Below are 72,089 nucleotides of genomic sequence, written 5' to 3'. Positions count from 1 at the left end.
CTTCTCCAAGCGTCCCTTCCACTTTTCAAAACAGTCTGCAAAGTCCTCTTTCGGGATCTCCATCAGCTGCCTCGTCGCATTCTCCTTAATCTCGTCCAGGCCAAACAATAACGAAGGAGTACTGCATCGAAGTTTTTCGCCGGCTGAGGGATGGGTAAGAGGAAACGACCGCAGCTGTGGGCAAGTGGTGACTGGCAGCTTCATCATGACAATGCGCCTGCCCAATCTTCACGTCTCGTGCAGGGTTTTTTGGCAAAACATCGCATCACCCAGGTCTCTCAGCCCCCCCTACAGCCCAGATTTGGCTCCCTGCGACTTCTGACTTTTCTCAAAGCTAAAATTGCCGTTGAAAGGGAGGAGATTTCTGACCATGGATGAGATTTAGGAGAATGCAATGAGGCAGCTCAAGGAGATCCCGAAAGAGGACTTTGCAGACTGTTTTGAAAAGTGGAAGGGACGCTTGGAGAAGTGTGTGAGGTCCCAAGGGGAGTACCTTGAAGGGGACTATGGTGCCATTGTCCAAGGTAAGCAATATTTTTTTTAATAGTAAATGGCTGGATACTTTCCGTACAGACCTCGTATAAAGCTTTACATTGTAAAGACAATTCATTCCTTAATGCAATACCCAAGATTAAATGTGGAACATATATTCTTGAAATTTGATATGAGAATCTCGTGGCAGCCCTGGTTGTAGTCGAGTTGCCAATTCAACGATATAATTTCTTCATTATTGAAGCAAATATACGAATATTTGGAAACTTATCATGATCTTAAATAACTATGAATAGTGTATTATTAAAAAAATGCTACTTTTGGATTGTTTAATATTTATCCTGACAGTGATACAGCCGAAAATAAATCCACCAATCACAATCCCCATTATAGTAGCCTTCCTTCCTTCAAGTATTGCCAGGTAAAATTTTTATACCCGGTATTTAAGACGACCTCTAATTTTGAGCTGATTTTTTTAAGGTTCAAATTCCGTCTTATAGGCCGAGATATACGGTATGTTTCTTTGTCCTTATTTCACTGCTAAGTAGATGTTTCTGGCAATTTCTGTTGGACTTAGAGTACTACAGGTTACGACCTACTTGACTTACGACAGCCTCAGTCGTACCAAAATTTTGTCAAATTATGTATTTTCGAGTCCCAACGTCAGTGATTGCACTGTGTACTGACAAAATTTTTGTTTGTAATTCACTTTAAAATGGCTGGCAAGCTTAAAAGTGACAGTTTTGTGGTGTTGACAAGAAAAAGAGACACCCATTTAGATTTTCTTGGTATTATTAAAGCATTTTTGACTTACGATCTGGATTTGGGTCCCTAACCCCGTCGTAAGTTGGGGAGGAGCTGTATATAATATACAGTTGCCCAAATGATACATCAAAAACTTATAAAAGAGATATACAGGTATCCCTATTTACAATGGGTTGAGGTTCCTGAAAAACCCATTGCAGGTCAAAATACAGTAAATTGAGATCATTATAACATGGGGTTCAATGGGATACATCTCCAGCCAGTCGGACACCAACATGTATTATCGAAAAAAAAAACCCACACTAATAATATACCAACAACACTCACCACATCATTAAGAACAAGTCTAGTTGTCATTACATGTCCCCCTTCAAGGCTAAGGGAACTCTTGAAGGTGGAGTCGAGATGTACCGGTAACTCTGACTCCCACACAGCCTCTGGGGAGCCTGTAGAGGCTTCACCTCCAGAGAGACAGTTTCCTGTGTGCCTTGGCCTTCCCAAACATTTTCAAAGTTACACTGCTCACTTCAGTCACAAACACAGAGCAAAAGAACTTGTCACAAAACAGAGCAAATGCTGATAATGTTATTGGCTTATTGTGGCCAAACTGTTCATAGCATGTTCACATCAAGAGGCAAAATACTTTACAGTGACAAAAAATAGCAAAAATCACTTCACAGTCACCAAAATTAAGCATACTTAATTACTTATACTGTAATGTGAACACTAGTGATGTCTTCTCTCTGTAAGGTTAAAAAAAAAAATGATAAGAAACAACATCAACATTGACTGATAATCGTTGGGCTACACGATCACCATGGAACAAAGCTTGGTACTGTCGTGCACCAGCTGGCCGTGTGACAGCACTCGGGTAGACCACAGTTGACAAGTGAACTGAAAGATGTATCTGCGTTGGCCGGACAAAGACCACTGTTTATGCATATTGTTTACATTGTAAATAGGAGGTAGTCCTTATACATTACCATTGTTAAAGCAGAATATCGTAACATTGGAGGATACTCTATACCAGTATTAAAGAAATACAACCATAATAGAGAGAGACAGATATATAAAGATAAATATATATTAATTCAGTAAAATTATCATACAAGTTTACAATGATTCAGCATGTATATTGACAATAAATACAAACAATGGTAAACACTAAATCAGTTCAACGAGGGTAACCAACAAAGGCATCACATGATTATTTCCAGTAGGATCTTCTTGAGAAAATTTGTGATCCATTATTCACACTTGAAGTAACTTACTAACATGCATGGTGGTAGACGAGTGGAACAAGCTTAGCAACTTTGTAGTAAGTGCTGGAATGCTGGAAAGTTTTAAAAGGAGGCTAGAAAGATTCATGGATGATAGAGAGTGGTTGTAACTCTCGACAGGAGTTGCCATGCACAGGTCAACCGGCCTATTGCAGACTTCTTATGTTCTTATGACCATTAGCTCTCCAGATAATTTTTCTATAAGATCTTTCATTTACGATTTTTCTCACCAGAGTGTACAACCATATGTCTCTTTAGAGTACCCTTTAAATAAAAACCTTTACCACACTCTTCACACTTAATTTTTTTATCACCAGTATGCACAAGTAAATGCTCCTTCAGATGGCCTTTTCTGTAATATCTTTTACCACATTCTCCACACTGAAATTTTTTCTGACCTGTGTGCAATGCCTTATGTTGCCTGAGATTTTTGTTTCTGGAAAAACTTTTATCACATTCATCACATTTAAATATTTCCTTGCCATTGTGCACAACCATGTGCTCATTCAAATGACCTTTTGTGTAAAATCTTTTATGGCACTCTTCACACTCAAACGTTTTTTCACCAGTGTGTGCAGCAATGTGCTTCTTCAGAGTTCCTTTTGTGTAATAACTTTTACCACACTCTTCACACTTAAAATTCTTCTCACCAGTGTGTACAAGCATATGCTCTTCCAGATGGCTTTTTGTGTAAAAACCTTTATCACACTCTTCACACTTAAAATTCCTCTCACCAGTGTGCAAAGCCATATGTCTATTAAGATGATCTTTTCTGTAATAACTTTTACTACACTCTTCACACTTGAAATTCTTCTCATCAGTGTGCACAACCATTTGCTTCTTCATCTGTTTCTCTTTGATTTTTTTTTTATCAATTTCTTGATATTTAATATCTTTCTCATCAACAGTCACACGTTGTGTCACATCATTGTTACTGTTAAAACTTTCATCATCTAATTCACACTTAATATCTTTCTCATCAAGAGTGACATGTTGTGTCACATCATCGTTACTGTTAAAACTTCCATCAACTTCTTCACACTTAATATCTATCACATCAATGTGTTCGGCCATACAGGTATGCACTTTCAAAGAATCATTACTGTCAAATAATTCACAACACTGTACACACACATAATTTTTGGGGTCACCACATCCAGCTATTTGATTCATAAACTGGGCCATCCTTTTCACTTTACAACACTCCATAAAAGAAAATATTTTCCTCAGTGTACACACGTTTGGGTACCTTTTGTAATGCACATGTATGTGGTTTTTGAGGCTACTCTTGTATGAGAAACATTTACCACAAGTGAACTTTGTCTCAACAGTACACAAGCACATCAGAAAAACACTTGTCACATAAATGTATTGGAACTTTTATCAGCAGTGTACACAAGCACAAGAGTCACAAGGAAGTTGTTTAGGTAGAAACATTGCAACACTCATCATACTGTATGTAGACACTATATAACACAGTGAACCAATTAACTGGCATTTTCAGGAGAAAATTTCACCTGTGTGAACCTTCTTTTCATTCTCACTGTTTCCTAGAACACCAACTTAACTTTCATTTATAACTTAGGTCTTGGAGAGTTGACAATGTTCTCCTGAAGATGATCACTAATCCTCATACTGACTTATTGTACAGTTGTGAGGAACTGTTCTACCTCCTGTTTTATAGAGCTTTAATACTAGGTTGTGAAGGGAGATGTTTGTGTGGGATGGCCTCCTGATGCTACCACAATGCTCCTTTCTTACATCCATCCACTCAAACCTTTATGTCTGAAATAAAGTGAACAGTATTAAAATACTGAAGTTTTCAGAATTCCATAGTTAAGGAAGTCTTACTGGTAGATACTTACCCAAGGAAACAACTTGGCTGGCTCTGTACTCAAATAGTGTCACTTCTCTAACAAGTCAATATTTTCCTCATCCTAGTCATTGTCCCTCCATCTAACTGATGCATTTCCCTACTTAGTCCTTGTGTCTACAGGGTTGGCAAAAATCTTACTTTTGTTTTTGTTTTTTGTCTCTTTTGACCCAAAACTGGGTTTTAATTTACTTTTTATGCTTTTACGTTCATTTTAAAAAGTTTCAAGTATTTTTATTTTTTTTTATAACTGTTTAATCTGCTATTAATCATGGATGTTACATTCAGAATGATTTATATTCCTTTTCCATGAAAAAAGCACTGTGAAAAGGCCAGATTTGGAAAACAAGTTTGATAAGTCATCCAGACTCACCCTTCATGCTTAAAGGCAAAAACTATAAGTTTATCTTAATGCATGGAAAAAACTGCTATTCTACTTGCATAGCAACTTGGCTCCCCTGGACCCATATAATATGTGATCTAAACACATTAGAAACAGAGGCTCACAGCCAAACCATAAACAGAAGCAGTCACCAGTTATACTGGACAGTGGCAACTTGGCTCCCATATAATCATGATCTGAGATGTGTGTAGCTTACCACCACTTTCATCAATGTACAGCAGGCATGGGCAACCCGTGGCCGAACCATGTCTTTGTGCAGCCCGCGGAGTGATTGAGAAATTCTATGTAATGTGGCCTACAGTTCAGGGAGATGCAGCCAGTTTATGGTGAATAAAGTAATATTTATTAAAATAATAATCTTCACACACAATTCATTAATTCATTACGGTTTCATCACCAAAGAGTAAATAACTACAAAAATGTAACAGTGATATAAGAATAAATACAGTAGTACCCCGATTTACGCGGTCAATTGAACCCACAGGGTACCACGGAAAGTAAAAACCGCGTAAAGTGAACAACAGAACATATGGGATTAATTCCAATAGAGACTGGCCCGACCCCCAAACTCCACTTTTTCCGACACAATACCTATGTTGTAGTAAAAATAACATCTAAATTTTATGATGGTATGCTCACACAATTAATATTTTAGAGAAATACAGTCGCCAGGTTAATGTCCATTCAAATAATGGACTCAAATCCCCCCCCCCCTCTTCCCAGCTCACTAGCTCCTACCTCTCTGAAAAATGTTTGGGTGAAAACTGTAGATTTTAACGTTTAGTAATAAATAATACCTCAGACTAAAATTAGGATAATATAACTGACATTTCTGGATTCCTTGCAGGTCAGGGAATATTTTGAATGTAAACTTCATATATTTTGCACAAAAGATAAAATATTTGCTTTGTGTAAACCAAATTATTACTTTAGATCTAAAATTTGTATGTCTAATGCAAAATCCATGATGTTTATATTCAAAATGATCATCATATTGTAAGAATTCCAGCAATGTAAATTATATTCTGGCAGGGTAATTTGTATGAATTTTATGAGCTAAAACATATATCTTTAGTAAATAAACAAAGAAATATTCTTCAAGGACACTATCTGTCAATCAAAATACTCCGCCCTAGCTGGGTCGGTCCCTCCCTCCCTCCCTCCCTCCCTACCAGAGAAGCGATTGGGAGAAAATAGTATATTTACATTTTTAGTAATAAATAATAACTCAGACTAAAGTTAGGATAATATAATTGATATTTCTGGATTCCTTGCAGGTCAGGGAATATTTTGAATGTAAACTTCATATATTCTGCACAAAGGATAAAATATTTGCTTTGTGTAAACCAAATTATTACATAAGATCTAAAATTTGTATGTCTAATGCAAAATCCATGATGTTTATATTCAAAATGATCATCATATTGTAAGAATTCCAGCTATGTAAAATATATTCTGGCCAGGTAATTTGTATGAATTTTATGAGCTAAAAAAAAAAAAAAAAAATTATACTTCACCGCATATATGAGTAGATGCACCGCAGAAAGTGAAAGTCTGGTTCTGGCAAGGAACCGCGTAAATGAGAAATCGCGGAAAGTCAAACCGTGTAAAGCGGGGTAATACTGTAGTCAACATTATAAACATTTTAACGTGTGTGAGTTTACGGGCCAAGTTCGGTGTAGTCTGTTCGATGGATTAGCCGCTATGTGGCAGCGGGTCACCTGGGAATTACCGTATTGCCGGTGTATAAGACGCGCTTTAAAAAAAAAATGTATAAATTACCGAGTCTAATGCGCCAGTATTACGGATGGGAGGCCAAGTGCACTAAGCACAAAGTGTGTGTTACTAATAATATTACAAGTAATAAAATACTGAAAACAAGCCAAATTATCACAATCTATTATCACAAACTTACGGCAAATTTGCCGAAGACGTAAATAATGGCTTACATTGGCTTAACGGCAAAGGGAAGCTCTCAACGTCTCACTGTACCTCCTTCCCCAGCATACGTAACCCACAACCAGATACATGTCTTACATTATTTAACATTTAATGTCTGTTACCTTATAGAAACATTTGTTTATTATCTAAATGAAAAATGCCCCCAGAAAGATTAAACAAATGTTAACGGAGAGTTCAGCCGCCAGTCAGCCATTTGCAATGAGTCGATGACGCCAAACCAATAGCGATAGTGCTTCACCCTGGTGGCAGATTGTGGCAACACAAAACATCACAGCCAAAAATACGAGTTTCACATCCTGCCAGTAATTCTCTTGACCAAAATATAAACAAGCCACACAGCTGCTCTGATCAGAGGTAGAGTTGGGTTAGTATAATGTTACTTTATTTTATTAACTACTTGAATTCAAAATATATTGTATTTACATGCACAAAATCATATGTTTTCCCCTACAAAACAACTTTAAAATCACTTTCAATAAATGTATGATGAAACATACTAAAAAAAATTTCCACAAAATATCCTTGTAAAATAGGGGCTCATCTTATGCGGTGGTGGGGCTTATATGTCGGCAAATACGGTAACTAACGTTGGGTAAGTCCAAGTGAGGTCATGGGCGGTGGTCACACGGGTTAACAGATTGTTTCTCTCCATAGTATATACCTCATCCTTCATGCCTGTTCTATCTATCTATCTATCTATCTATCTATCTATATATATATAAATATATACAGTAATATCTCTGTTAGCTGGAATCCCTCAAACCTGGAACTCTCCGATAGCTGGAATTGAAATTTTCTCGGAAAATTGTTCCCAAAGCCGGAATTTTCCGGAAAATTCCGGCTTGGGAACGATTTTCCAAGGGACACATTTTCCAGAAAATCCAGAGAAAATTTTCTCAATACCCAAAAATTACAGGGATGGGGGAGTTTTTTTTTTTTTGGGTATGAGATGAAAATCAGATGCATTTTCTGGAAATTCCGATAAAAATTTTCCGTTAGCTGGAAAATTCCCGGGATGAGGGATATTTTTCAGGGTTCGAAAGATGATGTAATGGGCAATTTCTGGAACTTCTGAGAAAATTTTTCCGTTACCTGGCTGATTCAAATCTTTTTGGAATGTTTGAAACAATTTTCTTACGTAAAACACTATGTACAGTGAGTTCTGCTATAACGCGTGTTTTGATAACGCGAATTTGCTCTAACGAGATTTATGAATTCGGAACAATATTTGTATAACGCGAACGCTTGTTTGCTATAACGCGATTTTTGCTTACTATTTCTCCAATTTTGTGGTATTAACTGTGAATATGGAAAAGAAGAATATCTCCAAAAAGCGTTCTGATGATAGAATTCCCGGTGATATCGTAAAAGAAAGGATATAACACTTGAAGAGAAGCTCGATGTTATCAACCTCAAAATCACCCTTCTCCCCCATCAAGTTACATTCATATTTTTTCAAGGTAAAGTGTTAAATTTACTGTATGATTTCATTATTAGATATGAATGTAACATTTATTTAGACTGTGCTATCCTTTGTGTTAGGCTAACTACTAAATTTTTTCGATTTCGAGTAATCTGCACCTAACCCTATTTTCTCCATAAGCCCGGTTATTTCTATTACGCGATTTTCTATAACACGATATTTTACAAGAACACAATTATCGCGTTATAGCAGAACTACCTGTATAGGTAGACCCCGACTTACGACCACATGGACTTACGTCCATTGGTACTTACGACCTGCTCTGACCGTACCTCCATCGGGACATACGACTGCGACCGTTGTGACCAAAAATATTTTCAAATGACGCGCGCATTTTCTATACCGAAACGTTTCCGTCCCGGGCAAGAGGGTGGCGCGTCTCGGGTCTCCTCGTGGGTGCACTCACTCAGTGGAGCGCTTAGTTGGTGTTTGGCTATCGTATTTTATAATGCTCGCGCTGTGAACTTTCGTTATTATCGTATTTAATTGACTTTATAATGACTGGAAAGCGTAAAAGTGAGAGTGCTGGTGGTGTTCCAAAGAAAAGGAGACAGGCAATTACTTTTGAGATGAAAATGAAGATAATAACACAGCATGAGAATGGAAAAACTGTAGCAACAATCTCACGCGACCTAGGTTTCTCACACTCGACTATATCCACTATTCTGAAGGACAAGGAACGTATTCGTGAAGTAGTGAAAGGAACAACACCTATAAAGGGAACTATACAGTGAACCCTCACTTTACGCGGTTAATTCAACCCACGGCGGCCCGCGTAAAGTGAGAAACGCGTAAAGTGAACAACATAACATATGGGAATAATTGAAATAGAGACTGGGCCGACACAATACGTACGTTTTACAAAAAATAACATCTTAACTTTATGATGGTATTTACCCACACATAATATAGAAGGGAACAGTCAATAAACTGAAGGTTAGGTTAGAAAAAAACAAGGTTGGGGTTAACACTTACGTTAGTAGAAGAGATGGGTCGGCGTACGGGAATGGAGGCTGGTTCCGAGGCAGAGGGCAGGCTACTGGCCCTCAGGTGAGTCACCATCACTGTCATCCACACTTGTCAGGGCCTCCCTGACAAATCCCTCAAAGTCATCATCACTGTCTCTACCTCTGTCACTATCACTGGCTTGGGCTAGCTGTGGTGGGTTGCAGGCGAAGCACTCTGTTATGCTTTGCTGACAGCTGGTGTTTATGTTGTCGTGATAAACCTTGATGAAGGGCTCCATAGTCTGCAACAGCTGGGTAGTGAAGATTTCATACCTGTTTGCGTCAGGGTCGTCGGAAAGGAGGAGCTTGGCTTTCTCGATACACTCGATGGCACCCCTAACATTACTATGGGATAAGTGTTGTTCTTCTTGGGATGACGCACCACCTGCCTCTTCACTGACGTCATCATCATCTACCATGTCGTCGGTAGTCACATCAGGATCCCTTATCACCTCCAGGATGTCGTCGTTGGTGGTCTCGGAGAAGCCTGCAGCTGTAACACACTGCGCAGCTTCTCTGGCAAGGTCCACTGCTACTGCAACAGTCTGAACCTCACCAGTCACAGATTGACTCTGCCTAACGCCCGGATTGCCTTGCAACACATGTCTCCATGCGTGACGAACAGTTGCTACAGACAGCTGATCCCATGCCTCCACCAAGAAGTCCACAGATCTCTTGACGTTGAATATTCTCCAGAATTGTTTTAAATGTACTTCTTGCTCTGCCAACTGTTGATCCTCGTCGTCTTCGCTCTTGCTATCGGTGTTGGTGTCACTCAGGTTACGCAACTCTTCCCTGGTGTTGGTGTAGTCGTTCAGGAGCTTGAATTTTTTAGTAGAGAATGCAGCTTTTACATTACAGATTAACTCTTGGTCCATGGGCTGTAATATAGACGTAGTGTTGAGAGGAAGGAAGACCACTTTTACGTTGGGGTGACGATCTGACAGTAGGGGCGAGTGTCCTGGTGCGTTGTCCAGCAGCAACAAAATCTTGAATGGCACATTCTGTTGCTCACAGAATTTCTTCACATCGGGAATGAAACAGTCATCAAACCAGGAGAGGGACAGTGTAGAGAACATCCACGCCTTACGTGCGGTCAGCCAGTGGACATTTAGCTTGGTCATGTCCATGCTCTTGGAGGCGTGCAGCATGCGTGCTGTGTGGATCACCGATAACTTGAGCTTACAGGTACCGGAGGCATTGGTGGTAAACAGGACGGTGATGCGCTCCTTCTGCAACTTCCGGCCCCGACACTTGCTGGCATTCTTCACAACGAAAGTTTTGGAAGGTAGCTTTTTCCAAAAAAGACCAGATTCGTCCATGTTAAACACCTGGGCGTCGGTGTACTGTCCTTCCTCCATAATCTCACGTAAAAACAGAGGAAATTCCCTAGCCGCAACACGGTCAGCACTAGCTTCTTCACCACCAATGTTGATATTGGTGATCTTGTTCCTCTTCTTAAACCTCTGTAACCACCCAGAGGAAGCGTTAAAGGGTTTGGGCTCTGTAATTCCCATCTTTCGTGACACTGCAGCATACAGTTCACGTGCGTACTCCTTAACTGAGCGCGTGTCCACCGCCATGTTCTGTCGCGCCTGAAACACCAAGTAGCTCACAAGTAATTTTTCCGTCTTGAGAAGCACCTGGTTGTGGAAATACTTGATCATAGAAGCACCTGTAGACTTTGTGATGTTCATGTGCTCCTTTATCTTGGCTGCATCCTTCTTAATTGTCCTGATCGTAGACTCGTTAACACCATGCTGGCGCGCGAGATCAACCTGTCTTGTTCCTTTCTCCAACTCTTGTATGATCTTATACTTAATTTCGTAGCTTAAGGAACGTCATGTCTTCTTTGGCTTAGGGCGGCTGGGTCCAGGTAAGGAAAGGTTTCTCTCTGTTGGCGGTGGTCAGACGGAAGCGATTTTACAGAACAATGGAATCACGTATACACGGTGTGGCCTGGAGGGATGAAACTGCCGCGGCTAGGTCAAGCGTCGTTTTTCCTCCCTCCCTCCCGTGGGTGGACACGTCATATTACTTTAAACCAATCACAGCTAGCAGCGGAGGGAGGTAAGGATGCATGGCCCAATTACAGTCCGATACGTCATATGACGTCACTGATAACGCAACAAAGACACACACTGCGCAACCTACTCGCGCCGCTTACACACATGGCGGAATGGCGGGAGAGATGGCGGGAGGTTTGGATCCAAAAATGGCGCGGCTCACCAGCCGCTCTCCGCGTAAAGGGGTACACGCACCGCGGAAAGTGAGCATTCCGGTTTCGGCAGGGTACCGCGTAAACGTGGAAACGCGTAATGTGGGACCGCGTAAAGCGAGGGTTGACTGTAATATCAAAGAGAAGACAAGGTCCTATTCTCGATATGGAAAAATTATTGGTGATATGGATAGAAGACCAGATACAGAAGTGTGTACCCTTAAGCCTTCTAACCACACAGGCTAAAGCAAGAAGCCTGTTCCAAAGCCTGAAGGAGCAGGCAGGAGATGAATGTGATCAAACCTTTACATGAAGTCATGGGTGGTTTGATAGATTTAAAAAATGCGACAGTCTACACAATGTTAAGGTGAGTGGAGAGGCAGCTAGTGCAGATGTTGGTGCTGCCGAAACTTTTAAGGAGGAGTTAGATGTTGTGATTGTGGAAGGGAATTATTTGCCTGAGCAAATATTCAATGTGGATGAGACTGGATTATTGTGGAAGCGCATGCCTGAGCGGACATACATCCACAAAGAGGCGAAAACAATGCCCGGATTCAAGGCATTCAAGGACAGAATTACACTTCTGTTGGGGGGAAATGTTGCTGGTTTCAAGCTAAAGCCCTTCATGATCTATCATTCAGAGAACCCCAGGGCTTTTAAACATGTCAGCAAGCACACACTGCCAGTGTTTTATCGCAGTAATAAGAGAGCCTGGATGACCCTAGTACTGTTTGAGGATTGGTTCATGACTTGTTTCATTCCACAAGCCAAGGAGTATTGTCTGCAATAACAGATTCCATTCAAGATTTTACTGATTTTGGATAATGATCTGGGACACCCACCACATCTGGACGACATGCACCCTGATGTTAAGGTAGTGTACATTCCACCTAACACTACCTCTATCATCCAACCCATGGATCAAGGTGCTATTGCTGCCTTTAAAGAGTATTATTTACGCACGACCTTCGCTCAAGTTGTTGCCTGCTACTGAAGGTGAGAAAACGCTCAGAGAGTTTTGGAAGGAGTACAACATTTTGTCATGTATAAAGAACATTAGTGCAGCATGGGATCAGGTTACAAAACATTGCATGAATGGAATATGGAAGAAAATCCTGAAAAGATATGTGAACAGTTTCAAAGGATTTTATGAAAATGAAGTTATTTTGGATATTAGTAACAAGATAGTGGAGTTAGGTAAACAGCTGGAGTTAGAAATTGATAATGAAGATGTTGGACAGTTGGTTGAAAGTGTAGCAGATGAGCTCAGTAACGAGGATCTTATTGAACTAGAAGCACAGAAACTTGCAGAGGAAGAAGAGAGACAAAATGTAGAAAACCTGCACCCCCCAAAAAGTTTTCAGTGAAACATATGGCGTAGGCATTTGCTACAATTAATAAAGGAATGCAAATGTTTGATGGAATGGATCAAAATTATGAGCGTTATGCCAAAGTTGACAGAATGATCCAAGATGCACTTGCTTGCTACAGAGAAATTTATAATGAAAAGAAAAAGCAAACTGTGCAGTCTAAATTGGACAACTATTTCAAGAAGTCCCCCAGTGCTGTCTCCTCACGCCCCACCAGTGCTGCCTCTTCACTCCCTCAAGATGATCCAATACCTTCAACCAGCAAGTTACCCCTGTACATAAACCTGTCTGAAGAAAGCGACATTGATGACCCACCCAGCCCTGTCTCCTCTTCTGCTTCTTCCAATTAATATAGTCTCCATGTATCCTGTAAATAGAAAATTATGGGGGCCCTGTGTGCATTCAGCTGACTACATTTAAGGTAAGTGCTCAGTCACACTGTATCCATTCCTCATTATTTATTACTTTTACTGTACTGTATCCATTCCTCATTATTTATTACGTTTAGTGTACTGTATTTCATTGTGCATTTTTTATTTTTTTTTGAAAAAAAAAAAAAATATTTTTTATTTTTATTTTTATTTTTTATCTATGTTGGACTTACGACCTGGATTTGGGTCCCTAACCCCGTCGTAAGTCGGGGAAAGCAATCTGCATACAACTTTTAGCTGTGGAAATATCTTCATTTGTAACATCTATTGACTTATTCTTTTCCAGGTTGATTATACCTTTAGAAATACAGTATTACCCGCTTAATACGTTCTACTTCCAGCGTACCTCGCTGCATCCAGATCAGTGAATCACCATATATAGAAGTATATTTTTTTTTTATTTAGCTCATAAAATTCATACAAATTACCTGGCCAGAATATAATTTACATTGCTGGAATTCTTACAATATGATGATCATTTTGAATATAAACATCATGGATTTTGCATTCGACATACAAATTTTAGATCTAATGTAATAATTTGGTTTACACAAAGCAAATATTTTATCCTTTGTGCAGAATATATGAAGTTTACATTCAAAATATTCCCTGACCTGCAAGGAATCCAGAAATGTCAATTATATTATCCTAACTTTAGTCTGAGTTATTATTTATTACGAAAAATGTAGATATACTATTTTCTCCCAATAGCTTCTCTGGTAGGGAGGGAGGGAGGGAGGGACCGACCCAGCTAGGGCGGAGTATTTTGATTGACAGATAGTGTCCTTGAAGAATATTTCTTTGTTTATTTACTGAAGATATATGTTTTAGCTCATAAAATTCATACAAATTACCCTGCCAGAATATAATTTACATTGCTGGAATTCTTACAATATGATGATCATTTTGAATATAAACATCATGGATTTTGCATTAGACATACAAATTTTAGATCTAAAGTAATAATTTGGTTTACACAAAGCATATATTTTATCTTTTGTGCAAAATATATGAAGTTTACATTCAAAATATTCCCTGACCTGCAAGGAATCCAGAAATGTCAATTACAGTGACCCCACGTTCAACGAAATTTCGGTTAACGAACTGCCTTCCATAAGGATCTTCAATTCGGTTAACGAACAAAAATTCGGTTAACGAATTTCTTACGAACCGACCTCAACATGTTTTCGCTTGCACTGACCAGGCAACCAGCTTTAGTATCAGTCCACCAATACATTAATCGGTTCTAAGGCTTAAATTCCTTACTATTTTAGTAAATATCAAGAAGTTTATGCTATTCAATAATTTTAAAAGTTTAATATTCAATTTTTTAGTCATTTTAACAATTATTGAACATAATTGAAGGTAAAGTGACTAGTTTAATGCGCGGCATCCAGCCCCATAACACAGCAAACAGGCATTAGTCTCTCTCTGTTTTCACTGGAGGTAACATCTTGCTTGAAACTCTCTTCAACTAAACGCTTTTTTTCTGTGTTTCCAAGCAAATTATTGGTCATTTTGAAATTTATTTTACATATTGACAATAAATAGCGCAGTGCAGTGTTGATTTAAAGAAAATATCTTTATTTACAGCAAGTTTATACCTAAAAGATCACGTGTTGACATTGTTTGAATCCAGCATGGGGCCTAAGAGATCAAGAAAAGCGATTTCAATCCAAACCAAGCAGGAAATTATAAGAAAACATGAACAAGGCATTAGAACAAATGCGCTATGCAAAGAATATGGCATGTCGACATCAACTGTGTCGACAATTCTTGCACAGAAAGACAAATTTAAAGAAGTGAAAGTGAGAGACAAATCTACCAGTGTTTAAAGGTTGATCCCTAATTGCAGAAACTGAGAGGTTACTTCTCATCTGGATTAGGGAAAAACAGATGAAAGGTGATTCAGTTTCTACTGAATTCATTTGTGAAGGAGCCAGGGTGATACACGAACATTTAACGACAGATCAACCTGGTTCTTCAGGCACAGAATTTGAAGATTTTCGGGCCAGCAAAGGCTGGTTCAAAAAATTTAAGAAAAGAAGTGACATTTTCTGTGTTGTTAGGCATGGTGAAGCTGCTAGTGCTGATAAGGAAGGGGCAGCAAAGATTTTAGTGGAATTTAAAGAACTGATGGAAGAAGAAAATTATCTTCCACAGCAAGTGTTCAATGTGGACGAAACTGGGCTGTTCTGGAAAAAGATGCCCAAAAGAACATTCATCACCAGAGATGAAGCCTCTTTACCTGGGAATAAACCCATGTGGCCTTGAGGGATGAAACTGCCGCAGCTAGGTCAAGCATCGTCTCTCCTCCCTCCCTCCCTCCCTCCCCGGGGTGGTCACGTCATAATACTTTAAGCCAATTACAGCTAGCAGCAGAGGGGGTAGGGATGCATGGCCAATCACAGTCCGATACGTCATATGACGTCAGTGATAACGCAACAAAGACACACACTGCGCAACCTTACCGCGCCGCTTACCCAAGCGGAGGGAGGAGGAGGGAGGAGGAGGGAGAGGCAGGCAGGCAGGCGGGCGGGCGGCGCGTGGGGCAAATCTAAAAATAGCGTCTCGAGCCGGACACTCACCGCGTATATGATGAAAAATTCCGTGTTAAGTGAAAGTTCAGCTCTGGCAAGGCACCGCGTATATGATAAAACGCGCTAAGTGAAACCGCGTTGGGCGGGGTAATACTGTATATTACCCCGCTTTACGCGGTTTCACTTTACGCGATTTCTCATATATGCGGTGCCTCGCCAGAACCAACTTTCACTTTCCGCGGTTCATCTACCCATATACGCGTAAAGTATAATTTTTTTTTATTTAGCTCATAAAATTCATACAAATTACCCGGCCAGAATATAATTTACATTGCTGGAATTCTTACAATTTGATGATCATTTTGAATATAAACATCATAGATTTTGCATTAGACATACAAATTTTAGATCTTATGTTTGCTCTGAGTAAATATGTTATCTTTTGTGCAAAATATATGACATTCATATTCAAAATATTCCTGGTCTTACAAGGAATCCAGCAATGACAATTATATTATCCTAACTTTAGTCTGAGGTATTATTTATTACTAAGAAGGTAAATATTCTGGTTTTCCCACACATTTATCTGGTAGGGAGGGTTGGTGGGGGGTGGGGGGAGGGAGGGACCGACCGACCATCTGGCACGGTGTGAAGAATATTTTTTTTTATTAACTGAAGATATTTGTTTTAGCTCATAAAATTCATACAAATTACCCGGCCAGAATATAATTTACATTGCTGGAATTCTTACAATTTGAAGATCATTTTGAATATAAACATCATAGATTTTGCATTAGACATACAAATTTTAGATCTAATGTTTAGTCTGAGGTATTATTTGTTACTAAAAGTTAAAATTAGTTTTTTCACCCAACATTTCTCTGGTAGGGAGGGAAGGTGGGGGGTGGGGGGGGAGGGTTGGGACCGACCGACCATCTGGCGCGGTTGGAAGAGGGGGGGGAGGCAAGTTGGGGTACTTTGATTGACAGAGAGTGTCGTGAAGAATATATATTTTTTTATTAACTGAAGATATTTGTTTTAGCTCACAAAATTCATACAAATTACTGGACCAGAATATAATTTACATTGCTGGAATTCTTACAATATGATGATCATTTTGAATATAAACATCATGGATTTTGCATTAGACATACAAATTTTAGATCTAATGTAATAATTTGGTTTACACAAAGCAAGTATTTTATCTTTTGTGCAAAATATATGAAGTTTACATTCAAAATACAGGTTGTACCTCTCTAGTCCGGCAACCTCGGGACCTGACCGGTGCCGGACCATGGAAATTGCCGGACCATGGAAATTCACCCTTTTCCTGGATAGATAGTGACTTGTGTTTAAGCCTGGAAGCACTAGCACCACTTTCTCTGCATCATGGTCTCTTTGAAGACATATTGAAGAGTTAAATGTCGTATAGTAGCTTCTCAAATTTCGCGAGTTTTTAATTCTTAACGTATTTTATTGGAACACACCAAAAAATAAATAAATAAAAATTTTGACGGCGGAAACTTGAATTTCGACGGGTTTGAACGGCCCGCCAACGTGCAGACGACGTGCATAATCGTGTAAACAGCGTCATTTCTCTTATGTACAAAAGATTCATTATTGTTTATTACTGAATGTCTTTTTTATTGAATTAATGTTTATGTGTGCAAAATGAGCAATACAATTCATTAATAATACGTAGAATATTAAAACACACGAGGAAATGACACAGCATTGTATTCGTTGATTACAAAACCAGTGACTGACTGGTTCTACATATAAAACTGAAGAAAATTAGACCTTGGTTGTAGCTGCAGTAAAATTAATATGGTTGTTTTAAGTAATGTTATTTAATGTTAATAAATGGAACAATAGAAGTAGCTAACGATAATGGTAAAGAAAAAAGAGAGATCGCATATGTAAGTGCGCATGCGCACACGTGAAAACATATCATCATTACTTTACATAAGAATATGAAAGCAACACTTATTTACTGTTCATATATATTTTAATTAATGTTTCTGAATTTGTTTTTATTGAATTAATGTACGTGTGTGCAAAATTAACAATACAATTTATTAATAATACGTGGAATATTAGAGGAGACGAGACGGCTGCCGGCATTGTTTATGTTAAAGCTTACGAAACCAGTGACTGATTGGTTCTACATATAAAACTGAAGAAAATAAGACCCTGAGTTTAGCTGTAGTAAAATTAATGTAAAAAATGAATATGGTTGCTTGAAGTACCTGTAATGTTATTTAATGTTCATAAATGGAACAATATAAGTAGCTAACCATTAATGGTAAAAAAACAGTGAGACTGCTCGTATGTAAGTGCGCACATGTGAAAATATATCGTCATTACTCTACATAAGAATATGAAAGCAACACTTATTTACTGCTCATATATATTGAAGGGTTAAATGTTGTACTCTGTATAGACAAGCAGAGAGAGAGAGAGAGAGCAGCCGAACTGCCGGATGTAAACAAACCTTAATTTCCCGCGGCTTTTTTTTTTAAGGGGATTAGCCCACCCGGGAATAGGTCACTGACCCACATTAGGGCCTGAGGGGCAAAAATTTAATACTCCTGTACATAACATAATTCAGATAAGTGAAAAAAAAAAAAAAAAAAAGCTGCCTATCTACCTGCGGGAGTTTCCGGACCACAGAATGCCGGACTAGAGAGGTACAACCTGTATTCCCTGACCTGCAAGGAATCCAGAAATGTCAATTATATTATCCTAACTTTAGTCCGAGGTATTATTTATTACTAAACGTTAAAATCTAGTGTTTCATCCAATCATTTCTCAGAGAGGTAGGGGCCAGTGAGCTGGGAAGAGGGGGGGTGGGGGGTATTTGAGTCTATTATTTGAATGGGCATTAACCTGGCGACTGTATTTCTCTTAAATATTAATTGTGTGAGCATACCATCATAAAATTTCGATGTTATTTTTACTACAACATAGGTATTGTGCCGGAAAAAGTGGAGTTTGGGGGTCGGGCCAGTCTCTATTGGAATTAATCCCATATGTTCTGTTGTTCCATTTATGCGAATTTCACTTTCCGCGGTACCCTGTGGGTTCAATTGACCGCGTAAATCGGGGTACTACTGTATGTATGTATGTATGTATGTATGTATACAGTGATCCCACGGTTAACGAACGCCTCGGTTAACGAACTGCCTTCCATAAGAATCTTCAATTCGGTTAATGAACAAAAATTCGGTTAACGAATTTCTTACGAACCGACCTCAACATGTTTTCGCTTGAACTGGCCGGGCAACCAGCTTTAGTATCAGTCCGCCAATACATTAATCGGTTCTAGGGCTTAAATTCCTTACTATTTTAGTAAATATCAAGAAGTTTATACTATTCAATAATTTTAAAAGTTTAATATTCAATTTTTTAGTCATTTTAACAATTATTGAACATAATTGAAGGTAAAGTGACTAGTTTAATGCGCGGCATCCAGCCTCTTAACACAGCAAACAGGAGTTAGTCTCTGTCTGTTTTCACTGGAGGTAACATCTTGCTTGAGACTCTCTTCAACTAAACGCTTTTTTTCTGTGTTTCCAAGCAAATTATTGGTCATTTTGAAATATATTTTACATATTGACAAAATAAAATGCAGTGCAGTGTTGATTTAAAGAAAATAATCTTGAAAAACACCAAGAGAACTAAAATTTTCTGGGTGAAATGGTGCCATGGGGTGACTTCTCTTCCACCCCAATGTCTTCTCTTCTTCCTTTTCCTCCACCCCCATTCTAATTCCCATCATCATCATCATCATCCAGGAGCCTTCTACATACACACCTCAAAGTAAGTGAACTTTTCTACCATTTTTGTGGAATTTAGGCAATTTTCTGTGAGCTGGAACCAATTACCCAAAAACCCATTGAAACAATGGTTTCGGTTAACGAACTTTTCGGTTAACGAACAACCTGCTGGAACGGATTGAGTTCGTTAACCGAGGGACCACGACGGGGTTAGGGACCCAAATCCAAGTCGTAAGTCCGACATGGTCGTAAGTCCGACATAGATAAAAAAAAAAAAAAAAATTTTTTAACAAAATCTACAATGAAATACACAGTACAGTAAAAGTAATGAATAATGATGAATGGATACAGTACAGTGAAAGTAATAAATAATAAGAATGGATATAAAGACTGAGCACTTTAACCTTTAATGTAGTCAGCTGAATATGGGGCCCCCATAATTTTCTAATTATACATGGAGACCACATTAACTGGTGAAACGCTTTCGCATAGAAAATGGGTGTTTTATTTAAATTTTTTTTTTTTTTTACCTATATTCAGGCGGAAGTCCCGCGACGTCGTGAAGTCCCGCGACGGTCGTGGAAACCACGAGAGAGAAAGAGAGAGTATATATATATATATATATTGGTGCACTTCCGGGGATGAGAGATTTCCGGCTAACCAGACGACTTTCTCAAACCCGGAAAAATTCCTTATCACGGGAATATTTTCCGGTTACTAGGAAAAGTTTCCAAGTGTCTAAACTAGACATCTTGCACACACAGACACTAACCCACTTCCCGAGAATGTTTCTGGGTGCTGGGGATGTTTTTCTTGAGTCTAAACTACCGGAGTCCATAAATGCAGTTCTAATTAAGTTAGAAACTCCATTTTTTTACTATAATAATCCAGAATAGTTTATCTTAAAGCTTGGTAAAATAAATATATTTGAAATTAAAAAATATATATGATATGGGCGTGAATGAAGCTGTGGGTTACAGCAAAGATTGGTATTTTCCACTTCCATGGAGCTGTGAGGGATTACTGGGTCTCGTGTAACTGACCTGACGTGACGCAATGTGAGGTGGAGGTAAGATGGGGGATTAGTGGTCTTATATTACTGACCTTCTGATGGAATGTCAGGTCACCCTTTCTTGGGCGGGAGATTAGTTTGTCTCATGACCTGAAGATGTCTTGAATAAACACGAAACCTAAAGTATTCTAGAGAGATTGTGATAAGTATAAATGTAGTGAGAAAGCAGAAAGGTGTGGGTAATTAGAGAGTTGGAGTGGAAATGAGTGTTGCCAAGCACTCCTCAACAGCTGATATTTAGCTAGCAGTCACACACATGTAAATTTGTCACAATAAAACCCTCACTCGTTATGTCTGCTGTCTTACTTCCCTTGTTAGGGGTATGTGAGTGGTGTTGGAGTGCATGTGCGTGTGTGTGTGTGTGTGTGTGTGTGCATGTGTGTGTGTGTGTGTGTGTGTGTGTGTCTGGTTGTTGCAGTGTGAGTAATAATAATAATAATAATAATAATAATAATAATAATAATAAACTGTTTATTAATAGAGTTGCAGCCGGTGGCTGAAAATGTGTGTGTGTGTGTGTGTGTGTGTGTTCATACTACTGTTCTATTCATTTCCAAAATAATGAGATCTAAATGTTTCAGTAGTTTTAAACTTTGGGGCATGCCATGTCCAAAAGTACAATACCTTGGTGGAAGGACCAGGGATAAGTTCAGGGTCAACTTCTGATGCTTGTTCTTTTTAAATTTACAAGGAATTTACAGTGCAGGCACTCAACAGACGTAGGGAGAACACCGTGATTACGTAGGAATTGGATAGCTTGATCTTTCTTTCTTGTAAAACTCAGCATTAAACTTAAAATAATCATAGGAGCATGATTGACACCCAACCTCTACCACGGCCATTGTCACACTGGTTATTGAAACCCTTTAAATCAGTACCTTGCCTCCTCCCTTTGAAAAAATTCATTTTTGATTGGTTGAAAAAAAATTTGTGTGATGAGATCGATACATCATTGGTCACGACTGAAAGACGTCACGCGTGCATGATATAAACACGCTTATAGTTAGCTCGCTTTCACGACGATAACATCTCACATAGACCAAGACTGAAAAGTACGTAAAATCAATTAAATTCAATTGTGTTGTTATTATCCATTTCCGCCTGGTATATATGAGGTTCAAAATGCTCAGAATAGGGAGATCAAAATGTTTCAGTAGTTTATAACTTTGGGGCGCGCTATGTCCGAAAGTAAAATAATACCCAAATTACATATGAGAGATATTTAGCATTTTATTATGTATGTTTGTGCACGGCTGTACACACCCCAGTTAGGTTAGGTTAGGTTAGATTTAAAACGATTTTCCGGTGGTTTTCAATGTGTTTTGAACACTTAACCTTAATTTTATAGCAAATTTCTAGATTTGCGCCAGAAATGAAGGTCAAATTCGTGCATAACACATCAAAAACCATGGGAAAAAAGTCTCAACTTTGATTTCGTATTGTGGCAACAAGTGATAATTTACCACCTAACCTATACTTAAAATCCTACCGTAACATTCGCTGCATTTCCGTCACCTTCAAACCCTGCTTACTTTGTCCCAATTGTCTTATCTCCTGAACAAACAGTAAACAACTCACATCTTATTCCGACAGTGATAATGACGTAGTGAATTATCCTCATTGTTGTTATTAAATCCTTCAAGTTTGTAGTATTTTACATATTAATTAAGGAAAAATGGTCGACCTTCAATGCCTTTGTTTACAATTGTCGGGCTGTCAGCTGGAAAGGTGAACCACGTCCGACTCCAGGGTTGCCAGCAAGGAAGTTAAAGTAAGGAAGTTTAACTCCCTTTAATTTGCGTGTGTTTTTTAGTGCCGCCGTTCGCTCCGCCATCTAGCGCTAAACGACATAACTAAGGTAGTATTCATAGACGTACAGCGAGTTCACTCTTCTAATCTTGACGTATTTATAATTTGGTATCGATATATTTATATTTATTTATTTATTTATACTTCAATTATTCATTCACCAAGAAAACCTAACCTCATTATCATTTGCAAAAGTCATTCATTCCATAATGACTGAAATTACGGTCTCGATTACTTTTGTCATGGTTAAACACATTTTTTACAAGATCACTATTGTCGGATTGTAGAGGTATTGTAGCGTACTGTATGTGCACAGTTGTCAATTCTCTTTAGTTGTATGGGCACACAAACGTACGTACATGTAGATGTAGCCACTCAGGAATGAGAGACAGAAACTCACAATGCGCTTTCTGTATATACATATATTGTTTGTACAGCGCAGTGCTTAGGAGTGACTAGGTGAGGAGCTGTGAGAAATGTTGCTGGTCCAGTAGCTGAGTGTAGAATGTCCTCCCTGATGATGATGATGATGATAATGAAGTAAAGTGGCAAATGACTTTGTACTGGGAAGGAGAGGGAGAGAGAGAGAAGTTAAAGCATGAAAACGGGAAGAAAAGTGGGAGGGGTAGATATGGTGGGCTGTCCACCTAGCGGAGACGAGTAGAAATGATTGGGTGGTGGCCGCGCACAGCACACGCCCGGACCGCTCAGGAGGGAGGTTGAGGAGGGAGGGGATGGAAGCTAAGCTAGCTAGGTATTCATTATTGTAATGGGTGTTAATTTTTGTTTGTCCGATGTTGGTGTTATTGTTTACATATATGTGTAAGTGGGTCTTGTTCTTCTATGTCAGCATGGAAGCTCTTAGGCCACCAGCTGTGTGTTTTAGTAGTTCCTTCTTCTTTAACTGGAAAACAATGGGTCCTCCATCTCTTCAAGCTTGCTCCATATTCTCTGTATTGGCTGTGTGTACGTGTTCAGTGGTTCGATATTGTATAATTCGTAGTTCTTGTATTTTGGTGTATGGCGGTTGCTTTGATGCTCTATGGATAGCTTTTTTGTACTGATTGAAGTTTAAGTTGGCTGGATTTGCTGATCGTGTTGAGTGGTATTGGTGGATACTCTAGGTGAATGTGAAGCTAGCGGTCTGTCTGGCGGCAATTCCTCCTTTTGGGGGCGGCACTTTTGGGTCTGTTTATCACCCATATTCTGCAGCTACTGGAGACGTTATCCATCCCTCGGCGTGTTAACTTGTCTGAATTAACACCTGACCCATCGCCCACGGGCTGTCATGAGTTTACAACTGTTATGCGCCTCTCCCCGCACACAATAATGTAACCTCCCGAAACTGCTGGAGATTAAGAAGTTCAACCTCAAACGGCAATGCCAAAGGGAGGCTTCATGTGGTGGGTCAGGTGTTAGTCGCATACGATGAGATTAACTTGCCGTCTATGCGAAGTATCAACACCTCCAGTAGCTGCAAATATGCAGTCTCTGGGTCATATAGTTCATGCGTACAGCCGACCAATCTCAATTCAGTTGCGCAATTGTAATTTCAGTTTCAACAAAGCTCCATCGTACAAAGACGAGGGGAGGCTAGACGACCTTGGGTTCTCGTTTTCGATCCAGTTATTTATCGTTGTTGCGTTAATAATATAAAATAAAATATTAAAGTATTATAAAAACATTGATGTGGATTCTTTGCTGCGGTACTGAGATTAAATATGATTTGTTTAGCAACAAGATTTTATACTAAGACATCCTCACTGCGCACAAAAGCCCCCTTAGCCACCAAGAATAAAAGCCTCAGACGAAAGCACTGGCATTTAAAAAGCCCTACTTTTGATCGGGGTGGCTTTTGTCTGACAACAAGGGCCAAAAAGTTATTTACTTAATTGTTAAAGTTGAGGCAAAATATACCACTCTTCAGGTTAATTATTACAGGGTTAGGTTGGGTTAGGTTAGGTTAGGTTAGGGTTAGGGTTGTCAGACAAAAGCCACCCCGATCAAAGTAGGGGGCTTTTGTCTGGGTGGCTTTCGTCTGGGGGGCTTTTGTCTGGGTGGCTTTCGTCGGGGGGGCTTATGTCAGACATCCATTTTCACTGTACTCTGAGTCTGTAATTTTAGATTAAGTTGCTACTTTTTGCATTTCCATTGTATTACATTGATACTAGTGTCATTGTACCGTGATTTTAGATCAAGCTGTTTGCTACTTCCTATCTGTCTCCTACTATTCAGAACCAGTTTATAGAAATTTTGGGAGAAAACGTAAGAAGCAAAGTCATCAAGCAAGTAAAAGAAGCAAAGTACTTTTCCATGATATTCGACAGCACTCCTGATATTTCACATAAGGATCAAACGAGCCAAGTTTTACGCCATGTTATGATCGATGGAGATAAAGTGAAGGTTGTGGAATCATTTGTCGATTTCATTGAAACAAAAGGTAAAACCGCCGAGAATATTTCAATGATGATTTTGGAAAAATTAGAGAAAGACGGAATTGATATTCAAAATTGTAGAGGGCAAGCATATGATAATGCTGCGGTGATGGCTGGTGTTCATACTGGTGTTCAGAAACGTATCAAGGAAATTAATAAAAAAGCAGAATTTGTCGCTTGTACAAATCACTCGCTGAATTTGGCGGGTGTTCATGCAGCTTCTGTTGCTGTGAATTCTGTTACCTTTTTTAGATGTGTGGAACGTTTGTTTGTATTTTTTCTTCATCAACCCATCGCTGGGATGTTCTAACTTCAGTCACTGGTCAAAGTGTCAAGCGCATAATAGAAACTCGGTGGAGTGCGAGGGGAGAAGCTGTAAGTGTTGTAAAGAAACATTTCTCAAAAATCTTAAGTGCCCTAGATAAGTTAACTGGTGAAGAAGAAAATACAGCTACCAGGGCAGATGCTGGTGTTCTACTTGGTGCGTTGCAATCATTTTCCTTTTTGTGCTTTCTTGGCCTGTGGGGACCCGTCCTTCTAGAAATTAACGACACACAGACTTACCTCCAAACCAAGGGCTTGAACATACAACAATGTGATATAAAACTCAGGGCATTAGAAACATTTCTAGTTGAAAACAGGGACAAGCTAGTGAGTAATGGAGTTAACTATGCCAAAGAAATTTGCAATGATCTGGGGATAGTCATGGAGCGTCAGCGTCGACCCAAAAAGAAGAAACAAATGTTTGGTGAAGGATCACGAGATGCTGAATTGCCATACGACATTGAATTGAGGAGAGAAATGTTTTCTTCGCTGGACAGAGTGATCCAAGAAATAACTTTGAGATTTCAACAGCTTCATGAACTTGCTGAGAAATATGCCTTCCTTACCCCATTGAATCTTTTGGATGATAAATATGAGTGTCAAATAGATCACGATCACGACGACATTGATAAAGAGGAGTTCCTCGTTGAGAGAAAAAGACTTCAGCATTTTGTTGCTGTTGCTGCTATAACTATTAAAGACAGAATACAGACGTGGAAAGAAGGCCCCCTTGAACTTTTGCAGTTTATTCAAAAGTATAACCTTGGGAACTCGGTTCCAAATATAGTAATAATGCTGAGGATTTTCCTCACAATTGCTGTTAGTGTTGCTACCTGTGAGAGGAGTTTTTCGAAACTAAAACTGATCAAGAATTACTTAAGATCTACTATGAGCACCTTGCGGTTGAGAAATCTTGCCATACTGTCTATAGAGCGACAATTGACAGATGAAATAGTTTTTGACAACGTCATTGAAGAATTTGCCAACAAAAAAACAAAAAAAGTTACTTAGTAGAAAGTTGTAGTTTTCATTTCAGAAATAAAGATGGTCCTAATTTTTTACACTTTTTTACTTTTTTCCCTATCCTATATGTCGTTTTTGCTTTTTGTTTAACTGTTACTTATAAAGTTTAAGTATGTTTGGGGTATATTTAAAGCATACTATATTTGAGTATGTGAAAGTACAGTAATATTATAATGGTACACAAACTATTTAATATATATATATATATATATATATATATATATATATATATATATATATATATATATATATATATATATATATATATATATATATATATATATATATATATATATATATATATATATTAGGGTGGTCCAAAACTATATGGTAAAAAATATAAGTAGTAATATATTGCCTCCACAAGCCTTAAAATTGTCCATTTGGTTCATAGATAAGGTCTGTAAAATTTTATCCATATTCATTAACATTTAGAGGTCAATCCATTTTGCATATTATACTTGTAGTGTAGGACTGAATTTTCTTGTCCGCATGATACAGTCTTAATATACACAACACATTATATTGGGTATATTTCAATGTATATAGCCTAGTTGCCTATTTGGAAAGGGCAAAGAGTCAAGTATTGAGTCATAGGGACTGACAATGACAGGTTGAAACAGGAAACACAGACAAGGGTTACCATTAATCAGATGAAGTTAATTATTTCATTTATATCTCATCAGTTCTACAATTATTTCATTATCAATCTAAATAGTATATTATGCAGGTTTCCATCTTGTACAGAGCAAGTGGGCGTAAGCAAGCAGCTGAAACAGACCGAAAATCATTTTCTCCAGATGAACCTCTTCTCCTACATTGGGACGGAAAACTCCTTCCTGACGTACAGAACACAACTGCTAGTCGCATTGCCATTGTGGTGACATTTAATGGACAAGAGAAGCTGCTAGGAGTACCCAAAAAAGAGAGAGAAACTGGAGAAGCACAGGCCGAAGCATGTTTGGAAGCAATTAAATCATGGAATGTTGAGAAATTGGTTAAAGGACTTGTATTTGATACTACTGCTTCCAATACAGGATTACATCGTGGAGCATGTGTCCGCATTGAAGATGAACTGGAACAGGAACTTGTTTGGATAGCATGCAGACACCATGTGCTAGAAATTATGCTAAGCGATGTCTTCAGTTTGATCTGTGGGTCAACTGGAAGTCCTGAGACTATTCTGTTTAAGCGCTTCAAAAAGCAGTGGAGGTCCATTTCGCTCAATGACTTCATTCCAGCACCAGAAAGCATGTTTGAGGACCCAATGCTTCAAATTCTAAGGAAGGAGTTGCTTGAATATTTGCCAGTAGCCCTGCAGGATAATCAGCCACGAGATGATTATAGGGAGTTTCTAGAACTAGCTCTTTTGTTTCTTGGTGGACTGCCAAGTAGTAAGGTTTCCTTTCGAGTTCCTGGTCCTACACACCATGCAAGATGGATGGCAAAAGGAATCTATGCTCTCAAAATCTATCTGTTCAAACATCAATTCACATTATCAACACGGGAAGAAAACAATATCACACAACTGGCTTTGTTTGTGAGCATAATGTATGTGAGATTCTGGCATGAAGCACCAATGGCTGTTCGAGCTCCATTCAATGATTTGCAGCTAATGAAGGTTTTAAAGGAATATCCTCATGAGAAAGTTGCACACGCAGCACAAGCAGCAATTAGCCGACATCTCTGGTATCTATCAGAACATCTTATCGGTCTAAGCTTATTTGATGACAGGATCGATACTGAAACCAAGAAGAATATGGTACAAAACTTCCAGTGCCCAAAGAAACAGGACTTTTCAAGGCGTATTGTCCTATCTGATGAAACTCCTATCAGTAATGTGGCCTCATTTGTTACTGAGCGTACATTAGATATTTTTGATGTTCTTACACTAGATGGCAAAGAAAGAGCACAACTGTTCTTGAGTAAGGATCCCAAAACATGGAAAGACGATGAAGTGTTTATCACAATGAGAGATCGTGCGATAAATATGAAGGTGGTGAATGACAGCGCAGAGAGGGCAATTGCTCTCATAGAGTTATAATGAGTCTATAACGCAAAATGAGGACCAAAAGCAGTACCTTTTACAGGTTGCAGCTCATCGCAAGAAGTTACCAACGGCAAGCAAAGCTGCTATGATGAAGGGATACAAATAAAGAATGTGTATTGGTGTTCTAGAGTTATTTAGTTTGTAATTTGTAAAACTTATAATTGTATTTTGCTGAATAAAGACAATGTGTTTATAATGTGTTTATCTAGCCCCGAAAAATCCTTATTACGTACTAAATGGAAAAAAAGAGGACATTGGATTGACCTCTAAATATGCTTTAAATGATCCAATTTTTTTCTGGGATGCATTTTGTACCTAATGGACAAAAATAAACCTTGTGGAGAAAACGTATACAATGTGATATTTTGCTAAATCTTCGTAGTTTCGTGAGTTGTGATTGGGCAATCTTTTTGCGTTGTATTACGTGTTTTGCTACGCCTGTTCTTGTTATTGTGAGTCCCAGAATTTTGCCTTCGTTGGAGTATTGTATAGGTGCGTTGTTGACTGTGATTGGTGCAGGGTTTATTTTGGCAATGTGTATTATCATTAGTTTCTGTGTATTGGTTTGTATTTTCCACTTTTTTTCATATTCGTTGATTTGCTCGATGGCATGGGCTGTTTTTCGTGCCATCATCTATTTGCCCTTGCCTGGATGTCGGATGATTTGGGTGACGTCGTCAGTGTAAGCTACGTATTCTCCGTGTGGTGGCATGTCCGCCGTATATATTGTGTAGAGTGTGGGCGAGAGGTTACTTCCCAGTGGTACTCCGCTGTATAACTTGATGCTTGGGCCTATGTGGTTACCAATGTTAATTTTGGGGTCTCTATTGTCGAGGAAGTTACAAAGAAAGGAAGTAAAATTGCTGGGAAGTTTTTGGGTGGTAATTTTGTATTTGAGCCCTAGGTGCCAGACCTTGTCAAATGCTTTTGCTACATCTGTAGTGGACGTCTCCCCTACAAACTGCGTAGCTGCACACCACCTGCTACCGTCTTCCCTAGCAACCAAGCGTATCCGCATTCCAATGCCCGCCGTATCCTAGCAACCGAGCCAAAAGACCGGCGACTTCTCGGGTTTTCCCAACATGACTCATAGCGGCTGCTGGGTATATAAGCTCTGTCTCTCCATTGAGATTCAGTCTGACCAATCTTCTTGAACAAGCAACACCTCCTCCTCCGCCGCTGTCTGGCTCCCTCGCATCTCCTCGCCTGCCTGGCGGTCCTCGCTCCCGCCAGCGAGCATGGGGACCCACCAGCTGTCCTTCTGAGCTTCCTCACCAACCAACTCTCATTCTGCCCATTTTCCTGAACAAGCAACATCTCCTCCAGCAAGCTCCTAGCTGTTACATTTATTCAACCAGGAGGCCAGCAACAGGCAACATCTTCTCTAACGAAGCTCCTGCACATCTACCTCCTTCAACACGCTACTCACCGAACGTCTTCTACTGAGCAGCTCCCCACCACACGGCATCTCCAGCACCAGACTGTCTATCATATAACTTATATATTATACAAGAAAACTACATTAGAGTTTCTTTCCATCCTGAGTGCTAGACAACATTAATATCTCGATACCCCTACACGTCCCTTAATACTACGTTACATTGCTCCTTGTAGTGCATTGCGATTGCTATGTTTTCGTAAATTAGGGCGAAGGCTGTATGGGTTCCTCTGTGTTTTCTAAATCCGTGCTGCCTGGGGTTGTACTTCTCTTCAAGTTCGAGGTGTATTCTCAGTCGGTGGTTAATTATTTTTTCTAGGACTTTTCCCGGTGTTTCTAGAACAGAGATTGTTCTGTAATTTGATACTTGGATTGGGGATTTACCTTGTTTTGGTATAAGTCTGATGCTTGCTGTTTTAAATTTCCTTGGGAAGTAGCCAGAGGCAAGTGCTGCATTAAAAATGTTTCTGAGTTGGAGTATCATGTTGATTGGTAGATGCTGGAGTATGGGTTTGTTTATTTTACTGATGCCCGGGGCCTTGTTCTTGAAGCTGTTTAATGTTTTGTGAATTTCCTCTGCGGTGATTGGTTTGATCAGTGTGGAAAAATCGTCGAGAGCGTTTATGTCTATGCTGGGACTTGGTTGCCAGATGTGGGAAGTGTGTTTGTTGTTTAGTTGGGTTATTTGGTGGTTGCTTAACTCCTTTTGGAATTCCTCCCAGTTGGACCGGCTGTAGCTGTATCTCATCCTGGCAGGGATCTGTATTGGCGACGTGGAGAGTGTGGCTACGATAGGGAGATGGTCACTGGTGGTTATTGGGCCGGGTTCCATTTGCAGGTTAAGATGGTGATGCTGGTGTGTTAGTACTATGACTGGATGTCCGATTTGACCTGCTCTGATGTATGTGGGGAATTCCGGGCCAAGGTGTATTGCGTTGCCGTGACTCAGTAATGTGTTTAAAATCTTGCCCACGGCGTTGTTATCCTGGTGCCCCAAGACGCGATGTCGTGCATTTAAATCACCCAAGAAATATGCTGGTATATTTCTTCTCAGGAGTTTGAGCATGTCTGCTAGTGGGAATATGGGTCTTCTCGGAGGGAGGTAACAGGTGCCGATTATAATAGGTCTTGTTGGGCAGTTAATTTCGATCGCCAGAAAGTTTTCTTGAAATGAGTCGTGTATCTTGTGTTGTATGTTTCGTTTGATGGCTATGGCAATTTCACCATGTTGTGTGTCTTGATTGTTTTTGTGGTAGACTGTGTAGTGAAATATTTTTATTTTTTCTGAGTTTTTCTTACCATGCGAATTTATGAGGACAATATCTGGGTCTATGTTACGGTATGCGTTATATAATTCGCTTGCTCTCTGTAGGATCCATGCTAAGACATTATGTTGGATTATTTTAAGCTTATTTATTATGAAGGCTGGTGCCAAGAGCTGGTTTGCGCCATTTTTGCTGACCGGTGCTCCCCTGACACCCTCCTGTCCAGGCTCAGGCGGATCTTTCTATATGTTGTCTGATCAACTCTGTCTATTCTGTTGTGTCTTGTGAGTATTCTTCCTTTCTTGATTAGTGTTTCAATATATGTGTCATCTAGGTCTTTTCTGAGTATGTGTATTTAATCTTGCCTTGCCTTATTTCTGCCAATTGTCTTTCTGTTGAGACCATGGGGAGAACTGTAGTGGAGTAAAATCGAATACCAGTTTGATGCCCTAGGTCTTTGTTCTCCGTGGTCTCTCTTGGAGTAGGTGATGCCATAGTTCCTGCTTGATTCTTTTTTTGGGTGTTGACTCTGGCGGCTTGTTCTTTTATTGTGGTGGTTTCATCTTCGCTTGCGTCATCCATCGATTCTTCCTCGCTTGCTGGCTCGGGTTGTATGTCTGAGGTAGTGTGTTCTTGAGTTGATGGTTCGTGAGTTGATGGTTCTTGAGTTGCAATGCTCTCTGGTTTGTATATTAAGTTGAAAATTTCAGTAGAAGGCATATCGCTTGGGAATTCCATGTCTGGCAGGTTGTTGGCGGCGAACATGTCCTTTGCTGCCTTGACAAAAGTTCCAGGTCTGGCTATATTCATGATGTGGGCGTGGATTATGGAGGTCATTATTTTTACGAAAAGATTATTTCCAAGCTTAAGCAAAATAGGTTGCTTTGCGGGGGGTGGTGTGGCGACTTTTTCGAGGATCTTTATCGTTTCTCTGGTTAGTTTTGGCACAGCTGTTCCTGCGTCTTCTCCCTCTCCTTCTCCTTCTCCTTCTTTTGGTTGACTATTGCTTTTCGTATGGGGCAGCGAGTAGCCAGTGTTGTATGATCTCTTTTGCAGTTTAGGCATTTGGGGGTATCTTTGTTTTTGCACTCTCTAAAGGTGTGCCCCTTGTTCCCGCATTCTGAGCAGTGCTTGGTGTCCTTGTTAAGGCAGTCTGTAGCGTTGTCTGGAACAAGCTTCCCACGTGTCAAATTGATGGTTAGTGAGGTGGTCGTTTAAGTTCAGTTCGTTAACGGTAAGAGATAGGCTGGCTGGCTTGACGTCCATTCACAGGGAAGGCTGGCTGGCGAGTGTGTGAAAAAGACTTAAATGTGTACGGTTGTTGTTGTTGGGATTGGAGGTTGTCCTACCTGCAGATATGAAAGGATACTGCAGGTTGCAAGTGTGAGCGGACCCCCGATCAGTGGACGCTTACCACCAACCCCCACTCTTGGACGTGGTCAGTGTCGGAGTGGCTCGCCCCCCGAATTGTTGTCTGCACTTGCTGGGAGAGGATACTTTCTAAGCTATCTGGGTGGTGGGTATCGTGTGATGACCCGGAGAAGGTGGTGAATGTGATTTGTTTGGGCCTTTCGGGTTAGAGTGGCCGCTGGTGTTGTGTGTGCTTCTTGGAAGTTTTGAGTTCTGTTTCGGAGACTTTGTGTGACTTCGCAGTCGAGGAGATAGTGTTCAAGTGGGTTGGCTGCTGGCTCCTGACAGTAGGTGCATTCCATGACGTCATTTTCCATCATCTGCCAGGAGCACTTGTACCTAGTCGTAGTCGATGAAACTTGGGTTTGTCTTGGTGTTTTCTTGTCCGCGAAAGGTGGTTCCCCTTTTGTAGCCGCCAGGTACCATTTGGCTGATTGGGAACCAGCGTTGAATGCATGAAGGAAGCTCTTTTGGATGTGGAGCTTGCTAGTCTTTCTGAGGTGATTCTTGATCTGTTGCTCGCTTGCTGGAACTTGAATGTGTACGCTACTAGAACGTGTGGCTGCCTCGGCTGCTTCGTCTGCCACGTCGTTTCCCCCGATCCCTACATGACTGGGAATCCAGTGTAAGACGACTGGGCGGTTTTGTCTTTGGAATTCCTGTAGCTGTGCGAGGATCGAGGTTATGATGTGGACGTTGTCTCTTGGTTGACTGTGTTAAAGCGCCTGCATGGCCGATTTCGAGTCCGTGTGAATTATGATGGACTTGATGTGTTGTGTTGCAGCGTGTTGTAGGGCCTTTGAGATTGCTACCAACTCTGTTTGTAGGGTGGAGCAGTCGTTAGAAAGTCTTCATCGGAGGGTCTGGCCTTGGGTATAGAAGGCCTCTCCGGATGTATGATGTTTTGGATCCACCGAGCCGTCTGTGAAGTATGATGCTGCATCAGCCGGTGTCTCGGTGGCTATGGCTTCCAGAGTTATTTTTTTGAGGTCCTCCTTCTGGAGGTTGGCTTTGCTATCACCTAGGTCGGTAATTTTGAATGTGGCTGGTGGAGGGCTCCATGGTGGAGGAACTACGTAACCATTGTCTCGTGTGTCTTGGTTGTTCTTGACGAGTGTTTCTGCTTGCAGGTGTCGGATGACCTCGCTTGCCTCGTGCGACCAGGTGCCCCTCGCTCTCTGTGGTCGAGGTGGAGGGAGGCACTGATTCGCGTTTTGGCAGCTGTGGGCTTATCTCATCTACAGATTTTGGCGAGGAGACCGGCTGTCACCTGCTTGACTCGTACTGCCAGGGGTGGTAGTTCAGTTTCCATTTGCAAATTGCAAATTCTGGTCCACATGGGTGCTCCGAGCATGGTCCTGAGAGCATTATTTTGGATAACTTCTAGCTTAGCTATCTGGTCTTCTCTCAGTCCAATGAGTGCTGGAAGCACTGTAATCTACCAGCGATCTGATGGCGGCCGTGTAGTAGGCTTTGAGCACATGAAAGTTTGCTCCTACGGTTGTGCTGGTGAGCGACCTCATTATATTGTGTCTGCTCTTCGTCCTGTGCCTGAGATACTCGAGTTGCGGCTTGAAAGTGAGTTTCTGGTCAAACCAGATTCCAAGACACTGGTGGGTGTTGGTCCAGACTACCGGCGTGTTTTGTATGGAGAGCATCTTGTCTGGTGTGTCTGTGCAGATGGCCATCGCTTTCGACTTGGCTGGATTTATCTTGAGTCCAAGTCTGTTGCACTCCTCTTCTATAAGTTGGAGTGCGTGTTGCGTGTTGGCTAGTCTGTTTGATCCTCTTACTATAAGCTGTAAGTCGTCTGCATAGCATAGGAGCTTGGCTGTTTGTCTGAAAGGAAGTTTGACAAGATTTTCCATCAGGACATTGAACAGCATTGGACTGAGGATGCTTCCTTGTGGGGTTCCGTTTTCATGGACCCTGTAGCTTGAGGTTGCTCCCTGAAAGCGTACTCTTGCTTCTCTCTGTGTGAGGTAGTTCTGGATCCACCCCAGCAACCTTCCTTTGACGCCTTTTTCAGCGAGCGTCGTTGTAATGGCCAGTGGATTTGCTAGTTCGAAGGCCTTCTCCAGGTCGAGGAAGACCACCAGAGCTGGTTTGTAGTCCACTGTGCTGAGTATCTCGGCGATGTTGTTGCCTGTGCCGGTGTTCTCAGTGTAAGCAAAAATGTGAGGTTGTGGGCTGCCTACTTTCCACTTGAGTCGGTTGAGAGCCATTCTTTCTGCCGTCTTCGCTATGCAGCTGAGAAGGGAGATGGGTCTCGGTTTGTCTGGTTCTCTGGGCTTCGGGATGGGCTGTATATCTGCCTTCTTCCATTCCGGTGGAAGTCTTTGTGCTGTCCACGAAGCATTGATGACTTGCAGTAAAGCCTCCTCTCGTATTCCGCTTGTACCGCATGGGAAAGCATGGAGAGTAGGTTATCCTGTCGGCCCCTGGTGCTGTGCCCTTGCTTCTGTTTTGAAGGACTTCTGGAGTTCTGCCAGTTGAAAGGTCTGTCGGTGTCATCTTCACTGTTGCAGGCCTCTTCGACGAGCCTGGAGTCTGACCTGTCGCGAGACGCCGTTGTGGCCCTCCGTCTAACTCGGGAGGTTTTTCGTTGCTGCTCGGTCAGAGAGAACAGTTTTGCAAAGTCTCTCGGCTTCTTCTAGTTGGGATGGGCAGTGGTGGGAAGTTGCCTTCCCAGATGCCCCTTCGGACTAAATTCACATTTTGCCAAGGCAGGTGTGCTCTGTTCAGTTCGGAGCACCACTTGAGCCAGCTTTTATTGCTTTTGACATTTCTTCTTTCCTTCTCTTCCCTGGTATCCTTAACTATGACTTGCAGGAGATGTCCATTTGTTTCCATGGGATGTCTCCTGTAGCTCTCTTCGGGCCATGTTCAATTTGGGTGGTTGAGTTCTTTTTCACCCTGGGACAGTAGTACCAGTAATCATTGTACTGTCTTGATGTGGGTTTTGTTTTGGGATAACTTCTTCTGCCGCTTGGTGAAACGCCTCGACCAATTGTTGGTGGAGGGTTGTCTCTGTCCACGGGAGGATGCGCCGGCCGGTTGTGATTTTTCGCGCTACTTAGCCAGGTGTTTCAAAAGAGTCCCCAGTCTGGGTTTTGGGCATTGTGACTCCATCTCTGGCGGGCGGAGTGGGAGAGTTTGTTCACCTTCAGTGTTGTTAGGGTGGCAAAGTGGTCGCTGGTCAGCGTGGGTGTAGCTGCCAGGAGGCCGAAGGCTGTAGTGCACTGGGAGAGTGAAGGTTAGATCTGGGCCTTCCTCCCCTAATGTGGGAGGGCTCTCCTGGTGTTCAGGAGGCAGATCTCGGGTGTGCCATGAAAGGTGGTGTATAGGTGTAGGCCGTCTTCTACTTGTGGGCTTACTGAGCTTAGAAGGATGATGCATTAAAATCCTCCTATGAGTGTGGCGGTCAGCGGCTGAAGTGAATAATTGAGTCACCTCCGTGAGCCCCTTGGGTTCTTGTAGATGTTGTGAACAGTTAATTCCTGTTCTTGGAGTGGGTTACTTTGACGGCCTGTGTCTCGATGTTTTTCCCCATGGAAATTGCTGTACGACCTCGGAGGAGGGTATGCTTGACCTGACCAAAATCATACATCCTCTTGTTGACGCCTGCATGAAATGCCCTCCTGTATGTCTTGTAACCACTGAATTTGAAACATTGCGTTCTTTGTAGAAGTGTTTTTGTAGCAGTATAACGTCAGCTTGTCCTTTGGCTGCTGTTTTTGCAGGAGGTGTTTCTTTAGTTTTTGATGCCCTGAGTATTCCATGTAAGGATGTTCAGGTGCTGATGTTTTCGACCACTGTTTCATCGGGGACTTGGTGGTCCTCGATGGAAATAAACTAGTCCGATTCGGACTAGATCAGGTTCATATCTTCTTGTTATGTGGTTTTTGCCTTCTGGGCCGTGGTTCGTTCAGGAGTTGAAACGTCCAATTTCTTTCTGGGAGCTGTCGGTGGTCTTTGGTTCTCTGGTGGCCTCGGTGTAGAGTGTACCCGGCTGTCACCGTGGGGACCAAGGTGGTGTCCTCCACTGAGGTGGCTGGAGCTGTGGCGATTCTGTTCGAGGACGCCCCATGATTATTTGGAGCTGTGTGTTGGATCTTGTGGCCCAGTAGTCCGGCAGCAAGGCCCTCCATGAAGGTTGTCAGTACCTTGGCCAGGTCTGGATACGTGTAGCATTCCTTCTGGTGCCTTGGTGTGTGCTTCTTGCCTTTTTCGTGGTTGTGGCTGTCTGCCGCTTGGGTGGCTGAGGTATGGCCGTAGTGAGGCCTGGTGGAAACCGGGCTGTACTCTTAAGTGTTGACCGGCTGAGGAGGTTGGTTTTGTTATTTTGGCTCTTTGGTTCTGTGGCATCGAAGGTAATTTCTGTGGACTGGTGTGCAGGCGGTGGGGCCGGTCTTCCTGTTGGTCGGTTTGCTTCCGGAAATTTCGTCCTCGAGCATCCAGGGTTCCAGGCGTGGTGTTTGGCCCCGCAGTTGGCACACTTGGGGGGTAATTTTTCTCCATTTTTCAACTTGGTGAGGCAGGAGTGTAAGTCGCTTCTGCAGCGCAGATCAAGTAGATTTCTTGGTATCACGTGCACCCCGTCTGATGGTGCTCGTATTTCTGGCATCTGAAGCACCGCAGGGGCCCGTGGACGAAGGGCTCAGTTCGCAGATCCCCAGGTTTTGAGGTCTATGGTGCTGGGGGTGGACCGTAAAGTGTTGGTGAGCACTGCTGGTCGGTGGTGGCCATCTTGTCGGACGGGGAAGAGCATCTCGGCTTTAGATCTTCGGGTGGTTCTCCAGGAGTTTGAGGGGTAGTTCCTTTGGGTACAGGAGGACTACCGACTTCATCAATTTCTGCGGTCCAGCTTGGCTGATGCAACGGTGGTGGTGTTTTCAGGTAAGCGAGGGTGGTGGCGAGTCCTTGTCTTTGGGGTGAATAATCATCTCCTTTAGGTTACGCACTGAGAACTTTTGGCCAGTGGATTTCAGTTTTTCGGATTCTGTGATGGCGTGTATATGTCGTTTTCATGTCCGTTTCGAGATCCGGAATTTTGGCAGTGTCGTTGGGGTGAATTGGTGGTGGTGATGGATGTGCCTTTGGGCTGATTGAAGGTGTATTCGTTTCCCGAAAAGCGTCGCCTGCGTTTTTGTTTTCAACCTTCGTCCAGTTGTCGTCCCCAGTGGCGGGTGTAACAGTGGTGGAGTTGCTGGAGGTGAAAGCAGTGTTCTTGCTTTTCGTGGCCGCCAGGGCGCATAACTGGTCCCCTTTCTGTGCGGAGCCTGTCGGTTCGGGTCGTCAGGTTGGCGGTTCAGGCGGGGGTCGCGGTTAGAGTGGCGTACGCACCCTAACCCGTGGTTAAGTGGTGGTTTTTTTAGAGCCTACCCATTCCGCTGAGTAAGTAGCAGAGGAATTTGGCACTCCCCCACAGGCAACTCTGATGGCCGGGTGGTCGTAGAGTGGTTCCTGAGCTTCTTTCCAGAGTCTCCGTTGGGGAAGCCTACTCCTAGTATATGAGACTGCTCCCCTTATAGACGTAGCCAAGTGTGCCTATTGGGGAAGTCATAAGGATTGCTACCCCTCTTTCCAGGTGGACCCGCACGATCACGGTTTTCCTGGAAAGACTCTGCTGGGATGTAAGCCTCCTGCTCCAGCCCCCTCTTCGTGTTCACAATCTCCCGGGAGGGAGGTGAATAGGCAACAGGGGGACTGCAGGACGAATATCTTTGAGGGTGCAGGTCCCTCAGGCCAGAGTGAAAAAAGGAAAATAGCAGTAGAAGGAAAAGAGTCAAACCTGTCGGGGAATAGGTCAGGCTGAAGCTGCTCTCCAGCTGGAGTGGGTCACCACACCACCAGTGGGGAGAGCAAGCTAAAAGCTCGATAAAACCGAAAACGTTTCGTGAATTGTTGTCGACGATGTCAGTGGTGGATGGTCCGTCCGGGAAGATGGCCAAACAATGGCAGAGAGAGGGCGGCTTCCCAGTTCCAAATCCAGGAGGTCTAGTTGAGAGGTCTTCTTAGTTCAGGAGCTACGCTCAGTGATCTGTTTTGCGTAATCGGCCGCGGAACTAGTGTGTTGTTTGTTGCTCGGGTTCTCCGGGAGAGTCTCTGTTCTCCTTCAGTCCTGTTCTTTTATTTTCTTAAATTTTGATCAGTCTACGTTCTCGATTTTGTTGTATTTGCTGTTTATTTTTCCAAATCTGTTGTCTTCGTATGTGTATTTGAAGGTTCCTCTTTTTTACATCTTTAACAGTCTCTCATTTGTTACTGTTGGCTGTGAGTTGACTGAGTAGAACCTGATTCTTCTTATGCTGTTCCGACGTCGGCTGGCCATTGACCAAAAGAAAATTTCTACGTGGTCATGCTGGTGTTGACTTCGCTGATTGGTCGGTTGTGTTCTCTTAGGTCTCGTAGTGTGTTGCGTTTAGTTGGGAGTGGGTTGTATCCTGCAGTCTCTGCTTCTATGCATTTTTCTTTTTGTTGTGTTATTTTATCTTCCCTGTCTTTACTAGTGATTCCTAGACTGTTTTCGGTTATTATTTTGAAAATGTCTGCTGATGGGGCATTGTCTGGGGAAGTTTACCCGTGGTAGGTTGTTCACTGCAAACATTTCTCTGATAGTTTTTCCGAATGTTCCTGGCCGCTAATGCTGTTTATGTGGGCATGTATCAGTGTGTGGCTGGGGTATGGTGAAGGGTGCACCTTCACTTAGCTTTGGCAAGTGTTTTCTATGGTGTTGGTTTTTTCGTAGGTCTTCTTTGGTTTTTCTAACACTTTAGAAGTAGTGTCTTGCAACTTTGTTATTGCAGCATAGGTTTTGGTTGGCCGTTTCTATATGTCTGTTCGATTTTTCCTTTCTCTTCATGTCTTTTGATGATATCCTTTCCCATTGGCATCGTGCCAAAGTGCGGTGAGGTCCTTGCAGTTCAGATATTTTGGATTTCTTTTGTCGTTACATTTCTGAATGTGTGCCCTTCAGCTCCACATTCCGAGCAGTACTTTTTGTCTTATTAGGGCACTTGCTATATTGGATAACACATCCAGCAGGGTGTTATAGGATAGAAAATTTCTTGTTCGATTTGGTCTTTTTGATAGGTGGTAGTGGGAGATGCAAATCTGATTTCTAGTGCCTTCTGGGCCATGGCGATGGAATCTACTTTCATCATCATTGTAGCCGTGGGGAGCAGTACCACCACCTCTTCGACTTTTGCCCATGTGTGTTTTTCTGTTCTAATTCGTGTGCTATATCAATTGGTGAATTGTTGTAATGGTCTTATCCAATCTCTTGATAACAATTGATTTCTAGTTTCTAGGCTGTGGTGGATGCCGGGTAATTGAAGTTATCTCTTTTTAGGTGTGTCTATCGATTCAGTTGATAACATGAGATCGACGTCCATTTCTTCTATGCAGAGCACTATGTAAGAGTCTCTTGTTTCTATTAGAGCTGCGAATTTAACTCCTCGGCGTGCGATGAATTGTGCCTAACTCCTCTTTTCTTTTTCGATACTTCCCCTAAGGAGCGTACCGAATCCTGTTACCCGTAGTCCCACATATGTCGTTCTCGTTATCATCCGTCCAGAGAGTGTGTGTTTGTATGTATGTAAGTGTATGTGTGTGTGCGTATGTATGTGTGGTGTGTGAGGCAATCTTCCCGATGGCCACGTATGGCGAACCTACTGCCATAGTGTTAAAGCTGCTCCCTTATGTGAGGCACGAGCCTAGTGTATCTAATTGGAGGGAGGGAGTGATGATGTGACAGCGACCCCTCCCTGCGGACCTCAAGACGATCACGGTTACCCAGGAAGGCTCGGCGGTGGTCTGCTCTGGTCCCCTTCCTTCGGGCCAGCTCCTGGGAGGGAGGTGAAAAACTACAGGGGACCTGAGGACGAATACACCTCTGAGGGGGCAGCAGGTCCTCAGGCCAGAGCGAAAAGAGAAAGGGCTGAGTAGGGGAGAAAAAGATCTCAAACCACGTCAGGACTGGCAGCCGACACCAGCAGGAGTGTGGGTCTCTCTCACACTACCCGTGGGGAGTACTGCTCCTGGCAGTCCAGAGCGCTCGTGGGGATATCTGTTTCGAAGTGCCCAGTAGGGGCGACTCAGGCTTTGCGGCGGTGGTCTAATGCCGTAACAGGCGCGGCCGTAACTGGGCCAGGCTTTCAATGGTGGTCGGTTACCAGTGATGTTCCAGCTGCTGGCTCAGAGACAAAGGCTGGCCAGCTTGGGCAGTGAAGGGTTCTTGGGAGAGGTCCGTTCAGAGCTAAGGGCTGGCAGGCTTAATCATGCTCTCCCGATCCGATCCGATGTGATGGAGGAGAAGAGAGCCTATTGGCTCAGGAAGATAGAAGACGGTGTAGGAGGAAGGCAAAGGTTGGGAAGTGGAAATAAAAGAGAGAGATTGATAGCAGGTGGGTTGTCCCAATCATGCAGGGACGAGGTTGAATCTGCCATGTCAGCAGTTCATGTCCACTACAGCAAGGGAAGGAAGCCGTTTCAATCTAAGCGAAGGTAGATTGTGATGTTTGGGGAGGGGCCCTCCTGTCCTTTGCTATTCTTCGTTTTTATTTCGTGTATATTGGTTCTGGTTCTGTGGTGTCAAAATGTTATGCTCTTGGCCACCAGTTGTGTAGTTCTGGTAACCAAGTCTTCTTGCATTAGGTTTTGATATTGGGTCTGAGTTCTTGTAGTTTTCCATATTGCTACGCTTGATTACTATGTTGTAGTGATTCCTCCCCCACAAGCACCGAACCTTCGAATTCCCCAGCCTACGCCTCCAACGCCGCCCACGGAGCGGGGTCAACTATTTACCCACGCCTACCCCTGCCTTATAAGGCCCGGACACGCTGTGACCACTCATTTCTACCCAGTGCCACCGGGCAGTTAACACTATCCCTCCCTCGCGCCAGCCCCTGCGGGCTGCCGCCCCGCCAGCACCTTGGCGTCCTCAAGCCGCCCTCACCTCCTGGGCACCCTCACCACCCAGCCTCTCTACTCAACGCTTATTACCATGCTGCCTACCCAGCAACAAGCCGCATTGTACATCCAATACAATATGCATACAGTGAGCACATTGTGAGTTTCCTTTCATCCCATTCGAGTGTGTAGAACTAATATCACATACCCCTACAATGTGTGTTGTGATGTTGATTGTGGTTTGCTGGTGTTCTGCATGTAGCTCTCTTGGAATTTTTTTTTGGTGGTATGGTGGTGAAGCTTTTGCTGCTCTTCTGAGGGCTATGTTTTAGATTGCTTGTATTTTGTGCTTAGGTTTGATTTTGATATAGTTAAGTGGAATCGTGGGATATTCCAAGTGTGGTCTGGACTAGTGCTTTGTAAAGGTGTAGTTGTATATTGATGTTTAATTTGGTGTGAATCTTTCTGAGTTTAGTAAGCAGTTGGACCCTGGTTTTTGCAATTTTTTCTGTAATGTGTGTGGTAGCATGCCGTTCCTTGTGATTTGAGGCCGAGATTTTCCCATTTTCTGCGTATGGAATGTTTTGATTGTTGACTAAGTGATTGGGTATGGTCTAGTTTTAGCTATGTGAATTATTTTCAGTTTTTGTGCGTTAGTTTTAATTTCCATTTCATTTCGTAATTGTTTATGGTTTTATTTCTCATAGTTCTGAATGCCATCATTTGTTTTGATTTCTGGGTATTGTATAATTTGTGTTACGCCGTTCCGCGTATGCAGCTGCAATTTTGAGTTTGGTTTGGGCGTCCGCTGTGGTTATATGGTGGCGGCCGTTGGTGAGTGGCGGCGGCGCCTGAGGTAACAACTGTGGAGGTGCTTTGACCTGTATAGTTGTCGATGATGAGTTTGCCTTGTCTGTTGTCCCAGGAAATTCAAAGAGTAGGTTTGTGATGTTGGGTGGCATGTTGAGTTGAATGATCTTGTATTTGAGCCCTTCATGCCATACTTTGTCGAAGGCCATAACATCTCTGAGAACTATGTTACATTGGATTTCTGTTGCTGGCTGCATTTGCGATGGCTTCATATAGGCCATTAAAAGTGTAGGTGTTCCCGGTTTTTCCTGAAGCCGTGTTGTCTATGGTTGTATTTGTCTTCACTCTAGGTGGTTTCTTTATCCTCTGGTTTATTTTTTCTGGGCGATTTTGCCAGTTGTTTCTAGGAGTGAAATGGGGTCTGTAGTTTTCTGCCTGTATTGGTTCTTTCCTGTTTTGGAATGAGTCTTATTTTTGCCTTTTTAAATTTGATGGAAGAACTGGCTGTTTTTGATGCATTGAAGATGTCTGCAAGCTGTTTGATCATTGTTGGTGGTAGCGTTTTGGTAAACACAGTTTTGTTGATCTACTTATTCCTGGCGATTTATTCTTGAAGCTGGCAATTGTTTTTGTGATGTCCTGTGTAGTTATTGGAGCAATTAGTGGATCGTCATTATCAAACGCCTGCATGGCCGATTTCGAGTCCGTGTGAATTATGATGGACTTGTTGTGTTGTGTTGCAGCATGTTGTAGGGCCTTTGAGATTGCTACCAACTCTGTTTGTAGGGTGGAGCAGTCATTAGAAAGGGTCTGACCCATCATCACTACATATAACAACATCCATCATCACTACATATAACAACATCCATCATCACTACATATAACAACATCCATCATCACTACATATAACAACATCCATCATCACTACATATAACAACATCCATCATCACTACATATAACACCATCCATCATCACTACATATAACACCACCCATCATCACTACATATAACAACATCCATCATCACTACATATAACTGTAGGTTATGTATCTAAGCTACTGTGCCGAGTAGCAACCTTGTAAATAAGCTACTGTGCCGAGTAGCATTTATATATATAATTACGTGGCAACACTGCACGTGTTATGTGGCAATATTGCCCCGAGGCTGCCATATGGCAAGGCAGTCTCAGTCTGACTTCGTGGGCCGTGCATGGCACACGCAAGTAACCACTTGTATTTCTCCTATCCTTTAATAAACGGACTTCAGTGTTACCCGGTGTTTCCCTACCCATCACTGCATTCTTCAGGGAACACTTGGAACCTTCATGGCGCATTGACTAGGATCTGTGGACTTACAAGTGTGTGAACAATGGACAGTTAGCCGGCGATGTGCGACTGCCGGCGATGTGATGTGCGCGTCGACTCTTCATGTGTTGTGTGTGTTGTGTTGTGTTTCGCCGCGATGTGCAGTGTTGGGCCGTCACAGTGCTTTTTAGTAACGGTGGCAGTGTTAGTGTCAGTGTATTAGTGTGTTTAGAACTGAGAGTTGAGCATTGGCCTGTTTTTTTTTCTTGTGGTACCCACGGAGCACGCAGGCGTACACCCTTCTCGTGTGACATCCGGGGAGGCACTAACGTTCTCACCCCCACAGCGGCTCTAGCCACCGGCAGTAAGGCCACCACGGAGTGCATCTGCTGTCTCAGACACACACACTTACGCACGCATGCACTCACTCACGGACAGAACAGTGGACTCTATGCGTTATTTCTGCGCTGTTTATGTCATATATATGTGGTTCGAGCTGTTGAGGCGCCACTTTATATACTAAACAGTGCAGTCCACGCACACACTAAGATGGGCGGTAAGAAGGGACAACGTCAAGATGGGAGACACGACTCCCCACCACCTTCCCCTCCACCGGGCGCAGACTCTCATCCTCCACCTCCAGTGACGGACATTGCCACAATTCTGAGGTGGATGGACGACCAGGACGAGCGACGTAAAGAGATGGAATTTCAGAGGGAGGAGATACGAAGAGAGGAGGAAAAGGCGCGCTTTGATGCAATATTGGCGACCCTGGCGCTAACCCACCCTCCCTCACTAGCGCACCAAGGCGCCAGTACCCTCCCTCCTCCACCACACCAGCGTCCTCCAGGCACTCTTGCTACTCCAACAGCTCCCAATGCATCTGTTCAACCCCCACCCGCCCTCTCACCAGACGTCATGTTTCAGCTTTTTCGTGAGTGGAGGCGGCGTTGGACAGATTACTCCACGATGGTGGACCTTGACAGCATGCCTCCAAACAAACATCTCATCCAACTGCGGATGTGTTTGTCGCTGGAGACCCAGAGAGTTTTGGAGCACACGTTGCAAATGCCTCCCGATTCTACATCTTCAGTGATGGATGTGCTCGACCTTTTACAGGAGCACGTTAAAGGTCGGAATAACGAGGCTTTGCGTCGCCGCGCCTTCACCAGCTGCAAACAGGCGGAGAACGAATCCTTTGACGACTTTTTTGTACGTTTGAAGAGTTTGTCAGAGGAGATCGACGTCTGCAAGGCGCACAGCCGGGAATGTGAGGAAGCCTGGATCAAGCACGGGATCTTGACAGGTGTCAGGCACGAAGAGTTGGTGCAGCGACTCATCCCCTTGGACGCTTCATCCACACTCCAGGTGGTAGTGACTGAATGTCGGTCGTACGAGGCCACCAAGTCCGCCACCTCTGCCTTACGGGCCCCACCTGCTGTGAGAGCTATCTCACAATACAAGAAGGATAAGAAGGCGGGCAACAACGTGAAGGCTGCCGCACGTTCTTCCACGCCTCCGCCTAGTGCTTCCTGTGGCAACTGTGGAAAGCAGCATGGCCCCAAGACATGCCCGGCCGCCAACGCACTGTAACGTGGATGTGACCGTAAGGGCCACTGGTCTAACACAGACAGGTGCCCTGCACGATGCCGCAAGTGTCAGGCCTGCGGTCGTTATGGACACTACGACAAGTGCTGCCGCCAACCCAAGCCCAAAAGCCCGAGACGAGGAGGAAAGCAGCGCACTTCCCTCGGGGTGGTTCGCACGCATCCCCCTTCAGATGGCCTACACAGCCCCAAGCAGCAGCTGAGTCACATCAGGAGGGTGGAATCGACCACACGCCCCAGGGCTACCCCTTCCCCTACCATCCGCGTCGCCGTCACACACGGTGATGTGTCGGGTCACATCGAGGTGATACCGAACACCGGCGCTGATACTACGGTGATTGGCCTGAAGCACCTCCAGGAACTGGGCCTCACCAAACGCGACCTGGGACCACCGCCGCAGCTGCAGTACTACAATGCTGACGGTTCCCAGATGCCAGATGCTGTGGGCTCCTTTCAAGTGGAGATCACTTATGGCGACAGGTCGTGTCACGGATGGATCGACGTGCAGCCTACTCTCGCTACACCCTTGTTGTCGTGGGAGCACTGCAAGGAGTTAGGCGTGGTGCCCAGAGACTTTCCTGAGCAGATCCTAGCTGCTCGGTACACCGACAGCAGGGTGCGTGAATCACCGAGCGACGCTACCTTTACGCCGCCGCTATCAGAGCCACCCAGAACCTCAAGATCCACTCCCCATGGGCGCTCCCCTGCCCAGATCCTGGTATGGTCACTAGATATATATGAGACTTAATATGGCTGTAATATGTAACTCTGTACTATTTACCATATTATTGGATCTGTGGCCTATGTATTATATGTATTTATAACTGGTTGGCTCCTTTTGCTCACAAGGTGATATTCGATTTCTTTTGGGCACATGCGCGCTTCTAATTACAGATAGAGATACCCAGAGAGATTCCAAGACAAGACGCTGTTCCCCCCTGTCTTAACTCCTTTTGTGTTTGTCCCAGAAATAGAACTTTACGAACTTGACATCAGTGTGTTTCCTTTTACTCCTGATTGTAAGGAGCACCTAGTTTCCCACATGGCGCAGCGTTTAGCTGGGGACATCACATATTCAGAATTGAGTGGACACAGAATCTCTTGGAGCGCTATCTTGTCAATCCTCCTGTCGAAGGATCTCGGGCGCACATCAACACGATATTCCTGATTTACAGTGCAGTGTTGTGAGGTGCTTTATCAGTGTTGTGTGTGCTCCTTAGTGTCTTTTAAGTGTTTCCCGTGTTCCTGCACTTTTTACAAAAGAGGGAGCCTTTTTAAGACCTATGGAGAGCTCAAGTTTTGATTATCCACCCCGTTCGTGTCTCTCGACCTTCACTGGGTGTCTGGAGCCAGCGAGAGTGAGTTGCAACTGCCAGCCCGCTTACCTGCCCCTCGAAAGTACACACGCGACGAACGAACGCACACACACACACTCACAGGACGCTTGAGATATCTTCCATTTAAAAGACGATTGCTCTTCTGCTCACTTATTAATTACAGTAATTGTGAGAGAAATAAACCAGGCCATATGGAAGATCAGGAATTTATTGGGTTTTCTTCAGATACCCAACAAGTCCAACTTCAGACGGATGTCGGTGCAGTAAGTGACTCAAGTGATCGGAGTGGATCAAGCGGCCCCACCCACCCTTAGCCCCCCAATTACACACGTCCGCACCCAAGCCACAGGTGTCGACTTCCTTCATTTAATTCAGTTTTTGAAGAAAACCGATGACAAGACGACATCAGGAGGCGACAGGAAGACGATGAACGAAGACGTGAAGAGATCACAGACGTCAACAAGAAAATGCCAGATTCAGTGCCATTATCGAGTTGTTGGCACCTTGTTAACCTTCAAGCAGCTACTACACCCGCTTCTTCGTCCACAGGTGCAATCTGCAGGGCCCTCTTCAACTTCTTTTGCCCCCACAGAAAGCACTCTGCCAGAGTCCACCGCCACTCCAAGCTGATGCCTCGTTCCAGGTGTACTCCGTGAATGGCGTCGGAGGTGGGACGATTATTCGATGATGGTCGATTTGATTGTCAGTTTAGGAGAAACAGCTGATCCGAGATGAGATGTGTCTCACCCTAGAGAGACGAACGTATCCTGGAGCACACCCTGCAAATTCCCCACAACACAGACAAGACTGTGAAGGACGTCTTGATGCTCTACAGACGCATATCAGGCTCAGTAACGAAGTTTCAGGAGAGAACTCTCGCTGTAAGCAGCCGGAGGGTGAGTCGCTTGCCGATTTTATGTACGACTCAGGCTTATCGCTGAGGAGGTTGACGTTTGTCCTGGGAACTCGTCGACTTGTGAGGAAACACAGCTGAAGATACTATCCTCATGGGCATGCGGGACGAAGAGCTTATTCAGAAGCTTATCTCCCCACACTGCCTCTTCTTCACAGGATGTTGTCACCACCTGCCGCCTATTTAAGCCACCCAGTGCGACTTCTGCCATTCGTGCCCATCTAACCAGCTGCGTGCCATCTCCGCATATAAGAAGAACAAAGGACGACTGGACTTCAGCTTCACACCCGACTTTCAGCTTCACATCCGACTTCAGCTTCGCATCAATCTTCAGCATCACTTCGACTTCGACGCCAGGTCATTCTCGCTAGTATTGTGCTCGTCGGCATGGTTCTGAATGCCCTGCCATTGTGCACCCACACCAGGCCGTCAGGGTCATTGGGCTAGGACACTGAAGCGTTCTGCCAACAACGCCAGTGCCGCTCCTGTAGCCGCATTTCTGGACACTATGACAAATGCTGTCAGTCAAAGAAGAAGAATGATACTACTTGCAAGTCTCAGGCGGCGTAAGAACAAGCGCTGTCGTCGCTGCGGAGATCCTCTTCTTCCCTGTCAGCAAGACACCCTCAGCCCATGTGTGTTCACCTGTCATACGGTGACGTTAAGCATCCCGTATCCAGATGCTTCCTGACACAGGTGCGGACGTCATACAGTCATCGGCACAAGACACCTCGACATTCTGCGGATCCCAAGGAGCAGCTTTGCAACCACCGTCAACTTCTACAACGCTCTCACCGTGCAGACGGCTCCTACAATGGCACCTGCTCTGGGTACATTTCAGGCCACCCTCACCCCAGGTAAGCAGTCATGTTCTGCCAGGATTCAGGTCCACAAAGGTGTTCAGATGCCACTACTGTCTTATGGCCACTGTCAAGAAAGCTGGCCATAATATCTTCTTCGGACTTCCCTAAGCCAATTCTTGGAAATAAATCATGTGAACAGGTGGCGGAGCTGCCCCTCCCACCCAATACGTCATCTTCTGCAGCCAGGGAGTTCTTCCTACTGCAATTCAAGGACGTGCTGGTTTCCAAGGAGGACCTCAAGACGGCTCCACTAAGCCAATGGCTGGCTCCCCCATGAGACTCCACCTGAAGGATGACGCAGTACCTTTCGCCATCCAATAATACCGCGACAGATACCCTTCGGCTTCCAGAGCTAAGTTAAGAAGGAATCCTCGACTTATGGTGATCTAGGGGATCATTACCTGCTGGTGACGACCCCCTCGATTGGTGTCACCCCATGGTAGCAGTCGCCAAGAACATTACTGGAGTTCGCATCACCGGCCGACCTCACCAAGCTGAATAGCCAAGTTTCCTGACCACCCACCCTTCACCGACACCCTTCGGCCGCTATAATTAGTGTGGACCCGGAAGGCAAGGTACTTTACTACAGCAGATGCCTTTATGTGGGTACTGACAGATGAACTGGTGGAAGACGATCAGCACCTCACGACGTTCATCACACCATACGGCCGGATTTCAGCACCGCAGAGGACCCATGGGTTTCGCGGCTACTGGCGATGCTTGCCTGTGGTGACATGGCCCTTCAGGTATGGCGAACTGTGTCAAGGTCATCGACGACGTGCTCCTATATGACGAGATTACCCACGCATCTTGGAGCTGCGATTCACCAGATGCCACCAGGTGCCGCAGCACGGGATCACCCTCAACAAGGATAAGTTTGTGGTCGCTGCACCTGGTGTGAACTTCTGTGGGTGGCCACCCCTCTCAGGCAAGGGCATCTCGGCTGATCCTGGGAAAGGTCAGGCTGACCGGCCTTCCAACTGCTGCCAACCTGACTGACCTCCGCTCGTTCATGGGCCTGGTAAAACCAGTTGGCTGGAGTTCACCCCGACATCGCCGCTGCAGCACAGCCTCTACGCCCCCTGATGAGCCCTGGGAGAAACATTCACCTGGACAGCTGACCATGATGAGGCATTCCATCGCGTCAAGACAGCCTCCCAGCTCCCAATTTGCCTCTACCCGGCCCTGCCAGTTGTCTCCAGACTGATGCCTTCGCCTTCTATGCGATTTTGGAGCCACGCCTGCGCGCAGGACCGTAATGGATCGCCTTGTTCAGTTCAGTGTGTGGCTCTTTGGTTCTCACCGACGCCGAGACTCGCTACGCCACCATCGAACTGGAGCTGTTAGCCGCCTGGGCCATGTCCAAATGTAGGTTGTATCTGATCGCTCACAACACTTCAACCTCATGACGGATCATCGCCACTCATCCCGATCCTGAACCACTACTCCTTGATGCGGTCAGGAGAATCAGCCCAACGCCTTTAAGGAGAAGATCCGCCTACCTCTTTCACAGCTGTGTGGCGCGGCTGGCAATGCTCTTGCATCCCTGATGCTTTGTCACGAGCCCCAGTCAGCCACCCCACACCAGAGGATTAGACTGCAGTTATAAAGTACGTATCACCTCAGGACCGAGGTGATCGTGAACGCCGACCAGAAGAGTTCCACCGCAGGACGCGCCGACAGGACTTCTTCAGGAACCTGAGTCATGGCAAGAGCTGACCCTTCGCATATCCGCCTACTGAACTGCATGACCTGGATTTCCTCCAACCGTATGATTCTGTACAGCCTTACCCCATACTGGAAGATGCGTGGATCACCCCTATGCTGATGGCACCGCCCAGGCGCGGAGCAAGAGTTGTGGTTCCTTGCTGCCCTCCGCCGTTGCACCCCAGCCCACCTGCACGACAGCCACAGGGGTGTGGAAGCTACGAAGCGCCGGGCGAGACAAAGCTGTTTTTGGCCAGGCATCGACTCCGACATCTCTAGTTCCGTTCAAGTCTGGTGAGTTATGCTGCGTGCTGCAGCCTAGTCAGCAGTAGGAACCCTCATGAACAACGACAACCCATGAGGCCCTTTTGAGTCCGTCTCTCGTGGATTTCTTCGCTGTGGCGGAAAGTCTTTTTCTCACATCGCCGGACCGCTCTCAGGTTGGCTCGTTGTCGTTCTGCGGAGGCAACACTACTGCCTCATACAGTATGTATGTTCTGTCGCTACTTCCGGGAAGAGGTCCTCTCGCCTGAGGACTGACGGAGGGCCCCCAGTTCAACAGCAACGACTTCCGGGACTTCTGCAGGAGCAGAGAGCCCATCAGGCCCACATTATCCCCAGTCGAATGGACATGCCGAGCTGCCGAAGTCCATCCATCCTCAGATGGCACCTCAGGCAACATTGACTGTGAGAAGTTTGACCCAGGTTTATTGGAATTGGCGGAATACCCCAACTTCACAGGTCGCCTCAGCACAGATGTTTTACGGCCACCCACTTCGGTCATGTGTCCCTGCCCATCCTGAGTCCTTCTCGAGGGAGTGGCAGGGCCAAGACCGAGACTCAGATCGTCAGCAGCCGTGCTGAACGGTAAAGGCATGATGACCAGCACGCCCTATCCCCTTCCCAGGCTGGAGACGCGCCCAGTTTGGGTTCTAAAGACCCCGACGTCTCACCGCTGGGACAAGGTTTGGGCGAAGTCATATGGGGCCGCAAGGACCAGGGATTACGAGGTCCGTCTCCCCGTCGGGTATGGTGGCGGAATCGCCGCTTCCTTCGTTCAGTACCGTCCCCTCAGTGGTAGAACCCTCCCCCACATCCCTGTGAACCCCTTGCTTGACGAGAGAAAAGTAAAGTCCTCACCAGTGACCCCCAGTTTCCCACGTCCCTCTCAAAGGCTCCTTGAAAGAGTCCGCCAGAGATTGCAATCTGCATGAAATGAGGGAGGAGGTGTAGATATATGTGAGAAGAATATGGCTGTAATATGTAACTCTGTAATGGTTTACCATTATTGATTCAGGTCTCTGTATTATATGCGTTTATAAATCACACTCCCTTTTGTGTTAGTTCATAGCGGCAGGCGCATGCAGGAGAGATACCCGCAGGATTCAGACAGGATGCTGTCACCTTGCCTTTAACCTTTTGTGTTTGGTACGGTAAATAGAAGTTACGTGGATTCTAACATCAGTGTGTTTCCTTTTACCCCCTGAGTGTAAGGACCACCTGAGTATCACATTACCAGGTAGGAGGATAAATTTCAGACGAAATTTACCTCCGGATTATTATAAGGTATTGGCCAGTAGGGTTAAGACCGAGATAAGGAAGGAATGAGCTGAGAGGGGATAGCAAGGAGGCGGCGAAGACAAACCCAAGGGATTCTATCAAATGTATCAAACTAAAACACGAGAAAAGATTGGCCAATACAGTCAGATACCGACGAGCTAACTGATAATGACGGAGAAATGACAATAATATGAATAAATATTTTCAACAGTTTTACCACCGAAAATTTAAACATGATACCTCGAGGCACCGACTCTATTCAGAGAATAGTGAAGAAAACAAATTAAGCGAGATAGTAATGACTAGTATTATGTTAGTAAGCAAATAGACAAACCTAAAGCCTAATTAGTCACCTGGTCCCGATGAGATATTTGCCAGAGTATTAAAGGGATGTAAGGAAGAGCTTAGTATGCCATTGCAGTTGTTTAACATGTCCTTAAAACAGGTGTAGTACCAGAATCCTGGAGGATAGCGAATGTAATACCGATTTTCAAGAAGATTGATCACTATCCTCTAACTACCGTCCAGTCTAACATCAATTGTAGGCAAATTACTGGAAGCAATCATTTCAAACTCTATTCGAAACCACCTGGAGAAGCACAAATTGATCAATGATTCCCAACATGGCTTCACAAGCAGGTGTTCATGTCTAACTAATCTATTAACATTCTTTTCATCAGTTTTCGAATCGGTGGACGAGGGGCAATAATTATGATGTGGTATATCTCGACTTTAGCAAAGCCTCAGACAGAGTCCCCCACGAAAAACTAATAAGAAAGATAGAAGCACATGGCATCAAAGGTAATATTCTAAAATGGATTAGGGGGTGGTTACAGGACAGGAAACAGAGAGTGAGCATTAACGGCACTAAATCCCATTGGAGCAACGTCACTAGTGGAGTTCCCTCGGCTCAGTACTTGGACAATTATTATTTATTATATACATAAACGACATAGATATCGTCATAGACAGCAACATAAGTAAATTTCTGATGACACTAAATAGGACTGTAATTAAATCTCACGAGGACTCCAGAAAATATACAGGAAGATCTAAACAAATTTTTTGAATGGTCTGAAAAATGGCAGATGAAATTCAATGTGGACAAATGAAAAGTACTCAGGATAGGAGATGTAAACAGGGAAACCAGATACCAGATGAGCAACGATGCCATTGTGAAGTAGAGATTTAGGAGTAATGATAAGTAGGAATCTTAAGCCAAGTAAACAATGTGTTTTTGCTCGTTACAAGGCTAATAAAGTACTTGGGTTCATACAAAGGAGTGTTAGTTACAAGACTAGAAAGGTCATCTTAAGATAGAGAATCCTTGGAAAGAATCCAGAGGAGAATGACAAGACTAATCCCTGGAATTAGGAACCTTGAGTACAGAGACAGGTTAAAGCACCTTAATTTGCACTCTCTCGAGAGACGTAGAGCGAGGGGCGACATGATAGAGGTGTATAAATGAAAGTCAGGGCTAAACAAAGGGGACATTACAAAGGTACTCAAACTATCCAACCAGGAGTGAACTCGTAACAATGGTTTTAAATTAGACAAATTTAGATTAAGGCGTGAAATAGGTAAACACTGGTTTGGAAACAGAGTTGTGGATGAATGGAACAAGTTACCAAATATCATCATTAACCTCAATATGCTGGATAGCTTCAAACATAGGTTGGATGCTTATATTAGCAATAGGGGTTAGGTGTAAATGGGACTGCCCCAGGTTTGGGACAATAGGCCCGCTACAGTTTCCTCCATTCTTATGTTCTTATGTTGATCGCACAAAGAAGACATTGGCTGCAGCCCAGCGGATCTCACCCTTGGCTAGGCGAACTCTGCCTACCCGGGATTTCCTCACCTACTCCTGACCTCGACCACTTCACTCCTGTTGCCTGTCATGACCTACTGTAAGCACTACGACAAGCAGTTTCCACGCCAGCCTTCCCATCGCCCTGAACACATCCCTCCTGCACCACTTAACCCGAGCATGTCTTCGTCAGGCGCGATGCTTACCGCAACCCACTTTGATGCCTCTAAGACGGACCCTTCCCGGATTTTGCACGGTCAGCGAAGTTCCTGACGATCTTTCGCAATGGCAGACACGACACCGTCAGCATCGATCGAGTGAAGCCAGCCACCTTACCCGATGGGACCCTGCTCTCCTGGACCCTGCTCCTGATAAGGATCCTGCTCCTGATGAGGATCCTGCATCCGGACCTATGGACCCAGACACCCCACCCGGCGCCCCTGAGGACTTTGCACCTGCATCGAGATGTACCACATTCCTCGCCTGTTCAACCTTCTCTTATCCACAACCCTCCTTCTACCTCTGCTTCTCCCACAGATTTCGTGTCTCTAGATGGAGACGTCATCAGCGTACGAGTGGTTCACACCCCTATCCGTTATGTCTCACATGTGGAATACAACCCTGCCGACAACATGTTTCCTGCAGCGCTTGGAGGGAGGGTATTGTAGTGGATACTCTCCCCTACAACTGCCAGTGCTGTTAGTTGCTGATCAGCCTATCCTCGGTGAATTTCTCTGCCAAGCTTAGCTGTCTGGACTGCACAGGGGGTCACCCAACAGCGACGTTCACTTACAGCTGACGTGTATATAAGCCCACAACCTCGCCGTGAAGGGGATTCTACCCAGCGCTCTCAAACAGACAAGACCTCCTCATACCAAGCTCCTCACCACACAGCAACTCCCCTAGCACTGCATTGTATATAATATATATATATATATATATATATATATATATATATATATATATATATATATATATATATATATATATATATATATATATATATATATATATATATATATATATATATATATATATATATATATATATATATATAATCAACAACCTCACCAGCCAGGACTCAAACCCTCGACCTAATGCATGGGACCAGGGAACGTTACCAACCATGCCACAAGAGCACTAAAAGCTGTTCTAGACTATGTGATATTTCACACAAAGCCTGTTCATTGAGCTGATGGTGCGTGAACCTCTCATTGGGAACTGCCCGTGCTGCTTATGTGGATGTCAGTAGCATTTTATCGTGAGGTTCGAGTTCTGGCTGGTGAGGTCGTTGATTATATGTTCAAAGTCCACGTGTTATATGGACTAAAAATGAAGTATATATATATATATATATATATATATATATATATATATATATATATATATATATATATATATATATATATATATATATATATATATATATATATACAGTATATATAATGAAGAGGAGAACCAGGGTAAACACAAACATCTTGAAGTAGGGCTTCGTTTAATTGCTAAAGTTTCGGAAATAATCCTTTTCCATCATCAGAGCTTAAAAAGTTTTGAAAAAGTTTAAATACAGGTGATATACAATAAACATAATATTATGCAATTTACCTACGATAAACTCAAAAATTTAAAAAGAGCTATCCACCTCAAAACCGGCAAAAATGACGAAGACCTACATACAAAGCTAAAGTCAGGAAATAAAAAGTATGAAATAAAATGTACAGGGGGTATTACCTTAATTCAGACGAGCCTTAATGTGAAAAACATAACAATTCACTAGAGGCCATACACAAGAGATGGCTTTTCTTTAGTACTGGTGTAATGCTTCCATAAGGAGGAGGTCTGTATCACAGTCGCTCTTGCCAAGAACTGAAAATCAGACGGCGAAACAGGTGGTCATGTTGGTGGGCGTAGTTACGAATAGCTGAATGTGGTGGTTGTGTTATTAAAATGGCCTGTTCGAACGGAACGGCCCAAGTGTTCATGGATGCGAGTTATCAAATGTCTTTTAGTTTTACCTATATATGCTGCCCTACAGCTAGCACACGTAAATTGATAAACAACTAAGGATTGCAGGTGTGTGGGTATGGTGTCTTTAATTTTAAAGAAATTCTTAATTGAACCCTGGGTTTTAAAGATTAGTCTAAGAGAAATTTGTGGATAGAATTCATTGAAAAGCTTCTTAAGTTTATTTCTAAGGGTTCTCCTCTTCATTATAATACTACGCTTTCCACGTAACAAGTCCATTGCTGTAGTATATATATATATATATATATATATATATATATATATATATATATATATATATATATATATATATATATATATATATATATAAGTAAATCATCAGAAAAGTGATTTTGAAAGTTAATTGATTCAGTATATACCACTACCCCTGCAAAGATGGAAACCTGAGTTAGAACTTAAGCGTTTTCTTTCTTCTTTATGTTATCAGTATATATATATATATATATATATATATATATATATATATATATATATATATATATATATATATATATATATATATATATATATAGAAAACGCCATAGCTGATTTTCCCTTCTCACCTCCATCCTAGTGCGATCCAACATCACGTTAACCCCACGGGCCTCTCCATACAGTGTATGTTTAGAGTGACACTTTAGACTAACACAACTAACATTTAACTAACACACAAGCAAACAACAAAAAAGTGACTACCCTTCCAGCCACACAAGGACCCGGGAGGGCTCACTAATTCCATAAAAAAATAAGTAAGAAGTATAATAAGCAGCACTATATAAATAAACCAGTACTAATACAAAGGTCTGACGACCCAAGGAGCAAAACAACGAAAAAAAAAAAATAGATAAAATGAAGCGATTGTTGAGCCCAGATTCTTTCTATTCCTACTGTATTTCAGTTTCACCACTTTTTCTTTAATTCCTAATAATCTTCTTTCACCTCATAACTTATTACTTCAACGCCAAGAGAGCAGAGAACACAGCGCTCGTAAGTAGAGAAGGCCTCCTCTAAAGAAGCTCCTCCACAACAACTCCTCTACTATGCAGCAACTCCTCAGCACCTGACTGCTCTGTTCATATACAGTAATATATATATTGTTAACGCTCATAGGAGCGTTATTGGTTTGTTGCTGGAGAAATAAACCCTCAACGTTGACGCGTACCATATAATTTGGTCAAAACCTGTTAAAGAACATTTCTCATATAACAAATGCTGTTATCTCAGGACACATATTATGAAATACAATCAATATACAGTACATAGCCTTGTTAACATCTTAAATATAACTCGTATGTTATAACTATTGGATACAGTGAGACAATTGGGTATAATAATATGATCAAATTGCAGTACACAAATATACTTATTAAAGTTATATTTAGAGTTTCTTAGCAGATTCTAATACTTCACGATCACCACGTTTTAGGTCTAGTGGTCTGAACCAACGTGTTGTTCGTCCTGTAGAAATCAGTAGACTACCCTCGAGGGCAATCTCAGCCCGGAGGCGAGGGCCATATGTTTTCGTATTGAAACACCTCAGCAGATTGGTCAGCAAACGTTGCTTGTCAACACTATGGTCTCTTTATCTCACCCTCTCTCTCTCTCGCCTAGTTTATCTTATTATGGTTATCCCTCTCTCTCTCCTAGCTTATCTTACTGTGGTGCAACACTCCCCGTCGGGCCTTCTGCACGGAACCTACGGCATATTATTAGATTCACTCCCACCCCTTCCAACAGGCAGAGTTTCGTCACTGCGTATTAACACTGAGTCCTTATTCACTTCTTTAACACCCCGCACCAGGCCATCTTTGCTCGGTAGAGCTTCCAGTACCTCCTAGCATCCACTGACTCCTGGGAAGCGGGTTGTCCAGAGATGACTACGATATCCTATGTAGTATCATGCGAGTTTTGAAGAACCTTGTCGCTGACGTAATGTTGGGAGAGCATTCTTTACCCACCGTTACCAAAACTGGTCCGGCAATGAATTGGGTATATTTCCATCTTGCCGGTACCCTTCTGTCATGGACTGATCGCCTCCGTGGACAGTGTCTCCGTTCATCCTCAGAGTATGTGAAGCTGGCAAGTTAGTGTTTAGATCCTTTTGGGTAGTCAGACACTGGGGGTGATGGGCCTTCCGCTGATGGCCCCTTTCACGGGCGCAGAACACAGTGCTGAGGTGTTGGTCGTCTAGTGTCTCGGGTGCCCACCACTCTGGAGGACCTTCCTTACAGTGCAGATTTGTTGTTTCCACACTCCTCCCATGTGAGAGGCTGTTTTGGGGGGTTGAACTGCCATTCTATTTGTTTCTGTAGCGGCATTCCCGACCTTGTCACTGTTGTTCCAGCCGTTCACTGGCTCTCGTAACTCTCGGCTAGCTCCAATCAGCTGGTTCTCTGTCAGACCAACACGCTGGGAGGTCCCCGCGCAGGTGAATTGTCAGGGCATTCTCAACGACTTAAAGCTCAGTGGGTGAGGACTTCTAGGTGTATGGCTCTGTGGTCATGCAGGTGAATACCATCTCCCTACTCCTTCGCCCGGCTCGTCCTTGTTTAGCCAAAAAAAGCGCGGGCCGTAGCTAAATCAATGCCAGTGCAGGTGAACGGGCTGGCCTCCTGGGCGCACTGATCTTCTGGCAGGTCGGCTTGGCGTTGGTGGGTAGGCCTCCAGTTAAAGCTTCTTCGGCAAATCACACACGTCCGTATTGTGCGTAGAGCAATTTGCGGCACTTTAGGTATCCAGTACGTCTTATGTATGATGGCAAGAAAGCGTTTCGTCCTAAGTAGTCTCAGCTCTAGTCGAGTGTACCTCTCTCCCGATGAGCCCCGTGATCCTGTTGTCCCTTGGTAATAGTATGGGATTCTCCTGGTCTGGGTGGAGACCGTCTGTGTCTAGATGAGGTTCCAGCCGCCTTATGTCGCTATCTCTCACGGGGTGTCCCTGTAGTAACATTCCTAGTTCTCGAGGGAATCCTTTCCTTTGCATAAATCTTAAGACAGCTAATTTCGCCTCTTCCAATTCGCTGACCTGGAGCCGATTTTTCCGGTGATGTTTGTTCTTTCGCTTCCCAAGCCGCCATTCTATAAACCTTCTAATCCACACTACGCTCTTCAGAAGTCGATGCCACGATGAGTACCTGGCCCATAGCTATTCGAGGGTACCCTCCCCCTGGTCAACGTTCGTCGTCAGCACCGTGGTTTCCTTCTTCACCTCCGAGTCTCCGTCTCTGAGGTCTGGAATCCTCAATGAACTCTTTGGCCAACTGTCTTCTTCCAAAAAGAGGAAAGCAGATCCCCGAATCCACCTGCCCTCCTCGTTGAGCTCTGCTCCATATAATCCACGACTAGCGTCGTCGGCCGGGTTCAGTGCCGACGTCACGTGGCGCCATTGTTCTACATTGGAGTCCTCGTGTATCGTTGCCAGTCGATTGGCCACGAAGGACTGGAAGCGTCTTTCGGTGTTTCGTATGTATTGAAGGACTGCCGTACTGTCTGTCCAGAACACTGATCTGTCTATATGTAATTCAAGCTCTTGCCGTAGTTGTTTGTCTGCCTTAGCAGCCAGTACTGCCGCACAGAGCTCAAGTCGAGGTATGGTCTGCTGTTTCAGAGGGGCTAACTTGGCTTTGCCACACACGAAAGGAGATATGGTGAGTTCCATCTTCACACGTGGTTCTCAGATACGATACAGCTCCATACGCTCGTTGGGAGGCGTCGCAGAAGTGATGTAGTTGCACGGTAGTCACTGGATTCATATCCTCTGGTCGGTAGCACCGTGGAACGTGAACTCGTGATAGGTGAGGTAGTTCATCCAGCCATCTTTGCCATGCGACCCTGTTTTGTTCAGTGATTTGTTCATCCCATCCATCACCTCGTCTCACTCATCTTGGAATATGATTTTGGCTCTTATGACACTCGGAGCGATGAGTCCCAGTGGGTCATATATGGAGCTGACCATACTCAGAAGGCCTCTTTTCGTCTCCGGTTTCTTAGGGATCTGGACCCGGACCGCTAGTTCGTCCTTTTCCAGGTCCCACAAGATTCCCAACGCTCGTTCAGTGGGGAGCCTGTCATCTTTCAAAATTACTTCCTTTACTCCCACAGCTTTCTCTGTCTGTGGAATTGCCTTGAGGACCTCCTTGTGATTATAGACCCACTTCGTGAGTCTGAATCCGCCCCTTTTCATCAACTGTCTCAGCCGATGGGTAATTATCGTTGCCTTTCCCGGCGAATCTACTGAGAGAAGCAAATCGTCGACTTAGAAGTTATGATTCGCTTTCTTGATGTCGTCATGGAGATTTTCCCTGTAATCTTGGAATGTTCGTTGTAGCGCATACCCGGCGCATGAAGGACTCCACACTCCTCCAAAGAGATGTACTGTCATTCGGTAAGTGGTGGGGGCCCCTGACAGCTGGTCATCCGTCCACCATAAGAATCGTAAGACATTTCGATGTTCGGGTACTACTCGCACTTGGTGGAACATTGCCTCGATATCAGCCATGAGTGCCACCTTTCCTTGTCTGAATCTGATGAGGACTCCCATCAATTTGTTGTTAAGGTCTGGCCCTTGCATCACCTGGCTGTTCAACGACATCGACTCATATTCGGCTGCACAATCAAACACTATTCTCACCTTTTCTGGCTTGTTGGGATTCAACACAGGGTGGTGTGGGAGATACCAGGTCTTCCCGGGTGCATCACCGAGTTCTTGACGTGGTACTCGCTCAGCATGTCCCTCGTCGATTAGACGTCTCATCTCTTCTTTATACTTCTGAGAGAGCCCTGGGTTCTTCAGGAGGCGTTTTCTCAATCCTGCCAATCGCTGCTCGGCAAGTTTCTTATTGTCTGGGAGTCCCGGTTCTTCATGGCGAAACGGGATGGGAAGTTGGTAGTGTCCGTCCACTTGAGTAATTGACGTTGACCACTGCATCAGGACTCTCTTGTCTTCAACAGAGACGGGATCATCGTTACTGTAGGCTGAGTCGCATTCCCAGAAGCGCCTGACTTGTTTTTCCAGATTTATCTCCGAATTTAGTGTTGCCATTCTGACAAAGTGGTTGATCACGGCATAATCACGGCTCGCCACTCCAAGCGGTCCATTTATAGTCCAACCTAGCAAGGTGCGTATTGCAAACGGCTCTCCGTCTTTCCCGGTTCTTACTTCTAATGGTGCTAGTGCTTGTGGTACGTCTAGACCTATCAGGAGATCCACTCTTTTCGGTGCTTGGCGTAGCGCAGTACCTCGTAGGTGTTCCCACATGGTGACATCTTGGGTGTCTGCGACCGACGATTTCAGGGAAGACGGTAGATTCTCAACAATGATGACCTTGGGGATAATTATGGATAGGCTCTTTCTGACTCCTACGCTAGCCACTCTCACACTGATTTCTTCGGTGTTTACACTATTACTTTCTTTCATGATTGTGCCAATGGAGAGGGAAACTGGCCTTCCCTCTGCCTGCAGCCGGTAAGCTAGACTACGCGTGCAATATGATCGGTTGCTGCCTGAATCCAAGAGAGCTCCGGTGACTACTGCTTCTTTCGCCTCTCGGCTCTTTTCTTCCACCCTGACTTTCACTATTGGAAGTGCGACACTGCTGGAACTTTGTAGTGACAACTCGCAATCGTTGGGTTCTTCACGCCGATCATCAATTCCATTGTTGGTTATGGTTTTCCCTGACCCATTTATGCGGATTTCTTTTCCCCATGGTGCTTGTACCGGCTTCGACCTTCCATGATTTAGCTCTACTAAATGCCGATTCCGGTGGTGGCATAATAGCCTTACGTTGACTCATTCTAGGTCGCTTGTGGTCAGGTGCTATGTCTATTTGGTAGGCGCCCCCTGTGGTAGCTCTCTTCACCCTTTGGAGGCTAGTCTGGTGCTCTCCCTTCTCAACTTCGCCCCGTTGCACCTTGTCATTGCTCGTCAGAGCTCCCGTGAAGTGCAGGAGCCTCGAGTGTACTCCAGAGCAGCCATCTATACCACATACCATCTTCTGGCTGCACTCTGTTATCCAGTGATTATGACCCAGGCAGGCATAGCAGCGGCGTTGTTCCCTTACAAGGGAAGTTCGCTTTCCTATGGACATGCTGAGGAATGTCCGGCACATCTGAAGAAGGTGATCTCCACGGCATAGCGAGCAGCGTTCATCGTCCATTTCTTTGGTTGTCTTTATTCCTGATGTCACCAGACCCACAAGTCTCTTCCTCGACGAGGATTGACGTGAGTCTGCCTGAATTCTGCTTGGTTCTTCCTGTCCTCGTCCCTTTGTGACCTCCTCCGCCTTGTCGACCATATCCATTGTGAATTCCAACATCCACTCGATCCCAGGAAGCTTTCCCCACTTCCTTTTGTATTTATGCGCCTTATCCACGTAGTCGTCCCTCATCTTTCCCTTGAACCTCTCAGCTAACGTGCTTATTGATTCATACATGTCAATCTGACGTAGTTCTCCCAAGACCTTCAAGTTCCTCACGCAATTCCCCAGTTCGTCTGAGAACTGTTGGAGGCCCTTTGTGTCACTTAGTCTCACAGTTGGACCTCGCAGGGCCTTGTTTATCAGCTGGCAAACGTAAGTGTGCTTATTGCCGTGACGTTTCTCTAATACAGGGGTCACCAAACTTTTTTCACAGTGGGCCGGATAACTGAAAGAATGACGAGCGCGGGCCGCATAATCATTCTGTTCAATACTTGCAAGCCAGAACGAAAGCTCTGGTAACGTCAGAGCATAGGCGGAGCTACCACGAGCCGGGGAAGGACTTGGGATCCGGCCCGCGGGCCGTAGTTTGGTGACCCCTGCTCTAATATGTCCAAAGCTTCCTTGTACTCGGCTTTGGGATCTTGAATTTGCAGACATCCCCGCAAAGCGTCCTTAGCGGGCCCAGCGTAGGCAGCGAGAAGTGTCTCTAATTTCAAGGTATCAGGTATCTGCGCCATCCCAACGTGTCGCTGAAAGACTCGCTTGAAATCCCAGTATTCACTACAAGTTCCTCTGCTGAACTTCGGCGTTAGCCTTTGGGAGAACCTCATATTCTCTAGCAGTTCTCTCACCCAAACCTCGGACCTCGGTGGGTCGTCCCTTTTGTCTTTCATCAAAGGTAGTGGTTTCGGCGAACTAGCTTGATGTTCGGAAGTACTTCCGCGCTCCCCCTGGTGAGATGTTCCCAGCTCTGCGGTTAAGGTGAGCGCCGGGAGTCCTCTTGGAGTATATAACGTTTCTTCGTTAGTTTCAATTACAGAGGAAAGTTTAGTCTCTGGTGGTGATAAACACCTTTCCGCGATCTTCTGTGCTACCCTTGCCTTGTAGTTGATTCATACCTTCGGTGACGTTTTGCATCATCGCTGTCATGTGAGCGAACATTTGCTGCATTTGTTGGTATTGCTCACATAGTTGTCCTTCGATTCCTTTGACAGGTGGTTCCTTTCTCTTCTCGGGAGACAGGTTTACGGTAGACGGGTTTATCTCACGCTGCCTTGGCGAGGTGGGTGAGACATCGGTCTCTATGTCCACAGTGTCTCCTTGTTCTACGCCGGACACGCTCCCCACTTCTGACTTATTCTCTTTCCCGTCCATGACTGTCCGAACAGCAAGCGTAATCTGTCTTGCTCGATAAGTGTATGCAGTAACGCTTAGTATCAGGTGCCCACGATCACAGATATCACACAATTGGAGTTGATGTCACACAGACGCGTGCCATGCGCAGGAGTGATGTCACACACGAGCGAAGTCCCTCTAAACACGTGACGAGCAATACCCACGAGTGATGTCACACAAACACGACCACAGTGATGTCACACGGTCCCTCAAGCACGTGACGTGCAATACGCACGAGTGATGTCACACAAACACGACCACAGTGATGTCACACGGTCCCTCAAACACGTGACGTGCAATACGCACGAGCGATGTCACACAAACACGTGATGTGCAATACGCACGAGTGATGTCACACAAACACGACTACAGTGATGTCACACTAACACAACCACAGAGATCCACAATTAATGTAGGGACTCGTTACACAACTGATGTCACAAACACTACTGCGGCGCCTTTACTTGTACAACGTTACGGCTTGTCACAACCTTAGTTGTTATTTCTTAATTACACACACACATACTTATATATACATATATACATACATGTACATATAACCTGAATGTTGTACACACTTAACCCACAAATCCCTTTCATTTATGTATTTCTTCATGGTTCCTTATCATCATTGTTTGATATACTATGGTGTCACTGGTATAGGAAGATCAGCTGTTAGTTATAATCACTTGCGTGCGTGTCCGAGCGAACGCTAACTACCAGTCCGCCCAGACCAAACATTACGACACTGTCCGGGTGTTCTGAAACCTTAGCTCTCTAGGTGCACGACCTCCCTGTTCGGAAATGAACGCTCACAGCCCCATACGCGCAGACCGAAGCTTTACGACACTGTCCAGGTATTTAAGACACTTTACTCAAACACAGAGCACTTGCTCTCACTGTCTCTCTGCTGACGACGCACGTGATCCACCCACTGTGGGTGGGTGGGTGATCCACCCACTATGGGTGGGTGGGCGATCGACGAGCCTATGCTCTCCCAGCTGAACTCAGGCGTTGGTCCTTCGACAGTCCTCCCGTATACGTTTTGACTGTTGACGCTCATAGGAGCGTTATTGGTTTGTTGCTGGAGAAATAAACCCTCAACGTTGACGCGTACCATATAATTCGGTCAAAACCTGATAAAGAACATTTCTCATATAACAAATACTGTTATCTCAGGACACATATTATGAAATACAATCAATATACAGTACATAGCCTGTTAACATCATAAATATAACTCGCATGTTATAACTATTGATACAGGAGACAATTGGTATAATATGATCAAATTGCAGTACACAAATATACTTATTAAAGTTATTTAGAGTTTCTTAGCAGATTCTAATACTTCACGATCACTCACGTTTTAGGGTCTAGTGGTCTGAACCAACTTGTTGTCTGTCCTGTAGAAATCAGTAGACTACCCTCGAGGGTAATCTCAGCCCCGAGGTGAGGGCCATATGTTTTCGTATTGAAACACCTCAGCAGATTGGTCAGCAAATTCGTTGTCAACACTATATCTCTTATCTCACCCCCTCTCTTTCTCTCTCTCGCCTAGTTTATCTTATTATGGTTATCCCTCTCTTTCTCTCTCTTCTAGCTTATCTTACTGTGGCGGTAACATATATAAAGAAAACGCCCTTGTGATTTTCCTTTCTCACCTCCATCCTTAATGCGAGATCTTCTCCATGTACGTATGTACAGCATGTGAGCCTAGCAAAGAGAAAATAGACTAACACAATTAGGCTTTAGTAAGCACCTTTATAATATTTATATATACTTGTGACACATGCCAGATGCTTCTGGTGTTATTGTACAGGGGAACCTAGTGACAGCACTAGGATCCTGCTTCCTCTATCAAGGAATAAATGTTGAAATTGAATTGAAATTGAATTGACAAACACAAAGAGAAATTAGACTACTGGCCACATGCACTGCGCTACAGGAGCTTGCGAATCCTCACCACGCGGTTCACAAGTTCCAACTTGTGTCCCGTGGACTGTCACAGGCACAAATATGCTACCAACTAGACTGGAGCATATGCAAATCGCTCCTACCCCACCCGCCATTTGTATTAAATAAGCCTTCAGCTTACAGTAGTAACAGTGTTGCCACCTACGGAGCTTGGAATGTTGGTAAAATTCTTTGTAATCATACAGTACAAATCGGCATTATTCTATAAAAAAAGTTTAACTATAGTATTATCTATTCTATAATACAATATAATGTATTATTATGAGAAGTATAATTAAAAACTGGGCTACATGAAATGCCTTTCTATTTGACCCGATATGTTTCCATTCAGGGATGGCAGACTCCCCCTTAACCCCCCCCCACAAGCTACGCCACTGGTCCCACAACTCATGTAATGCCGCGTTGTCAACATTGATCTCTGCAACCGCCTCCCGCCACCACCTGGTTTACACAACTACCATGTCCTGTTGTTGTTGTCCTTATGTTGATGCCCTTAGTATTTTTGTTTTATTTTGATTAATTTGTTCGTGTCTTTTTAGGATACCATACATGTTCTTGGTATGCAATGTTTAGCCAATTTCTATGTTTCCATTTTTATTTGTCTCCATGTTTGTTCTAAATTTGCCTGTGATGTTCACGGTTTGAGGTGCAGTCCAAGTAGGATATGATATAAATACATTGTTGTCCTTTATTTTGCGACAAATGAGACGCTTTTCCATACACTGTACAATCTGTTTCGTTTAAGCATGTTTCGTTTAAAACCTCTGACAGTTTCTTAAACTATGGACCCAGTTATTCCAGTGTGTGTTTCTGATGTTTCCATATAACCGGGTAAATTAGTAGATCCTGGCCACAACTATATATTCCCCCACCCACGTATCATGGGATAGATGTGATTCGCGGTTTCGTTAGTAGTGTTAGTCCACTAGTTTCGGAATGGTTGGAACAGTCGCCCACAGGTAATGGTATGCACCATTTGTCAGAAAAAGGAATTGGAATAATGTTTTAAGCCTGAATAAATTATTAGTGAAACGACTGAGGCCCCATACAAATACGCATGGTAAATAGAAAGGCCCTAGTGTACCACAGTAAAATAATTTCACCAATGCGCCACTATCAAAAGCTCTGAAAAAAATTGCTCATTCTATATAATTATTAAAAAAAGAGTAGTCTATGAACTGATTCATTGGAATACTTTGGTATAAGCAAATAACAAAAGACCTATAATAAAATTTTACCATGTTACTAATCGTTACTGGAAGACCGATGGTGTTGAACGTTGCCCTAATACTATATACTGTATGTTATACCTTAAGGATGCCTTTATTTAACACCCCCTTAAATGTTATGACCAAAACAATAACCCAACTACATTTTCCCTGCACGCTAGCACCGGTAACAATAGTCATTTAGATTTAAATGGTCGAAAATTCTACCCAGACAATATAATAAAATATGTAATCTTTGCTTGAGACGGAGGTGATCTGGACCGCTGGGCGACAATGTTTTTATTCCATTAAAACCTCAGATAAATGGTTGGTGGTAGTACAGGTGACATCATGGTGGTAGTGAATGTGTGACATCATGGTGGTAGTAAAGGTGACATCATGGTGTTAGTAAAGGTGACACCATGGTGAAAGTGAAGGTGTGACACCATGGTGATAGTGAAGGTGTGACACCATAGTGATAGTGAAGGTGTAACACCATGGTGATAGTGAAGGCATAACACCATGGTTGTAGTTGAGGCATAACACCATGGTTGTAGTTGAGGTGTGACACCATGGTGATAGTGAAGGTGTGACACACATGGTGATAGTGAAGGTGTAGCACCATGGTGATAATGAAGGTGTGACACACATAGTGATAGTGAAGGTGTAACACCATGGTGATAGTGAAGGCGTAACACCATGGTTGTAGTTGAGGTGTGACACCATGGTGATAGTGAAGGTGTCACACCATGGTGATAGTGAAGGTGTAACACCATGGTGATAGTGAAGGTGTAACACCATGGTTGTAGTTGAGGGTGTGACACCATGGTGATAGTGAAGGTGTAGCACCATGGTGATAGTGAAGGTGTGACACACATGGTGATATTGAAGGTGTCGCACCATGGTGATAGTGAAGGTGTAACACCATGATTGTAGTTGAGGTGTGACACCATGGTGATAGTGAAGGTGTAACACCATGGTGATAGTGACGGTGTAACACCATGGTTGTAGTTGAGGTGTGACACCATGGTAATAGTGAAGGTGTGACACCATGGTGATAGTGAAGGTGTGACACCATGGTGATAGTGAAGGTGTGACACCATGGTGATAGTGAAGGTGTCACACCATGATGATAGTGAAGGTGTAACACCATGATTGTAGTTGAGGTGTGACACCATGGTGATAGTGAAGGTGTCACACCATGGTGATAGTGAAGGTGTAGCACCATGGTGATAGTGAAGGCGTAACACCATGGTTGTAGTTGAGGTGTGACACCATGGTGATAGTGAAGGTGTACCACCATGGTGATAGTGAAGGTGTGACACATGGTGATAGTGAAGGTGTGACACCATGGTGATAGTGAAGGTGTGACACCATGGTGATAGTGAAGGTGTCACACCATGGTGATAGTGAAGGTGTAACACCATGGTGATAGTGAAGGTGTGACATCATGGTGGTAGTAAAGGTGACACCATGGTGATAGTGAAGGTGTAGCACCATGGTGATAGTGAAGGTGTGACACACATGGTGATAGTGAAGGTGTGACACCATGGTGATAGTGAAGGTGTGACACCATGGTGATAGTGAAGGTGTCACACCATGTTGATAGTGAAGGTGTAACACCATGATTGTAGTTGAGGTGTGACACCATGGTTGTAGTTGAGGTGTGAAACCATGGTGATAGTGAAGGTGTAACACTATGATTGTAGTTGAGGTGTGACACCATGGTGATAGTGAAGGTGTGACACCATGGTGATAGTGAAGGTGTAACATCATGGTGGTAGTGAAGTTGCGACGTCCTGGTGGCGGTGAAGGTGTAACACCATGGTGGTAGTGAAGGTGTGACGCCAAGGCGGTAATAAAGGTGTGACATCATGGTTTTAATAAAGGTGTGACATTATGGCGATAGTGATGGTGTGACACTATGGTGGTATTGAAGGTGTGACATCATGGTGGTAATGAAGGTGTGACAACATGCTGTTAATAAAGGTGTGACGTCATGGTGGTATTGAAGGTGTGACATCATGGTGGTTTTGAAGGTGTGACATCATAGTGGTAATGTAAGTGTGACATCATGGTGGTATTGAAGGTGTGACGCCAAGGTGGTAATGAAGGTATGACATCTTGATATTAATAAAGGAGTGACATCATGATGGTAGTGAATGTGTGGCGTCATGGTTGTTAATAAAGGTGTGATGTCATGGTGTTATTAAAGGTGTGATGTCATGGTGTTATTAACGGTATGACGTCATGGTGGCAGCGAAGTTGTATTGTATGACGGAAGTTAATTGCTAATGAAAATAAAATTATGGAGGCAGGAAGGGGGTGCTCCTCGCCTTTCTTGCCTGCTCGCGAAGTAGGAAATAACTGTGAACGTGTAATGATTATTGGCGGATTCGCTCAGGTTAATTATTTGATGTATAAGCTTGTCTGTCACAGGTCGCCTTCCCTGACATGGGTAACCATCTCTACCTAACCTAACCTAAATTAACGTAATGTAGCGTAACCTAAAGTAACCTGGCCTAACCTAACCCAAACCAACCTAACCTAACCTTGACTATCACAGTTTGTCTCCCTGGCATGGGTAACCACCTCCGGCAATCGCTCTGGCAATCTCTCAGTCGGGGAAGATGTTTGTTCCTGCCCAGAACACTCAGGGGTACGTGGTCAAAAATAACAATACCAAGGTGCACAACCTTTGGTAATACGTCTGTAAAGTTTCAGATCTCTAACTGCTGATAGACAAACAGATAGACAGACACCCGGAGGTCCGCGGTCAATAGTAATACCAAGAAGCACAATATTTAGATCCATGTAATATGTGTGTGATGTTTCAGGTCTGTTTTGGAGTAAACAGACTCACTCATGGAATGACACGTCCTTTAATTATTGTAGATTGTATACAAGTCTGTATAATTAAGAAAGGTTCAGTAGGGAGGTGGTGTTAACGGGAGGGTTGAAGAGGGCGGTGATGTTAACACTTAACAGGAGGGTTCACCACCTCCCTCTTCAACCCTCCCGTTAAGACTAACACCCTCCTAAACCCTCCCATTAACACCACCACCCTACTGAACCCTCGCGTTAACACTACCACCCTCCTGAACCCTCCAGTTAACGCATGGAGGTATAACCTCCATGCGTTAACACTATCATTCACTTCAACCCTCCCGTTAACACCACCACCCTACTGAACCCTACCCATTAACACCACCACCCTACTGAACCCTCCCGTTAACGCCACCACCCTACTGAACTCCCGTTAACGCCACCACCCTACTGAACCCTACCCATTAACACCACCACCCTACTGAACCCTCCCGTTAACGCCACCACCCTACTGAACTCCCGTTAACACCACCACCCTACTGAACCCTACCCATTAACACCACCACCCTACTGAACCCTCCGTTAACGCTACCACCCTACTGAACTCCCGTTAACGCCACCACCCTACTGAACCCTCCCGTTAACGCCACCACCCTACTGAACCCTCCCATTAACACCACCACCCTACTGAACCCTCCCGTTAACGCCACCCACCCTACTGAACCCTGCCGTTAACACCACCACCCACTGAACCCTCCCGTTAACGCCACCACCCTACTGAACCCTCCCATTAACACCACAACCCTACTGAACCTCCCATTAACACCACCACCCACTGAACCCTCCCGTTAACACCACCCTACTGAACCCTCCCCACCCACTACTGAACCCTCCCATTAACACCACCACCCACTGAACCCTCCCGTTAACGCCACCACCCTACTGAACCCTCCCATTAACACCACCACCCACTGAACCCTCCCATTAACACCACCACCCGACTGAACCCTCCCATTAACACCACCACCCACTGAACCCTCCCGTTAACGCCACCACCCTACTGAACCCTCCCATTAACACCACCACCCACTGAACCCTCCCATTAACACCACCACCCGACTGAATCCTCCCATTAACACCACCACCCACTGAACCCTCCCGTTAACGTCACCACCCTACTGAACCCTGCCGTTAACACCACCACCTTACTGAACACTTCCGTTAACGGGAGGATCGAAGAGAGTGATGGTGTTAACGGGAGGGTTGAGGAGGGTGGTGGTGTTAACGGGAGGGTTGAAGTGAATGATAGTGTTAACGCATGGAGGTTATACCTCCATGCGTTAACTGGAGGGTTCAGGAGGGTGGTAGTGTTAACGCGAGGGTTCAGGGGAGCGGTTGTTTTAACGGGAAGATTCAGGAGGGCGGTGGTGTTAACGGGAGGAGTCAAGACTGTAGTAGGGGAAGGCAGTTGCGTGCAGATAACGAGGTAGCCATCGATCATTGTGGGACACCACACGCCATTTTACGTGGGCGCTGTCCTATTTCATTAGTCGCTGGTGAATTTTGTGTAAAATATTGCTTATTACTCAAATATGATTAAAACTTTAACATCATTACTCATAAGATACTTTAAATACGGGTGAACAAGTTGATTAAAGTTCTGTAAATGCAAAAATTAATACTTAAAACAAACCTAAAATTCGTCGTATTGCGTCCCATTCAGAGATGCTGCACAGATACGCATTGATAGATGTAATATCAGCACTAGAAACAGATCTAGTTTGAGAGTTAGGAGGAAGGGGAAAATGTGAAGAAGAGTGAAGAGTAAAATCATCAGCGTAAGAATGGATAGAATTAGTTGTAGTGTGAAGTAAATCATTTACAAAAAGGAGGAAGAGAGTAGGTGAAAGAAAAGAACCCTGTGGGACACCACCATTGGTAGAGAATTAGCGAGAGATCGATCCCTCGACAACAACTGCCATGGGTCGATTCTCAAGGAAGCTAGAGATTAAAAAACAAAGTGGGGGAGAGAAACCAAAAGAGGGAAGTTTAGAAAGCAAAAACTTGTGCCATACCCTGTCAAATGCTTTGGAGATGTCGAGGGCCTCGACGAAAGTTTCCCATAATCCCTAAGAGAGGATGACCACAGATGGGTGCAGTCGGAGAGCAGATACCAGTAGATCTCGCCTGGCGAAAGCCATACTGGTGATCCGACAAAAGAGAAAAGCGTTCAAGGTGACGGAGAAAATGAGAGTTCAAGATAGTTTCGAAAACCTTAGAGAGGGATGAAGTTAGGGCAATGGGGCGATAGTTAGAGGGATTAGAATGGTCACCCTTCTTCGGGATGAGCTGAACCAAGGCATGCTTCCAAGAAGAAGGAAAAGTTTGGGTTTTGAGGCAGAGGCGAAAGAGGCAAGCAAGCACAGGGGCCAGAGCTTCAGCACACTCCCTCAAAACACGAGGAGGTATTCCGTATGGGTCCATGCGTCTTACTCACATCCAACCTGGATAACACACCAGCAACCCTGCGAGTGGAGATTATAGTAAAGTGCATAAGTTCATTAGGAGGAACAGGGGTAGGAGGGATAGAGTTGGAATCGTCTAAGGTGGAATTAGAGGAGAATAGGGTGCCAAAGAGATCAGCTTTGTCAGGGGGAGAGTTGGCTATAGAGTTATCAGGTCAGAAGAGAGGAGGAAAAGAAGGAGTGCAGAAGTTATTACAGATGATTTTGGTTAAGGACCAGAAGGATTTACTAGTGGAAGAATTAGTCAGGACAGCGGTCTTTCTTTTTCTAAAATTCCGTTTGGCCCTACGAAGAATAGCCTTACAACGATTCCTAGAGATAATGAAGGAGGGGTGGGTTACAGGAGAAGGAGATAGTTTCATAGCTTGATATGCCCTATTTCTCTCCCTACATGCAAGAGAGCAGGAGCGATCAAACCATGATTGTTAAGTGAAAGTTTTGGTAGAAGATGGGATGAATGCACTCATACCACCTTGTATAACCACAGTAACCCTGTCAGCACATACCGAGGCGTCCCGAGTGGAAAAGCAACATTCATCTCAAGGAAAGTCGGTGAAGAATTCTCGCAAGGATTGCCAGCTTGCCCTCCGATAGTACCATAGTTGACGTTTAAAGGGGGTGGGGGAGATGGTCGTGCCCAGTTTGATTTAATAGAAATAAAATTGTGATCAGAAGACCCTAATGGGGCAAAAATTGAGTATGAATT

The sequence above is a fragment of the Homarus americanus genome, unplaced genomic scaffold (genome assembly GCF_018991925.1).
Source record: "Homarus americanus isolate GMGI-L3 unplaced genomic scaffold, GMGI_Hamer_2.0 scaffold19117, whole genome shotgun sequence".
In the NCBI taxonomy this organism is placed as follows: Eukaryota; Metazoa; Arthropoda; class Malacostraca; order Decapoda; family Nephropidae; genus Homarus; species Homarus americanus.
Note: the sequence above shows the minus strand (reverse complement) of the source record.